Here is a 72,089-nt window from a genome sequence, read left to right on the forward strand (position 1 = left end):
AACTTACAGCGGGTCAGAGTTCCACTGACTTAAATGGAATTATTCTTGATTACATCTGCCCAAATATTTTTTTATTAGTGGGTCAACCAACATTGTGGCACTGATCTAAAACCTGTTGAAGTGAATGGGACACTTTCCATTGACTTCACTGGGCTTTAGATCATGTCACTTGAAAATACGAGGGTTTTGCTTCAGCCATATTTGAACACATTAGCAATTTGCAGATCTGAAAAGCTTAAAAAGAGCATCATGATTCAGTCCTATAAATATATAGGACATGTATAATATTTGGGTGACTTGTTTTTATTGGCAAATAGCAGTCTACTGGCATTTTCTCACTTGTGACATAATCTGAATATTTTTAAATACTGATACCTTCACAAATAGAGCTGGTCAGAAAATAAATCCTGTCCCATGAAAAATTCTGAGATTAAAAGCAAAAAAATTGTCCCAAGTTGAGACAGATAGATTTTTGGGATATTTTTGAGACATGAAATAAAAAAAAATATTTTTGTAAGTCAAAGTGTGTTTATGTATCAAAATGAAACATTCTGAATTTTCTACAATATTTAAAAATATAAAATAATTCTGGTTTTGTGAAAACAGCATTTCCTGGTGGAAAACTGTTTTGACCAGCTGTAACAAATAACAGGACTGATTTGTAAATTTGTAAGCACTTCACTAAACAAAAAATAAGCCATCTGTCAACAAATTCTGCATTTGGTGAATGTTGTTAAACCAGCTCTGTTCCTCATTTACACCATTATTGTCACAGCTCAGGGCAATTGCACCGGTATTCCCTCTGTGGTTCAGCATGGCAACCACTTTTAGGCTTCTGGCTCTGCTGGCCATTACCTTTCTTGGGTAGAGACCCATGTCTCTTCCCCTCTTGATTGGGATATTTCCAGGCTGCACAATTCCCTGCCTATATTGTGAAGTCCCAACAAGACAGACTGCCTTAGCTGGCCTACTTTGCCTTCCTTCTGCAGAGGCTCTAAACAGCATAATTGCTCGCAGTTAAATTACCACACAGCTCTTTCTAAGCAAGCACATTTGTTCTGAAGGTAGAAGCATTTAAAGAGAACATATTAAAAACAACAAATGAACCTAGCAAATAAATAAATAAATAAATAAATAAAATAAAATAAAAACAATAAATAAATAAACTTAGCAGATAGCACCCCCACTCCAACAAGGACTCTGGCAACTGAACAATCCTTCAGACCCACCAACGGGTTTCCTTGTGATTACAAATTGATAACCACCCTGCTAAATGGACCATTGTTCTAACTCAGTTTGGCCATTCTTATGTTCTTAGGCTTTACATTAATAAGGTCTCCTCCCGAGACCTGCATACAACACTACATAAACATTTGCATTTGCAATACAATGAACTCCTAAAATACTTAAGTTTAATTAAGTAAATTTTGCATAAGACATTGCAGGCTATTGCCATATTGTCACAATTATAAACAAGATCAGAATTAAGATGTAATTTTATTGTCTAAGTAAATATAAATAGTAGTAATGAGACAGAAAACATACATTTAGAGTTTGGGGAATCAGGGCTAGAGTTTCGTTTCAAGATTCCATAATATTGAGATTAACTGGTTTCATGAAATTTTAACCTCCAAAATAGCACAGTTCCTCAAAGTTGTTCTCACGAGATTACAAACACATTGCTTGGGCTGGAATATTATGAGAATAGTTCACATACATTTTCAGTCATAGTCAAAATAGAAGTGGAAAATAGATGACTTCTAGTTTAGAGACCACCTAGAAACAAAACCATAAAACCATATACACATTAACACCAACATCAACCTCTTAGATTGTTTCTTGTTCTGATTATAGTCCCTTTCTCTATAATTCAAGATGGAACTTCTCAAGTATATTTGAGACACTGACAGACCAGGTGAAGCTCATGCCAAGGTTCACTCAATTGATCACGGACAAACATACATCCAGAATCAGTCTGCTTACCTGTGTGTTAGTATTATTAAAACAGGTATTAAAATAATAAGAATGTGCTCAATGTTTAGACTTCGAGTGTTTGAGAGTTGCTGCATGCATTAATCTTGCTTAATACATTTGTTTCCCACATTGCAAGGTAATATTTCAGCAGCTGTACTGGGAACCTGACTGTAAATCCACAGACAGGAGAGAGAAATTAATTCGCGTGAAGGTCTGATCTTCCACAGAAGATGTTACACCCTTCCCAATAGGAAAGGTCCATCAATGCCAGATGGATTATTGTGGGAAATGGCAACTGGAATTTCCCTATATATCATCACGAGGATAAAAGACTTTCTTTGTTCTGCTCTCCCCTCTGTGAATATGAGTCATGGAAGTAAACTCCTCCCATCAGCTGATTTTGCAACTCAGATCACATGGCAGGAGGGGGATAAAAATATGAAACAAAAGGAATTTGCTGTCTCTATGCTGCATTAACTTGGGTGGGAGGAAAGGGTTTCTAGGCATAAGTGAGAGATTCATAGCTGCTTAGGCTGGGTTAGCCCTAAAGGACATATAAAGCTTGCTGGTCATAGAAGGTTTAATTATAATTGAAATATACAAATAAGTTACACACACATATCTATGTTTGCACGCTTTAATCTTGCCAATAACTCTGGTTTTCTATTTCTATTTAATAAATCTTTATATAGTGTATTATAGGATTGGCTACAAGCATTGTCTTTGGTGTGAGATGTAATGTGCAACTGACCTGGGGTAAGTGGCTGGTCCTTGGGACTGGAAGTAACTTAAATATTGCTTTGATTCTTGATGTAAGGAAACATTGATCACAAAGGTATGCTCACCTGGGTGGTGAGATAGATGGTTACTTTGGGCTACTCCAATCTGTGACTCCATGTTAATGTTGTTATAGTTCCTGAAGAAGTTAAATTCACCAACCAACCATGAAGTGTAACTATGGAACTCACAACAAATTTGGGTTTTGTGCCCTGGTTCCCAAAAGTCCTGAGTCACTGTAGGCAACATTACAGTATTCTGTTATGGACTCCCCATCTTGGCTAAACCTGGCATTACAATCTTGCCATCTCACTCTCTTCCACAGCACTCCTCTGGTCTGCAGTAACACAGCTCCTTAATCCAAGTTCAAAACCAGAACCAAAACCAAAGAATCTTCAACCCAGCTGAACTTAGCCTTTAGCCACCTTCCTTGCAGGCAGGTCCAACAGCAGCAGCCTGTCTTACTGACTAATTGCTGGCTCCTGGGCTCAAATAAATTGGACAATCCAGGCCAGGTATGCCCTCCAACCAAGGGCCTCTAGTAGGCTATAGACTTCAGACAGTTCCTAGCCCGAGCCAAGCTTCTTCCCCCACATATGAGCAGATCATCAGCTCTCCTTCTCAGACAATTCCAAATTGCTGGGCTTTCTTCCTCTTAAGTCCAACAGACTTTGTGGGGTAGAACTGAACGAATGGGGCTGGCAATCCTGGTGGCCTTTAAGCACATCCTTTATTCAATATTATTGACCAAGTCATTTCCATGAATAATTTAGCCTGTAGCTGTTTTTGTTTAAAAACGTGGGTTATATACTCTTTCAAGATTGGTGACAATAAATCTTAAAATTGAATTTGTGGTGCAAATACTTGTGTTTATAAATTCAAAATTCACTTGTAGAAACTTTCTGCAATAGTTGCTTAACATTTTCTCTTTTAGTGAGCATTCCTCATAACTGTTTTATTAGGTTAATTGCAAAAGTGAGCATAAAAGAGGCAAAAATCAGTTGAAGTAAATGTATTTACAGTAATGTACATTCACATTATAGCCTGATCTTGCAATCTGACCAATATGGGCTGACCCTTGCACTTACTCATCCAGAGCCACATTGAATTCAGTGGGACTCTGTACATGGAAGGGATGTCTCACATAGACCAGACAGAGTGGGATGGAAGTATTGCACGGGACAGCAGATTCTTGTAACAGACCAAATAATTTCAAAAAATTAACAAGAAAAATATGTGATATCACAGTTCATTTAAGTCTGATGCTCAATAAGGAAAATATTTCTAGAATTAATTGTCCTGAATTACACAGCTGTAAAGATTTTAGTAGAAAAACTGATTTTTTTAAGGATTTCTCCACAATAAGTCTCAGAATATTGTGTTTCACCCATTTTAATAAAGACTTTGCTATTGCCTTTGTGTTTGTGTGCTTTCTAAGTCTCTGAATGAAATTAAAAATGTAGCTCATTTGTGTTTCCAAATATGAAGCAAATCTAAATAAATAAATCTAATTACTATTGTAAAATCCTTGTAGTAGGAATCTGTCTTTCTGAATTATTGGTAAAGCACCAATGAATACCTTTGGACTATTTAAAATTAATACTAAACCTTTTCTAGAATAAAGTATATTGTGCCTGTGTTCAGTGAGCATCAGGATTATCCTCAGATCAGCAGCTGCTCATAGCCCCAAAAACTAAGTGGTCCCAATCTCTAATGTCCCAACCTTTGGCTCATCTCACTAATGCATCCCTTAAGAGTGCTTAAACAGTTTAGTTTAATTCTCTTCTACTTGTAGTGGAGGAGGAAAGAAGTTGCACTAGTTCCTCTTCTTCCATTGGTGAGTGTGTCACACAGGATGGGGAAAAATGGACAGAGCAGAAATATGTGATAGATGTGAAGCTAATGGAACAAAACAGAGCTTGTTCACATGTAGCCTACAACTAGATGCAAGAACAAAGACACAAATTAAATCATATCAGAACCAGTTATACCACAACAGTGGCTATGGCAGTTAGAACCCATTTCCCCCTCTAATTCAACACATTAATAGTATAATTTATGGCTATTTTTAACAAAAGAACTACGGTCCAAAATATTGTTACTGTTGATGACGGTGAACTCTAGTGTAAGCTGGAAATGAATGAAAATGTTTTGGTGAATAGTATTTTTGTTTCAGAGTAACAGCCGTGTTAGTCTGTATTCGCAAAAAGAAAAGGAGGACTTGTGGCACCTTAGAGTCTAACAAATTTATTTGAGTATAAGCTTTCGTGATCCGATGAAGTGAGCTGTAGCTTACGAAAGCTTATGCTCAAATAAATTGGTTAGTCTCTAAGGTGCCACAAGTACTCCTTTTCTTTTTGAGTATTTTTGTTGAAAACAATATCTTTCAGAACTCAAATTATTCTTGAATTTAGGTCAAATTAAAATAGGTTTAGCCCCCCCCCCCCCCCATCAAAACATTTCATTTCAACTAGTTTGAAATATCTTATTTTGACTTTTCATTTCAAAAGATTTTATTTTTTAAACTGTGAAACACTTATTTTGAAATGACATTATGTTTTGAGTTTGGCCAATGTAAAAAAAAACTCCTGGTGCACCACTGATAGCAACTTTATGTTGGATAGTTGACAGCATTGTTGAATAATTGTCAAGATGAATGGTGAAATGCAAACAAGATGACTGTTTTGTAGATAATTCAAAGCAGCAGTTATTTAACAAGTTGAATAAAAAACTAATTTTTTGAGGTAGAAGAAGTGTAGTATGGAATGGTTCTACACATAGGCACTGACTCTTGAATGAGCTGGAGGATGCTCCCTCTGGCTCTACCCCAGGTCCTGCCCCACTCCACTCCTTCTCCCATGGCCCCATGGGGACCCTTTCCTGTCCCCAAGCACAGCCCACCCTTGCTCCTCTCCCCAAGCGCCTCCTGTACGCTGAAGAATAGCTGATTGCAGCAGCTGCGAGGTGCTGTGGGGTGGAGGGGATGAGGAGGGGGAGGTGCTGATTGGCAGGGCTGCCAGCAGTCATTAATAGGGAGCTGCCGGTGGATGCTAAGCACCTACCATTTTTTCCCTATGGGTGCTCTAGCCCTGGAGCACCCATGGAGTCAGCATCTTTGTTTCTACATCTTAATGCAAGTACTAAGTTAATGATGTCATAGTGGACCATGTGTCCATTAACAGTGCACCAGTTAGTGAGTGAACTAAACCTGTACAGACAATAGAAAGATATCAGTTTTAAAGGGACCCCTTAATATGCTTTGCAAAAGTTTCCTAACAATAACCATGCTATGTTCCCACCAACACAAACGTAAAGTTCAGTTCTATTGTAAAAATGACATTGTGGGATTCTGTGTTTATTTTTTCTTACTGACTTTATATCAGATTTCCTCCATTTAGATGTAACAAGATGAAGGCCTACATTTTCTGGTAGCATAATCCCATCATCTCCCCTGGAGTTACACCATCAGAAAATATGCCCAGGTTTCCTACCTACCTGTCCTGAAAATTCAACTTAAATTCTGAAAATCCTGTTGGGATCTTTCCATTTCACCTCTGACCAATAATTAGAGCTAGTTAAAAACAAGGAAAAAGTCTGCAAAAAACGCCAGCATGTTCCATCAAATCTCAATACTGTTTACATTTTCTTATCGGCTGTGAGCCTGGTCTAGAGATTACTGTCAGGAGCCAACCAGAATCAAGCCAAGTTGGAATTCCAGGCGATCACAACTGAGAGACAAACCAGAGCACAGGGACAAAGAGTCAGTTGCTAAGAACCAGGCCAAGTCAAAATATCAGGATCAGAAGTCAGGAACAGGTAAACACCAGAGCAGCAGTCCATGGCAGAGTGAAACCTCATTATAAAGATAGTTTCCTGTTTCCTCCTCTAGTTTAAATAGGATCTGTGGCCCAATCAAGATCCTTGGAGCTTTCCCAATCAGAGCTTAGGGGTAGGGCTTGTACCTCAGTTGAGCTTCATGGACCACAGTCCCAGCTGCTGCCTATGAACTTCGGGATGCAGGAGTGGAGTATAAGAATCTCCATGACGATGGGTTTGAGACCCACAGGGCATGACATCAGCTCATTAATAATGTAGATGTGGTAGGCCAAATTAGGCCTTTAATTCAACCTGTACAACTTCCATCATCTTCAAATTATGCCCTCAGTTACACTTGGGCAATCTCCTGACAGTTCAAAAGGGTTGCAGAATCATTATTATTGGTGATGTATGAGAAAGAAGGAACCCAGCCTGTGGTTCAAAGCCCACATTAAGTTTGCAGGGATAACGATTAGAAAAAACAACATTTTTAACTTGACACTGTGCAACTTTGATACCTAATCAGTGAAATAATAAATGTGGAACATTATGATACCATTTTTATAGTCATTTGCATAGCAGAAACCATTAATCTTTTAAGTGCTGTACAGGATATAAATAGTGTAGAGAGCTATGAAAGTATAGCATATGACTGGTAAAGCTGTGAAGGTTAGTTCCTTGGAAATTTGTAAAGAACTAAAAAAGAATATAACAATCATAGGGGCTTTGCTCTACTGTGCTCCACTGGCAGGAACTTTGCAAATATTCTGTCACATTGCTCAAAACACCACCAGGAGCAAGCAGATTGCATGCCAGACTAATCAGTTGTACATCAAATCTTTTCCCTATAATAGTTACTGAAAGAACTCGTCAGGTTCCACATCATAGCATAGTTCTGCTTCATTAATTGTAAACCTTTCTTTGATTCTGCTGACCATGACAGTTTCTAGAGGATCATTGAAATGATTGAATATCCTGATCAAAATGTTTTAACTGCTTTACAGTAAAAAAGAAAGCCATGAATCCATCAATCATGTATATATATATATATATATATATATATATATATACACACACACACACATACACACACACACACACACACTTACTATTCAGAATGGTCTTCAGTGCGTATCAGGCTGTGTAGTAATTCTGGAACCTTCCACCATGGAACTGCATTATCTGCAGGACGCATATTCAGCTCATCATTTATGATAGTAAGTTCTTGAAAGCAGAAATATTTTATTGTACCAGCATCAATCTGTCCTTATTTCAAGAGCAGCTAATAAGAAACTCACAGTGCTGAGAGTCTGGAGGTTTCTGTTGGAGTGGGACTACTAATTAATTGGCACTACATAAAGGTTGTTAAGATAATACTAGAAGCAGGGAAAATCAACTACATATGTGGAGTACATTTTATTTGCAAATGTCATCTGTTGTCAAATGTGATAGTGGCTAGAAGCTTTTAATTGGAAAGACTCACTTAAGCGATTGTTCTGCTATGATGCATCTTCTAGGTTTATATATAGACTACAAGCTACAGCTCAGTCACCTTGTGGAGCAATATAAGTGTACATAATATTAATGACATCTCATGTCTGCTACTTTGTATGAGTTCAGTTCTGAAATCCTTTCTCAGACAAAATCCCCATTGAAGTAAATATTTTTTTCTGCCTAAGGACTGAGGGCTCAATCTGCAGAAGTAGCTAGAATGTGGCTCAAGTTAAGTAGCTTCCAAGTACGCTGAGCACACATCTAACAAGCTAGAGTAAAAATAATCCAGTTTACTCCATAATTATGCAGATCTCTAACTTTTGGTAGCTCCATAAAGTTGCAGAAAGCCTAACTCATAAGAACATAAGAACGGCCCTACTTAGTCAGACCAAAGGTCCATCTAGCCCAGTAACCTGTCTTCAAACAGTGGCCAGTGCCAGGTGCCCCAGAGGGAATGAACAGAACAGGTAATCATCAAGTGATCCATTCCCTGTCATTCATTCCCAGCTTCTGGCAAACAGAGGCTAGGGACACCATCCCTGCCCATCCTGGCTAATAGCCTTTAATGGACCCATCCTCCATGAATTTATCTAGTTCTTTCTTGAACCCTGTTATGGTCTTGGCCTTCACAACTCAAGGGAACTTGTGACCTCTGTGTCACCTACAAATTACTACAAGATTTTATTAGACAGAAATACTGCTCCTCATTGTTCTACCTTTCACAGAGTGTGGTCAAAATTTTCAAAGATTCAAAATGTTGATTTGCATTTTTTACTTGTATTCTGTCCCACTTTTAGGTTTTAGTTATTAGTTTAGATAAACTTCCTTTTTCCATTTCATGTTTTCTGTCCCTTTCCCCCATTTCTGAATGCATAAGGCAAATTGTACTGTTTTGAATTTAGATCTCAGTAAATTTATGAAACTAATGATAAAAGACAGACCCCCAAGGTCAGTTTTTAAAAATAAGTAATCTTTTTCTAGCCCAGTCCCATTATTTCTATTGTTCTATTCCCTGAAACTTGATGAGAAAAACTACTGAATAGATACTGTGAAAAAGCTGTCCATTTTTTTTTATTTTGAATTTCTTAACAATGTTTTGTCACAAGACATTACTTTGGAATCATGATTAAAATCAGTATATTTTATTCTTCTAATTCCATATTATGCAGCAGGTGTCTGTGATGGAGAGAAACATGAACAGGCATGATATGTCCTATGAAATGTGCTGTGATATTTTGCACATTTATGAAATTAATTGACATGATTTCCCACAAGAATATGTAACCCAATTTAGGCAAATATTTTAATGGTATTTGTTTACCACTTTGGCACAGATGTTATGCACAAATCAGTACAGGTGTGTGGGGTTGAGTCTTTATTTTTCTACTTTAGGCAACCAACCTACATCTGCTGTTTGTTTAACAGTATTTTAGAAACTGATCGCCATTGTGCATCAAACAGCATATTAGGTAAAAACTGGGCAGCAGAACAGGTTTGACAACTGATTCAGCCTTGAAGCAGAAACTGCTTATGATCAGTTCCAATCATTAACTCTCTGACATTTCTAACATAAGTTATCTGGGGATGACATCCAGCAACATCAAAGTAGCATCTAAAATATAGCAAACAATGTAGCTGTACTTCAGAGAGAAGTAGAAGGCAGAGGGTAAACTTAACTGGTGCCAAAAAGCCATAGTAAAACCATTTGCTATAGGTCCCTGTGTATCTGGAGAAAATAGATTATGTTTGTTACACAACACTAACATTATCAACAGAGGCAAGCAATTATCCCCACACTGCAAAAAAGCAGAAGAAGGAGGAGGAGGAAGAGACAGAGCTACATGCTTCTGTGAATCAGAATTTCAGATTCACTGACAAAGAGGGCTCTTGGAAACCATTGGACTGCACTGAGTTGCAAAACAAAGAAGATGTGCCAGACCAGTTGTGATGGTCATTGAGGCCAGGTGGCAGCAGACCAGTTGTGATGGTCATTGAGGCCAGGTGGCAGCAGGTAATTATGGAGCATGCTATTTTTTCCCTTAAGAACTTCAATTCTTATTAAACCTAATTGTCCCCAGAGAAATGAGAGCTGAATCCAGTAAATCCAGTAAAGGATCCTGTGATCACTAACTCTAGAAAAAAAATATCAGAAAGTTGAGAGTGGAGGCAAGGGCTCTTTCTGCATTTGAGATTTACCTGATTCATTTAAGTGGGATTAATGTTCTGAATGGTGACAGGCTATCTTCCTGTAAGAGGTCACTTTTCAAGGACAAGTAAGATTAATGAATAATGGTTTATTGCCTTTATTCTCAGACCAACTGAGTGCACTGGGAGATAAAGTCTTCATGTCTAAAAATATACATGACCTTGAAATAGTTTACATATTGTCTATATAATGGTCTCTCTGTTTGTATTGTACGTGGTCTAGGCTTTGACTATAATCATTGTTCCATATGAGTACATCTGTGTAAACCCATCCCAGCAAAATGAGGCTTTTCCTGGGTTTAAAAGAATGAAAATGCTGCTTCTCCACTAGTGCAGTTCAGCTTGTTTTCACCATATCAGAAACACAATTTCTCAGCAGCTAATTAATGTTTTACAATTAATAATATTTTGTGTTGATCTATTATGGACAATATAGAATGACAAAAAAAAACAACAGTGAGTAATGCTGGACTTTATGTTAACCTAGACTTCACCCAAAGGAAGTTTCATTAACCTTTTTCAAGTTGTTTCGTACATTCAAGTCTCAAAGGGTAAGTTATTATTAACAATATTGCCAGACAACTAGTACTGATGCATGGACAGAGCCACTGTAAACATGTCAGACTTCAGAGGAAGTATATAGACAGTATCATATTATTATGTTGACCCACATTTCATCTTTAAATGCTAAAGGTGAGATGCAGCAATAGAATGATAAATGATTGATAATTTACAAGCATTATGTCAACATATTATTCAGCAATGAGTTTTATCACAGGTCTTTATGCTAGGAGGATACCAGAAAAAGAACTGACAAATATGTAGTTAGGGATAGGAATGGTTGCTTGGGCTAGAAAGTGGTCCTTTTTCTGCTATGTAGAAAACAAATCCAGGAGCATCTAAGTTCAAGATAAAGTTTTGAACAAGTATTGCTTAAGTGGGTTGCAAATGAAGCAACTTGAAGTTTTCTCATCTCCAGTTGGATAATCACCTAAAGATTGAATGATTATTCAAACTGAAACCCACAACTATTAAACTTCACAGATTCTTAGCAAAATGAAGTTGTCGGCATGTTGTTCCTCATATATAAATTTCCCTATTCTAATGACTTAAAGAGTGCTGAGGATTGTTTGATCTTCCAGAGAATTCATAGGGTTTTTTACAGGTATTGTCTCAAAATCATCATGGCAGAACTTTCTTTGATTAATTATGTTTTAAACTTTCTCTTATAAATAATTGTAAAATAATCAATAAAAGCAGAAATATTTTGATGAGTAATGCTAGATCAATCCATGTGAATAATGCACTGTGATACAGCAGACCACAGTGGTTGGTATTTAAGTGATGTGGAACACTGACACTTCAGTATAGCTGAATAAAGTACATGAAACTACACTACAGGTCTAAGTTTGATCACTGCATTTGGTACATTAGGCGTCAGTGAAACAGTTCCTGTTTCCTATATGAAAATGTAACATGGTAGCTAAATTGCAACCCAATCTAGTATCTCGCTCACACAGAGGATAAATGCTTACTGATTTGACCAACTAATGGATTTAATTCTTTAGCTCAAGTTCAGGGTGTTGCAGAGAGATCTGAACTTCTGTGGACCTCTAAAACCTAGAACTACATCATATATAAATATGATGACAAAGTCTATGGTTCCCCTCTAGTGGCAAGTCCATCTAGAGGATAAGAGCCTATTACTTCTGCCACTGAGCAGAGTTTGGATACAGGTTTATGCTTTGGTACTGAACAACTTGAGTTCATGTCTGCAGAGGACATGCTGAGGAAATGTTATAAAAACAAATGGTTAATGACAGCATTAGTTCTAAAGGCTTTTACAAGCAACTGTGTCCTTTTGGGACTTTACAGCTTTAAAAATGCTTTAGTTACAATTTAAAATAAATAATCTTTCATTAGGAAAGAAATTATAACAAGCGCCCGTCCCTTGTCCTGAGTGATTTTCACAATGACGGAAAATGCACAGTATCAGAAAAACATGCAGCTATAAATTTCCTGTGCTTTAGTGGTAGCTGGCTCAGATGTTCTGTTTTGGCCCATTTCTATTCAGACTACAGCAAATCTGATAGCTGCATATAGTGGGCCAGTTTCTCTACTGGGTCCATGAACTAAAGCCAGAACTAATCTGGGCTGAAGACCCCAGGCAGAAGAAAACCCACCTGAAAGGGGCTGTGACAATGCAAGAGGCCCTCAACCTAGACTCTTTTGAGTCAGTCACAGCCAACCAGTTCTGACCGGTGATGGCTAGAAATAGGCCTGGCCATGACCGCCCAAGTGTATACTCAATTCTGTGCATCATCTTTGCAGGCACTGTCAGAACTACTCTTATGGTGGTCTCCAGCTAAAGCAGCCATCAAAAGAAGTGTCCAGAAAGGATGATCAGAGAAACACCATCCAAATCTTGCTAGAGCAGAGAGGTGTATTTAGCATCTGGAATAAACACTAGTGAATCTTATGCCATGCATTTAAGCGTGTGGATAGATAGATAGATATAGATAATATCGATGATAGTGTGATTGGGCAAGGCCAGATGGCTATAGAAAAGTAGTGGGAGATAGATATATTAGCTCCAGGCTAAAGAAATCCCTGGTACCAGGATAAGTTAAATGGCAGCTGCTCCAGGTCAGTTAAGACACCTGAGGCCAATTAAGAACTTTCCAGAAGGCAGGGATAACGCTAGGTTGATTGGGACACCTGAAGCCAATCAGGGACTGGCTGAAACTAGTTGAAAGCCTCCCAGTTAGTCAGGTGGGTGTAGATGTCAGGAGCTATGGGAGGAAGTTGTGCTGTTGGAGAGACTGAGCAGGACACACCATATCAGGCACAAGGAAGGGGGCCCTGAGGTAAGGGTAAAGTGGAACTTGAGGAAGTGGGGGCTGCTGTGGGGAAGTGGCCCAGGGAATTGTATGTGTCATGTTTCTAAAAGGTCAGCTACCATAGCTGATACTATTAGGGTCCCTGGGCTGGAGCCTGGAGTAGAGGGTGGGCCCTGGCTCTCCCCTTTTGCCCCCTCCGATTAATCACTGAGACTGGGAGACAACAGAGACTGTGCAAGGGAGGATAGCTTCTCCTCACCTCTCTTGCTGGCTTATGATGAAAATGGCTCAGTAGACTGTGACCCTTGTCTCTAGAGGGTCACAGTGAGCATCTGAGGCTAGTGAAATCTGCCAGGAAACGTGCGACCCACAGAGACAAGGATAGAGCTTTGTCACAATAGATAGATAGTTAATTCTATATCTATCTATCTATCTAAGTGCGCTTAAAAAAATATAAACCTTGTAAAACCAGGTTAACAGTACAGGAAAAATCTTAGTCTCAGCTTGACCTGTGAAAGCCAATTAACTACAATAGAATATAATCTGTTATAATATGAAATTATTACATCAGCATGTTAGTAATTACTTAAAATGCCTTTCATTTTTTATTACTTTTTGTAAATCTAAGGTTCTGAAATAATTTAGTGTTCCATCTTGCAATAACAATTGTCTCACACACTGTAGTAATTAGAGAAATACAATAGATTTCCAAACAGAACCATATGATTGAAAGCGGTACAACAGCACTGAACCTATAATGTAACTGTAGAACTGCAATATTAGTAAAAGGGTCTAATAGTAGCTTTGGACCAGATGGTGCTGTGATGGGTTTGGCCACAGAGACCCCCTTAGGACTGTCACCTGATGTGCTAAGATTGCCTCTGGGCCCGTTTTCCCTGACAGTTTGGGATTCCAGAACCCTGCCTTGTGGAGCCAGACAAGCTAGGCTGCTGAAACACAGATGCAGGTCTGGTCCATGCCCCCAAAACTGCAGACTTTAACCAAAAACTGCTCAGCAGGTCACCTATTTCCAACACCCAGACATCCAGCTCCCAATGGGATCTAAACCCCAAATGGGTCTGTTTTACTCTATATCAAGCTTACACAGTGTAAACTCATAAATTGTCTGCCCTCTATAACACTGATCGAGAAATATGCACAGCTGTTTAGTCCCCCAGGTATTAATCACTTACTCTGGGTTTACTAATAAACAGAAGTATAAAAAGTAGGATTTAAGTGGTTTCAAGTAATAACATACAGAACAAAGTAAGTCACCAAGCAAAATAAAACAAAACACGCAAGTCTAAACCTAATACATTAAGAAACTGTTTGCAGGCAAGTCTCACCGTCAGAGATGTTCCAATAAGCTTCTTTCACAGACTAGACTCCTTTCTAGTCTGGGCCCAATCCTTTACCCTGGTAAAAGTCCTTGTTAGTTCCAGCTCAGGTGGTAACTAGGGGATTTCTCATGAATGTCAACCTCCTTTGTTCTCTCCAACCCCCTTTTATAGCTTTGGCACAAGGCGGGAATCTTTTGTCTCTCTGGATCTTCACCCCTCCTTTTAAATGGAAAAGCACCAGGTTTAAGATGGATTCCACCATTATTCCTGGGCTGGCTTACACAAACACAAGAAGGCTTGCAAGTAAACAAACCCATTCACAGTTCATTGATTCTGAAGCACCCTTCCAAAGCACCCTTCCACTTAATGTATTTACATCAGTAATACAAGTTTATAATCTTATTTTCCGAACTCCAGACATAGAAATAATACATGGAAACAAATAGGATGAACACACTCATTAGATTATAACCTTTGTAATGGTACCTTACAAGAGACCTTTTGCATAAAGCACATTATATTCACACTGAAAGCATATTTTCATAAGATGTTATGGAGTGCAACATCACAGGCTCCATGAAGGCACAGGTCCATGTTGTGGTGGTGCAGAACAAGGGGGAAAACAGTAGAAAAAATTGTTCTGGGCTATAAAATGATGGAGGAGAAGAGCTTCCTAAAGGAGATGCAGAAGACATTAGATAGGCTGCTGAAGGGACACTGCGAAGGTCCGAAAGTTCTTCTACAGTAACCTTGAACAGTTTAGTGACATGAGGCATCCAGGTTCAAGATATTTGTTTAACAAGACAAAAATACTACTCTGTTGTTTAGAGAGAGAGATAAGAAAATAATAGCTGTTCAAAGACCGACAACAATTTGTGCTTTGCACTTGTCCCAGCATTTAGAGTGCTTGTGAATTCATAGATTCATAGATATTTAGGTCAGAAGGGACCATTATGATAGTCTTGTCTGACCTCCTGCACAACGCAGGCCACAGAATTTCATCCACCACTCCTACAAAAAAAACCTCACACCTATATCTGTGCTATTGAAGTCCTCAAATCGTAGTTTAAAGACTTCAAGGAGCAAAGAATCCTCCAGCAAGTGACCCATGCCCCATGCTACAGAGGAAGGCGAAAAACCTCCAGTGCCTCTTCCAATCTGCCCTGGAGGAAAATTCCTTCCCGACCCCAAATATGGCGATCAGCTAAACCCTGAGCATATGGGCAAGATTCATCAGCCAGATACTACAAAAAATTCTTTCCTGGGTAACTCGGATCTCACCCCATCTAATAGCCCATCACAGGCCATTGGGCCTATTTACCATGAATATTTAATTACCAAAACCATGTTATCCCATCATACCATCTCCTCCATAAACTTATTGAGTTTAATCTTAACAGACCCCCTTCCCAGAATTGTGTTGAGATCATTAAAAATAGTCAGTGACACTGATGAAAACAAGGAAAAAAACCAAAAAGCAATGTGGAGAATAGAAATCAATGTTCAGAAGAGGAAAAGAACAAAGTTGTCAAGGAAAGTCGTCTTTTTTCTTTTCTTAGCAGTTATTGAACATGGAAAATAAACAAATCCTATAAAAAAGTAAATTTATAATGAACATGGTTTGTCAGAGAGAAAGCAAGAATTGAAGACTCTGTACGAAGTTTTAGTTATAGTTTTATTTTTATTGACGTTCTTGAAGAATAAAAATAGGTGATAGAAATACATTGGGAAAAAATCCTCTGGGTCTAGCAGTTATTGTTACATACACTTATTTAATTCCAAGTAAAACAGTCTCCCACTGAGTCATACAATGGTAAAGATCTAATTTTATTACAATACTCCCTGTCATCCCAATTCTACAAGGAGCTCGTGTGGAGTTTATTGCAAGATGAGGAATTAGGCCACAATGGTCACTGGCAAATGCAAAGTCAAACAACATAGTTCCATACATTTTCTACTGCTCTTCTAACATATTTTCAGTGTGTCATACATCAGTATATTTTGGGTAGGTTGGAAATGTGGTTATTTAAAGGGAGAAAGTACATTCTGTGTTTGGTCTTTTATGTGGCACTGCTTTTATGTGATTTGATACTTTTCAATTTATCTTCTCATTGCTCACTTTTTTTTTAATTTCACTCTCTCCCACTATCCCTTCATCCTGTGGCAAGGTCTACACTAGAAAATTAGGTCAGTTTAACTACACCACTCAGGGGTGTGAAAAATCCTCGTAGTGGCATACTTAAAGTGACTTAAGTCCCCAGTGTAGACAGTGCTAGCTTGACAGAAGTATTCTTGCATCAACCTAGCTACTGCCTCTCAGGGAAGTGGATGACCTACCATGAAGGAAGAAGCACTCCCAGCAGGGTAGGAAGTGTCTACAAAAATTGAAGCAACTGTGCTGCTGTAGCGTTTCAAGTGTAGACAAGCTGTAAATGGTGATAAGACATAGTATCATCCAAGCACTGAGGTTTGGATAATAAGTTTTAGACGTGCCAGTGTTATACTAATGAGCATCCCAGGTGAGAGACAAAACTAAAGAAAATGTTTTGGTACTCGCAATCAATAGAGTATTTTATTTTTATTCTATTTCTTCCATGAGAAAATATTATGGACTTGGTTTTTAAAGAAGATGGATACATGCAACTCCCAGTGACTTCATCTGGAGTTGAGGTACTGCTCAGCATCTCTGAAAATCAACCCCTACCTGGCATGTGTTTTGATTTCATAGTCCCTAATTCTGTATTTCTTACTCTGCATGTTACCGTGTATAAATGATATACCTGCCAGCAAAAGGCAGAAGTACTTCTGACCTGGATTATATGCTAATTACAATTTATGTGATGCTTTTTGTTGCTATGAACGGCAGAGATATTGCCTAGCATTAGCTTTGATGTAGGCCCTGATTCATCCATCTGATAATCAGGCTTAAAAGAAGGTTCAGTTTTAGGTAGCAGTTATTATTTATATCACACTATTTATTTCATGGGAAGCATGAACTGTAGAGACTACAAGCCTTACAATTTCCTGGCTGAAATAGGTTACATCTGTATAATGTAGTAATGACAATTACTAGATAAACATGTTCTGTTGTTATAATAATTATTTCACTTAGAAATATACCCACATAATTAAAACTTGCTTTCTGTATGGAATGTAACTGTGATGGCTTTAGCATAGCTGGCAGTGGTGAATAAATAGCCAATTATCATTATTGTCATACTTTTTATAAGAAAGTTCTGGGTTCACTGAAAGGCTTCTATGACACTCCTTATTTATTACTGATGAATAGCATCCATGCTTATTTTAAGGTTTCTTCTTTCTATTTATAAGCTACTTATATTTTTTCTTCTCGGCAAGGACATTTCCCCCCTCTATTATCTTAAACTGGTAAAGAAATATATAGGACTTGACTAACATATTCACACTAAGGACACAAACAGAAATGTACTGCTAATGATAAGATTTCCATTGCTGAGAAAAGAAATTTACTGAATGCTAATTGTTAGTGGAATAAAGATACTTTGTAAGACAAAATATAGTAAATTGGCATTATTGTGTTAATTTCTGAGCTAAAAGTGGTCCTATGGGCTCTCTTGAGGTTAATGATAGGAGTTATAATTAATTCAGCCAGTTAGAAATATACTAGTTTGACTCTAGAATATTTTTATACAGCCTTTCAATGTGAATGCCTATTAATTTTTCATAGATTTGCCTTGATGGCTTTCTAGTTCCCCTCATTTTTGTGACATAGTTAAATGACAATTTAATTAAATAAAGCATTAAACCAGACTCCATACTCCCTAGCTAAATCTATTAATTTGCCTAGCTAAATCAGACTCTTTAGGCTAGCTATTGTTATTGATGTTACCTGGTTTGTATTTTTATTATTTTTTTAAATACAGAATTATGTGGTTCTTTTACCTGTTTTATTAGACACTTTTATGGCCCCAGTGCAAATTTTCTGGAGAGAAGAGAGGAGCAAATGCCTAACAAATCCAATTCAACAGTTATTCCAATAAAGGGCCAGGCTTTCACCTGAAATGGGATTTTCAACGAGGTTTAAAAGGGGTAGGTACCCAACCTTCAATGGAAATCAGTGGAAGTTGGTCACATAATTCCTTTAGAATCCCTTGACAATTTCAGCTCCACCCTATGAAAGTGAGATCCCTTGGCATGTCAAGACAGCCAAACAATGAGACATTCAAAAACCTCTGGCCACTTTTGAAAATGTCCTCCTTAATGAATTCCAAGGATCATACTCTGTCAACTCATGTGCAAAATTTCCAAGGAAGGCAATGGAAGTTTTGCATACATTTCAATGGCAGGATATTTCCCTAAAGGCAAAATAAATTATGTTTTTGGGGAAGGGATTACACTATAGGAAAAACCCAAATCCTGAATTGGATATTGAAGGGAAAGAGTGGAGTGATGTAGTTTCATTTCACTCCAGAGTAGATCTAGAAATCCATCTTGAAAGAAAACTAGTTTGTTTGTTTCCTGCAGTCCAGAAATGATGATGGTGATGTTGGTGTTTTGTTTTAAATTATTGTCAATGTGGGTTTTGGGTTGTTTTTGTTTGTTTGTTTGTATGTTTTGCAGAGCTATAATGTTGCTTTGATATGTAGCTTTTTAATTGAGCTGATTTAAATGCTTTTAGTTTTATTTCTTGTGGTAAATCAAATCCAATAAGTTATTTTTAACAACAATAGGCAGCACCTAAAAATATCAGATTTAGTTAAAAGTTTCATCCACAGGGAAAAGTCAACATCTTGCTCTAAATTGTGACTAAGGCATGGAAAAATCATTTGATGCAGAGGAGCACATAAAAACATTAAAGATTTTGAATTGAATCATCTGTAGGTGTTCTCCATAAAGGTTTATTAAATGCAGTCACATTAGATTAGATCTCTTATCGCATATTAAGAACTGGCATTATAGATCAATAATAAAATAGGATGTTTGTGACAACCAGAGAAGGACAAACCAGTTTGGATGAAAAGCAGTAAAGACAATGTTCTCCACAGGTTGGAATCTAATCTGAACTGAATTGTAGAAGTTAGGAAAAAATTAGATCGTTTCACCTCTTTTTAAAGACCTTGCCTCTTCATACTTGATTTTGGCCTGGGTGGGAAGTACCAAAATACTACCAGTGTAAGCGCTCCTAAGAGAGATGCTGTTAAGTATTACCATGTGTGCTTATGCTGCAAGATGCTGCCGCAAGAATTTCAAGATACCATTAGAGATGTGGCTTATACACACATCTTTGGAGAATCAGCTCCTCTCTTTCAAAGCTGCAACTCCTTTTTGCTCCCTACTTCTGCCCATTTGATGGGCTCCGTTGGCAGCAATCTGTCCCTTTCTTCTTCCTTACTCCTATTTTCTTCACACATGATTAGGGTTCTGAGGGATACACAGACAAATAAAGAGCAGACATTAGCCCTGATTATGCATGGTCTTCCACCTGGGTGGACCACTGCATTGAAGTCAGTGGGGCTCAATATTCAGGGGTCCAGCACTGTAAAGGGCAGCTCAGGATTGAGGCTTAAGAGGCCAGATGTGGAACCCTTACACTGGTGAGCACTTACTTGTATGAAGCCAGTAGAACTAACTTGAATGAGTAAGGTTTGTACAATTTGGTACTTATCCTTTAGCTCTCATTCAGGATTCCAACAGAAGAACAGTACTTTTGCATATGTGCATTGTTAAGTCATGTAAATTAAATCTCCAAAACAAGCTGCAGGAGAACAGTAAGTTAATTAAATTTCATATTTTCCCAAATTACAACAGTCTCTCAAAATAAAGGGTTGCATGTAATGTTTAATTCATAAGACTACAGAAATGTATTTTGTATTATCTCAACTAAACTTTGATCTTAAACCAGTTTTATATCTTCTTATCTCAAGTAAACTTCAATTCCTAAAGCTCCTATTCCTAAGCATGTGAGAATTATATATCTGTACATCAATATTTTCTAATCTTCTTTCTTTTACATGTTTGTATTAGTCCTTGTCCTGGAACTTACTTTTAAGTAAGCTTCACAATGTATTATTTATGATGTGTTCCAATACCAAATATTCTCGTGACCATTTCTACCACAGCAGATACTGCAAAGGCACTTTCAAATTGGTAGAAATCTTCTGTGGTGTCTATATGTATAGTCCTTTTATATATATTTCACAAACACCCATATAATGTCAATAGTTTATCAATGGCACCAGGATATCACCCCCAGATATTAAAATTAGTGGAAATTGGACAGGTTTAGAAATCTCAGCCTACATTATCTACTATAAATTAGGTGTTTAGCAAACAAATTTAATGAAAAAAGAACAGGAGTACTTGTGGCACCTTAGACTAACAAATTTATTAGAGCATAAGCTTTCGTGGGCTACAACCCATTTCATCGGATGCATAGAATGGAACATGTAGTGAGAAGACATATATACACATACAGAGAAGGTGGAAGTTGCCATGCAAACTGTAAGAGACTAATTAATTAAGATGAGCTATTATCAGCAGGAGGAAAAAAAACTTTTTTAGTGATAATCAAGATGGGCCATTTAGACAGTTGACAAGAAGGTGTGAGGACATGGGGGGGGGGATTCAATATGTGTCATGACCCAGCCACTCCCAGTCTCTATTCAAACCCAAGTTAATGGTATCTAGTTTGCATATTAATTCAAGCTCAGCAGTTTCTCATTGGAATCTGTTTTTGAAGCTTTTCTGTTGCAAAATTGCCACCCTTACCAATAGATTTCTTAAATTCTATACCTAGTAACATATTTACCATGTTTCCTAGAGAGTAGTGCATCTTCCTACCTTTGGCATGTTACCACATAGGAGCCTTGAATCAGATGGTATTTTAGGACTATCCAGTTTTCTCTCTCTTTTTAGATAATGAATTGTTTGATGGGACATTAGTGGAATGGACTAGCTGAATACCTGTGTCTATATGGGTAGCCCTGTGGACATATTTAAAACAATAAGGATGAAGTCTTGGCCCCGTTGAAGTCAATAGGAGTTTTGCCATTGAGTTCAGTGAAGTCAGGATTTCGCCATAAGTTGTAGCTTAACTGGACAATGCTTAATTCAGTTATTTCCCAACAAAACATTAGTAGAACATTATCCAGGACAGCACAATTAACTCCTAGAAGTTCTGGTACCACATTTTTTTCAACTGTATATGTTTTCACTCAGCCTATTACAGTCCATGCTTTAACTTGATTATACTTTCCTATCCGTGCTGCAGCATATACACTTAAAATAATCACGACAGTACTTTTCCGAATACAGAATTACCTTTTTGTTTCCTTAAAAAGAATACAAGAGCCATTTCCCCTTATGTCTCTCATTTCACTCTGGCACTCATCCCTGCAAATAATCATATACTATTTCCTTTTGCATAAGTTAGGGATAGGTGAAGTGATAAGAAATGTTAGTTTTGCTAAATTCATTGTAACATGTAAAAGTAGAGATACTTACAAATGATTCTTTTGATTGTTTTATATAAAAGTAAGAAAACATTTAGCGATAGAAATGGTACAAAGTTAGAACCTCATACATGTACACTGTTGAATTTAGGGCAGAGAGAATTTAGATTCAGATCTCCAGTCCAGCCCATCCCTATGGCTGAGGTCCAGGATTGGATCCTAAACCAGAAAGAGTATTTGCTAGTTCCAGTTTGGATGATATCAACATCTATGATGCCAATGGGATTTTATGGGTATAACTGAGGGTAAATCAGGAGGTTAGTGATTAGCCCTAACACAAACCAAAACATCCTTAAAGAAAAAGATACATACTTCTACTTTCAATTCCTTCCCCTTCTTGAGCTAAACTTTTTTCAGTTTCATACTACGGATTGCTGTGGAATTTCACACAACGATGGGATTATTTTAGCTCCAAGAGCAGCCTACCTTTTTCATAGTCACGTTCAGTTATTACCATCTCGACTCTGAAATCTTCTTGTCTTCCCAGTTCCTACCTCCCACTCTTTCAACGAAAAGTTCAGCTTTCATTGCCTTGAAGTCAGTTTAGGATTGGCATATACATTAACTAATCTAAAAAGAAGTACTATTGATACAGTATTCTTTATATAAATTATTGGTTAACAGAATCTGTTGCTTTTTTTGGTCCATAAAGTCTTGTGAAAAATAACAAGCAGTTAATTAAAATTTAAGTCATAACTGAATGTAACAAAATGTAAGGCTTTGTTGAAAAACTCAAGTGACCAGTGCAATGTTTACACCTACCTTTATAGCTATGTTTTCAAAAGAAGATACATCAGGTACACCTGCAAAAAGGGAAATAAACTCCACTCCACTCACACTTGTGTGTACAAATACTAACGCATCTTAAATATGTGATTGTAAACACCCAGACACTACTTTGGAGCTACACAATGTGCATGTACAATACCTGTTTTGTCTCACACTGTAGGTTTCTGAAGGCACAACAAAGACCAAATACATTGTTTAAGTTTACTAGTCTCCATTTTTGATCACTTATTACCCTTCAGCACAGTCGTGGTCACAATTTCATAGTCATGTGTGCACAGGCTGCAAGGAGTGGGATCACATTTATTTAATAGGGTTTTTGAAGAAGGCTGAGGGTAAGTTGCTGAAGATGAGCAGGAGCTTTTTTCAGGGGGCGGAGCGGTAGCTGGTTTACTGACTGGTTGAATTAATTGGTCCATACTCAATTCTTGTTTTTTGAATGCTGTTGAGTATATTATATATTGTAAGGTTAAAGAAGAATCTTTGCACCTTGAACTCTCTGTAGAGGTGACTTCTTTTTCACTATTCTTCAAATCTAAATACATATAGTAAGATGTAGAGTGCAATTGTTAAAAACATAATATATGTGCAATCATATTTGTGTACAATGCATTTGCACTGTGCACATTGTGGTGTGTATAAAATCCAACCTTGGATGTGCAAACCTCTTGAAAATGTAGCCCTTTATTTTAGTCTAACTTAATATCTACTCTATCTCCCATTTTATAAGTGGTATTGTTTAAAAATTAACCAAAGAGTTATCTTAAAAAGCAAACCATGAGCTTAAGTGCAGCTTATATTTTCAGTCTATTTCTTTTCTCCTTTACAGTTACGCATTCTAAACATACTGTTTTTCCATCTATAATTGTGTCCTAGAAGAAAGGAACAAATTATAAACTTTGTCTGGCAAAGAATGGGTGAAATTTAGTGCCCCAGAAATCAATGATAAATTCCTGTTGCATTCCACAGGGCCAGGATTTCACCCAGTGTTTTGGCTAATAAACATAGCTATATGTGCACTGAATGCCTACAGGTCATTTATCCTTTATGAATATGCCATTTCTGTTCATCTGCAGTGTTCTAAGGATACAGTATCAGGTAAATTATTTCCTATAAATGAATAATCATACTAGTTATTTTGTATTAACATAAAAATAATCAATGCACATGATGATTATTCTCCCCCACCTCTCCCCACCCCCCCAAAAAAACCTTGATAAGATATTTAGTGGGAACAATAGTAGAAGCTATGCCACAATGTACCACGGGAAAAAAATTAAATAAAAACAGTGAATAGGTCTCAGCATTGTCAGATCTATTAATAATTACAAATGGTAGGTCAAAGAAAAATCTCAGACTGTTTATCATAAATTCCTGCTATGCATATTTTAGTAAACATTGAAGATGACTTTTTTTCTTCAGGCTATGTTAGCCATATAATACCCTCAACATATTTTTACTTCTGGAGAAAATTAAATGTAGATATATTATTATTACTCCTTAAAACAATGTATTTAAGACATATATACTGACTAAGATCACCGAGCAGCACATATTTCACAATGTATAATATGGCTTTATTAAAAGCAAGCATTCAGATCACCTTTAAGTCCCAATAGGTACCTGCTACTAGTAGAAGCAATTATGAATAGTTTGTCATACACTTGTCTGCAAGCCCCTGCTTAACACTCCCCATAGCATTATAGAAATAGTTCTCTTGGCCAACAGAGGTGTGAATGGTTCTCTCCAGAGTCCATTTCTGTTCCATAACTGACTAAAGGAATGACTGCTTAAACACAAAACTCCCATTAGCATCAAGAGGAATTATGGTCTTGAATCAGGGGACAACATGGCAATTTGTGTTTATTTACAAAGAAACCTTTGAAACTTACTTTCAACTTTTTCATTTAGTTAGATTTCAGTACAGAGGTACTACCCAGAACAGAGACTAAATGTACTCATTTCAATAGTCATATCCTGTGGCTATGGATCCTCTGTGATTGAATTATACATGAACATAGCCAAGTATATTAGAAATATTTGTGTTACTAGCATTTGGGTAAATCATCATGTGGTACTGATGAATTTATAGTGAGAAAAGTAAAATATCTGGCATGTTTCAGATTATACTAAGGTCTATTCAAATGCCATCTTGTTTTCTTAATATAAAAAGCTAAAGGGGATAAATATTGCTTGTGAAAACAAATGAGAAAAAAAAAAGATCTGTCTTATCATTAATGTTTATTTAGAAAAGGCACATTTAGCAGTCCAATTTACATTTGTTTCAATGCAAAGATAAGCCCAATATATTTAGGGGGGGAAAGAATTGTTGATTCATGTTGATCTCTCAAGGTCCCTTCCAGTCCTACAATTCTATGTTTGTACCATGGTTTCTTTACCCCATTCTGGCAGAGTAAAAGGGCCCCTAAAGTGAGTAATGAAATGTATACTGTGATGTAAAAGAGAACAGGTTATATTATCATCCCTCTATCATTTCCCCCTCTATTCTGTCACACCCAAGCTGCTATATTTTTTCTCCTCTTGCTTTTTCATAATTGGAGTTAATTACTGTAGGTGACTTGAAGCTATGGTGTTATTCCCAATATAATCATAGGAATTTGAACTTTTAAGTTCATGGTAGGATGGATTATGGTTCTGTGAGGCCCTGGGCCAGAGCAAGTCCCCCTTGCAGTCCCCCCTCCAACCCCTACCCCAACACTCCTGCTGGGGAGCGGAGTCAAGGCACGGGGGCTTGCCCCGCTCCACCTGGTGCTCCTGCCGATGAGCAGGGTAAGCCCCCGTGCCTTGTCCCTGCTCCCCAGTAGAAGCGCTGGGCAGGTGGAGTGGGTTGAGGCATGGGGGCACCCATTTTTCCAGGGCCTCCCCAACTGGCTGGGGCCCCCGGGCATGCGTCCTGTTGGCCCAGTGCCTAATCCACCAGTGGATTTAGCTTAGAAGGCAAAACTGATTATGGGGACAATTGCGCTCTCCTACATAAAGACAGGTGAAGCTACCTAGACTGTAAACTCTCTAGGGCAAAGACCATCTTTACTGAACAGCACCTCGCACAATGGGGTCCTATGTGCTCCAAGATTACTAAAAAAAATGGACCCATATTGAGATGTGGATTATTAGAAATAGTCATCCTATTACCAACAGAGTACTTACTCCTATTTCCCACCATTACTGTATGAACCAATGACTGACATCAGCATCAAACTTCAGTTTGGGGTGTGCTAAGTGAAATTATGATCACTAAGTCAGATAGTTATGGACGTGGGGAAAATATAAAACTTTTATTAAATATTTATTCACTCTAGGTGCCATAAATATAAAGGGAAGGATAACAACCTTTATGTATGCAGTAACATAAAATCCCTCCTGGACAGAGGTACAGAATCACTTTACCTGTAAGGGGTTAAAAAGCTCAAATAACCTGGCTGGCACCTGACCAAAAGGACCAATAAGGAAAGAAGATACTTTCAAATATGGGGAGGAGGAGTGAGGTTTTTGTTTTGGCTCTCTGTTTGTTCTCTCTCTGGATAGAGAGAGAGAGAGAGACACGAAGCAGGTAAACCATCTCTTGAAAAGATACCTGAAATGATACATCTAAAATTAAAGAAATTGTAAGTAGAGGCAAGGAAATGTGTTAGATTATCTTTTGTTTTAGCTTGTGAATTTTCCCTATGCTAAGAGGGAGTTTTATTCCTGTTTTTTGTAACTTTGAAGCTAAGCCTAGAGGGGAATCCTCTGTGTTTTAAATCTTTTTATTTACCCTGTAAAGTTACCTTTCATCCTGATTTCGCAGGTGTGATTCTTTTACTTTTTTTTTTAAATAAAATTCTTCTTTTAAGAACCTGACTGATTTTCAGTGTCCTAAAAACCCAGGGGTTTGGTCTGTGCTCACTTTGTAACCAACTGGTTAGTATATTATTCTCAGTCCTCCCCAGGAAAGGGGGTGAAGGGGCTTGGGGAAATATTTTGGGGGAAACAGGGACTCAAAGTGGCCCTTTTTCCTGGATTTTTTGTCAAAATCACTTGGTGGTGACAGCAATAACATCCAAGGACAAGGAAAGGATTTGTGCCTTGGGGAAGTTTTAATCTAAGCTGCTAGAAATAAGCTTAGGGGGTCTTTCATGTGGGTCCCCATATCTGTACCCCAGAGTTCAGAGTGGGGGGGGGGGAACCCTGACACTAGGTCCGTCTATTCCAGGATGCAAAGCAAAGTGGTCACCTTCAGTCTTTCTAGGAGTCCCATCTTTTTCATCACTGGCCTTCCTCTATTAATCTAAAATTAGCTTAGTCCATCAACTTAACCTAAAACCTTTGTCTCTGCCAGTTTCTTAGAGTCTGCCTGGCATGGAGTTGTTGCACCTTCACTATCCCAGGCCTTTCTACCTCCTCCCATCTCTGTTCTTCTTACTTTATAGCTGGGCTTCTTTTCCTTATTGGTCTCAAGATGATTATAATTTTTCACTAGTTAATCTATGACCTGTTAGTCTATGACAGGTTGGGCTCTCTCCTGCATACAACCAAATTTACTTCAATTGGTATTTATCCACAAGAACTATTTCCAGGATACTTAAACACACAGAACTCCAGATCATTGGTCTCATTAGTACTGTGCGACTGGATTGGCCTCCACTGGACTCATCCATGGCCCATCAGGGCACTACTCACACTGCCTCAGAGTCTCCAGTGGTCAGCTACCACCACTCACAAAGTGCTTTAGTCCTTCACCTAAAACACTCTTCAGTCTCACCACTTCAAGAGTATTAAAAGTATAAAACTATGAGAAAACAAAGAACTCAAAATAGGGTCATCCAACAAGTCTTCAGTAGGACCCCACACATCTAGTCAGGGCTGTCTTCAAACAACCCGCCCTTTGATAAGTCTCTAAGGGCCCAGGCATCTCATCCACTAGGAAACTCCTCCAACTGGCAAGCCTTCTCAGCCAGATTCCTCTCAGAGATGGAAAAGCAGAGCTCTACTTTACTTCCCAGCTAGCTCCTAACTATCCTATGTCTTTTCACTTTAATTCCCTTCTCCACACCTGATTTCTGCTACAGGTATAGGAGTGTGGGGCTGATTGCATCTGCAGGCCCTTGTGAACCCCTCTTTACCAGTGTGAGACCAGTAAAACCCCTCACATAGTACAATAGTTGGTCAAATATTTAGGGCCACATTCTACCCTGATTTATACTTATACAACCCTATTGACTTCAATTTGAGCCATAGGGCCAGAGCCTCAGCAGCTGTACATTGGAATGGCTCCATTGAATGTTTTAATTGTACTTAAAAAATAACAGGAAAAGTACCTGCCCAATGTTCACTATGTTAATTGCCTTTATACAATAGTCACAGCTGGTTAGTGTAATATAGTGCTGATGACTTTGCAGTATGAGAAGCTGTTTTGCTGGAAAAAAAACATTTTCAAATGTCAGCATGAACATGGTTTGAAAAACATCAGCTGCTGTAGTTTTAGCTTCAATTTATGGCTTTATTACGTCCCCCCAAAATACCCTGAGGACAGATTCAATAAAAACTCCCTTTGTTTCAGGGGTGACATCCCTCTTCCCTCAAGGGAGCAAAAAACGTGTGAGGTTTGCTTGGGCTTCTGTAGCATGAAAGCTGGACACCGCTTTTATTGGAGAAAATAAAGCGATTTCTAGTTCTAGCCAGGGAGTATTTAGGAATAATGTTATATCAGGGCTCTGTAAGCATACCAGCGATGTGGACTAGGGGAACATGAGCTACCTTGGCTAGTGGCAGTAGAGCATACTTCTGAGCTGTTATGCTAATATGACTAGATGACCAGTCTTGTTGTTGGTTAGAGGTTCCTGGCACAGGAAGATTGTTCAGCTGTGTTGCATTGTAATCTTCTGCTATTTGGTGCACAGGCTGCCAAGGCTCCACTGTCCTACATGGGGAACACACCATTTTTGCAGCATAATCATGGTTTAATGGGTTTTTCAGCATTTAGTACTGGATTTGAGGAGCTGTGGCCTTCCACTTCCTTCCTCTCTCATACCAAGACTTAACCCCTGCATCCTGAAAATGACTATGGCACCTACCTAGCTTTGGGGAGCTGTGCCTATATGATGAAAGTAACTAGGGTCCAAAACCTGCCCTTAGATAAACATGTAACCTCTATTTATAGAGCTTACAAATTTGACCCACATTCTCCTTATGTCAATGAGCTCTACTGATCATGTTCAGGGAAAGTAGATGATATGCAGTGGGGAAGCACATCTGGTGGCCTGAGTAGGAAAATTAAAAAAAAAAAAAAAAATCTTGAAGAGCAGAGACCTGGTACACTTTTTTAAAAAAAAGAGATTTAGAGTTTGCACAGCTCGGAAGCAGGCAGGGACATTTTATTTAATGTTATCATGTTTAGTGTCAATCCATTTAGTAATAAGATGATGTTTTTCCCTGGTACTTTTTCCTTCTGTCCCTCATTTTCCCTATCTGGATAATGATACTTACCTTCACATTGAGATCTGCTGATGAAAAATGCTATAGAAGAGCTAAGTGTTTTTATTTACTAAAGATGGGTCAAAAAGGTACAGCTAAGTGCAATTACAGTGTTAAATACAACTGGAGGGACTTTGGTGCTTATAAAGAAGAGGAACTAACATAATAATAGAGAGCTTTGTAGAATAACATAGTACAGATGCTGTGTGTCATAAATATAAAGGTAAGGGTAACCACCTTTCTGTATACAGAACTATAAAATCCCTCCTGGCCAGAGGCAAAACCCCTTCACCTGTGAAGCGTTAAGAAGCTAAGATAACCTCGTTGGCACCTGACCAAACTGACCAATGAGGAGACAAGATACTTTCAAAGCTGGAGGGGTGGGGGGAAACAAAGGGTCTGTCTGTCTGTGTGATGCTTTTGCTGGTAACAGATCAGGAATGGAGTATTAGGACTTGTTAGTAAGTAATCTAGCTAGAAATGCGTTAGATTTCCTTTTGTTTAAATGGCTGGTAAATAAGCTGTGCTGAATGGAATGTATATTCCTGGTTTTGTGTCTTTTTGTAACTTAAGGTTTTGCCAAGAGGGATTCTCTGTGTTTTGAATCTGATTACCCTGTAAGGTATTTACCATCCTGATTTTACAGAGGTGATTCTTTTACTTTTTCTTTAATTAAAATTCTTCTTTTAAGATCCTGACTGCATTTTCATTGTTCTTAAGATCCAAGGGTTTGGGTCTGTGTTCACCTATGCAAATTGGTGAGGATTTTTATCAAGCCTTCCCAAGGAAAGGGGGTGTAGGGCTTGGGGGGAAGACGTCTCCAAGTGGGCTCTTTCCCTGTTCTTTATTTAACATGCTTGGTGGTGCCAGCATAGGGTTCAAGGACAAGGCAAAGTTTGTACCTTGAGGAAGTTTTTAACCTAAGCTGGTAAGAATAAGCTTAGAGGGTCTTTCATGCAGGTCCCCACATCTGTACCCTAGAGTTCAGAGTGGGGAAGGAACCTTGACACTGTGCTATGTAAATTTCAAGTCACTCTCAATGTACAATACACAGTATAAAATATATTCATCACTAAACTAGGTATTATGCCATTGAAAGTGTTGCAGGTCTCTCAGTGGCATAATATCTATTCTAGACGTAAATATATTGTACACTGTCTATATGAGAGGTTTGATGAGCCACATATTATTAGAAAACCCCTACTAAGGCACAAGCCACTGAATACTTTATGTATCTGTTTATCCTTGATAATGCAGCTATACATACGGCACAGTCAACCTTCTAAAAAAAAAGTCAGGAATCATCTATCACAGCTTTGGGCTGAAGACACTGACTTTTATTTGCTAAAATCTTTTCTTCCTGAACACTATGACAGTTGGGCTCAGAGTGCCTGTGCTGCTGAGCTGAACTCTGCCACTGCAACTATTCTCACCTACTACAGGACAGGCCCAACGAAGAAAATAACAGAACGCCACGAGCCATCACCTTCAGCCCCCAACTAAAACCTCTCCAAGGCATTATCAAGGATCTACAACCTATCCTGAAGGATGACCCATCACTCTCACCTATCTTTGGAGACAGGCCAGTCCTTGCTTACAAACAGCCCCCCAACTTGAAGCAAATACTCACCAGCAGCCACACACCACACAACAGAACCACTAACCCAGGAACGTATCCTTGCAACAAAGCCCATTGCCAACTGTGTCCACATATCTATTCAGGGGACTCCATCATAGGGCCTAATCACATCAGCCGCACTATCAGAGGCTCGTTCACCTGCACATCTACCAGTGTGATCTATGCCATCATGTGCCAGCAATGCCCCTCTGCCATGTACATTGGTTAAACTGGACAGTCTCTACGTAAAAGAATAAATGGACACAAATCAGATGTCAAGAATTATAACATTCATAAACCAGTCGGAGAACACTTCAATCTCTCTGGTCACACGATTACAGACATGAAAGTTGCGATATTACACAGAAAAACTTCAGAAACAAACAGATTCCAATGAGAGACTGCTGAATTGGAATGAATTTGCAAATTGGATACAATTAATTTAGGCTTGAATAGAGACTGGGACAGGTTGAGTCTTCATAAAAAGTAACCTATTTCCCCTTGTTTATTCCACCCCCCCCACACACACTGTTCCTCAGACGTTCTTGTTAAACCCTGGATTTGTGCTGCAAATGGCCCAACTTGATTATCATACACATTGTAAGGAGAGTGATCGCTTTAAATAAGCTATTACTAGCAGGAGAGTGGGGTGGGGGGAGAGAAAGCCTTTTGTAGTGATAAACACCCATTTTTTCACGGTCTGTGTGTATAAAAACATCCTCACTGTATTTTCCACTTTATGCATCCGATGAAGTGAGCTGTAACTCACGAAAGCTTATGCTCAAATAAATTGGTTAGTCTCTAAGGTGCCACAAGTACTCCTTTTCTTTTTCCGAATACAGACTAACATGGCTGTTACTCTGAAAACTGACAAGTTGTTGGGTTAGTTTTGTGATCATCAGAAGAATTACCAACTCCCATTTTACCATACTTTTAATAAAATTTTATACTGATAAAACAGAAGGGTGCAAGTATCAAGATTTATTTAATTACATTTCCACCCACACAAATCTGTGATAAAGCATAGTTTGCAGTGTGATTGAGGAAATTACATAGGAACTGCCTGAACACAATAGCCTGTAAATGGTGATAATGAAAGATTCAATCTGCTTTGAAGGTAGTGGGTAGCACACAGACATCTGCTCTTACATCTCTTTTTACTGTTAACACAGAAAACACAAAGAAACCAGAATCCTGAAAATTTCCAGTGTGTTTAATATATATGGTAAACAGTATTAAGAAACTGCCCTAGAGTATAATGATACTTTCTCTGTCACCAGTTCAAGGTCTTTTTCAGTTGTATTTATAAAGAAGTTGAAATTGAGGTAATATGAGTACTATGATGCCACATGATAAATAAGAAAGCAAACAATATAAAGGAAAAGCTGATGTAATTTGAGGAATTTCCCTTCCTCAGCAACTGTGTGTCTAGGAGTGAATTCCATCCTTCATAACCTTTTAAAAATCTCTAGGCACAGTTCTATGTTTGTTAGAGTTGATTTTTTGTTTAACAATTTTGACTTTTTTTGATGAATTTTGTGGCAAATTTTCAAACTTTGACCAAAAAGTAGTCTGACATTTTTGCAGGTGGTTGTTGTTTTTGAAAAATGTAACCTCAGGCTTTTGACCAGCTATAGAATTGCTTGACATTTTTTAAACATGAATGAGAAAAGAAAGCTTTTTCTTGCATGATAATTGGGAGAGCTGACTGAAAAATGGAAATTGTGTGGGTAAAAATTTTCATGAAAATTTGCCCCCTTTTTTCCATCAGCTCTCCATTTAGTGAGCAAGAAAAATACAGTACATTTAATGGAGTACTAGTGGCACCTTAGAGACTAACCAATTTATTTGAGTATAAGCTTTCAGGAGCTACAGCTCACTTCATCGGATGCATAGCTGTAGCTCACGAAAGCTTATGCTCAAATAAATTGGCTAGTCTCTAAGGTGCCACTAGTACTCCTTTTCTTTTTGCGAATACAGACTAACACGGCTGCTACTCTGAAACAGAAAATTTAATATAACCACTGACTGTAGTGTATCTAATACTATGCCTTGATAAGTAATAGAGAATTCTACGTTATTTTCAGTGTTTTTTCAGTTCTTTTATTGAGTAACATGGGGCAGAAAATCTAGGTGCACAAAATAAAGTATACAGATTATTTGCTGTACAGAAAAAGGAAAACAAATATAATATAAAAATCATACTGGAGTGACAAATTATTCCAGTCTCCCCTCCGCCCATTATATAATGTTCAAAAAACAAGGTTATTTTACCCATGTGCTTTGTACATTTATTAGTTAACTAACTGTGATGCTGGCAGACCAGGTCATGCCAGAGTGTAATCAGGCCAATTCACTTGTGTATTATAGATCAAAGTGATTGTTGAAGGTAGAAGAGTGCATTTGGTGTTTAGACTTCATAAAAGGAATGGGACGTTAACTTGCATTGTTTTCACTTATCTGTATCCTGTTATAATGCAACAGCAAACATTTATATTGTTTATACCCCTCTGACTAAATAACCCATCAAAGAAGCCTTGTGGAATGCCAATGAAGGACTTTAACCAAAAAAACCCTGCTAATTTCAAAGCAAGTGGCTATTGTTTGGGATGACCAGAGGTTAAAGACTTAAAGTGCATTCCTCACTCACTGTCATCAAAGGAAAAGCCCATGTGGGTAGAGACACAGTCAGCTTGTTTTTTGTCAGAAGAAGCTATAAATATGGTTTCAAAGAAAGATCCTTCATCTCCAGAGATTTTGGACTCTTACAGGGAAGTGTATCAGATACAAACAGAGAATCTTTTCCCCTGAAAAGACATGGGGAAACTGGCAGTTTATTACGTCACTGCCACCATTTGGAACTTCAAACTCTGACACACCAGTACATATATTTTACCTGCTTTAACCTCTCAATAACTCTCATTTTCTCTTTTTAGCTAATAAACCTTTAGTGAGTTTACTATAGAATTGGCTACCAGTATTGTCTTTGGTGTAAAATCTGGAGTACCAATTGATCTGGGGTAAGTGACTGGTGTCAGATAACCTGATTTGGTGTTATTTTTGGCTGAAGTGATCTTTTATCACAAAATTCAGTTTGTCTGGGTGGAAAGATAGACTGGAGAGTTTAAGGGGACTGTCTGACTCCATGATAAGACTGGTAGAGATTTCCAGGAGTTCACATTTGTTTCTGGTTTGGTGAAATCTAATTATGGAACACACCACCAATTTGGGGTGTCTGTCCTGTTTTGAGACAGTCTGCCTTGAGGTGGGTATTCACATGTCTGAGCCACTCCAGACAGTGTGACAGTAACTATTTTTGTTTCAGTTTAAAAAAAAAAAAAAACACCATTTTTCAGGGTTGGTTTTTTTTTTTAAAAGCATTAACCTAGAGGTGAATGGAAAGTTTTAGCAATTAGTTACATATTGATTTAATTTCAGCACACAAGCGTAATTAACAGAGTTATGTAAAATTGGTAATGAAATAGTGCTACTGAACAGAAAAATAAATAAATTAGAAAAATCCTATTTTGGATGGAAAGTGTTTATGGTTTAACCTCTGAAGAAAATATAGTGCTTAATACCCAAGGGGTATGTGATGTATAATGTTTCTCTGGAACACCAACATGTTTCCTCTCACCGTATTTTCCCATCAATGTGGATTTTTACCAGTCAAGGTTTAAAATAAATCTGACTCTACACAGAGGGAACTTCAGGGCTACTACATCTCCCCAAAAAGAAAAGGAGTACTTGTGGCACCTTAGAGACTAACCAATTTATTTGAGCATAAGCTTTCATGAGCTACAGCTCACTTCATTGGATGCATACTGTGGAAAGTGTAGAAGATCTTTTATACACACAAAGCATGAAAAAATACCTCCCCACACCCCACTCTCCTGCTGGCAATAGCTTATCTAAAGTGACCACTCTCCTTACAATGTGTATGATAATCAAGGTGGGCCATTTCCAGCACAAATACAGGGTTTAACAAGAACGGCTGGTGGGGGGGGCGCGGGGGTTAGGAAAAAACAAGGAGAAATAGGTTACCTTGCATAATGACTTAGCCACTCCCAGTCTTTATTCAAGCCTAATTTAATTGTATCCAATTTGCAAATGAATTCCAATTCAACAGTTTCTGGCTGGAGTCTGGATTTGAAGATTTTTGTTGAAGAATTGCAACTTTCATGTCTGTAATTGCGTGACCAGAGAGATTGAAGTGTTCTCTGACTGGTTTATGAATGTTATAATTCTTGACATCTGATTTGTGTCCATTTATTCTTTTACGTAGAGACTGTCCAGTTTGACCAATGTACATGGCATCATGTGCCAGCAATGCCCCTCTGCCATGATTACAGACATGAAAGTTGCAATTCTTCAACAAAAAAACTTCAAATCCAGACTCCAGCGAGAAACTGTTGAATTGGAATTCATTTGCAAATTGGATACAATTAAATTAGGCTTGAATAAAGACTGGGAGTGGCTAAGTCATTATGCAAGGTAACCTATTTCTCCTAACCCCTCCCCCCCCCAGCCGTTCTTGTTAAACCCTGGATTTGTGCTGGAAATGGCCCACCTTGATTATCATACACATTGTAAGGAGTGTGGTCACTTTAGATAAGCTATTGCCAGAAGGAGAGTGGGGTGGGGGGAGGTATTTTTTCATGCTGTGTGTGTATAAATGATCTTCTACGCTTTCCACAGTATGCATCCGATGAAGTGAGCTGTAGCTCACGAAAGCTTATGCTCAAATAAATTGGTTAGTCTCTAAGGTGCCACAAGTACTCCTTTTCTTTTTGCGAATACAGACTAACACGGCTGTTACTCTGAAATACATCTCCCCAGTCAATCTCACATCTCCGTAGGGACTACTAAATATTTTAAATGGAAATTAATGATTTTCTTGCCACATTTGCAAACAGCAGTTCAGTGAACCATACTCTCTGCTTCACTGACCCTCTCTGCCCTGTATTTCAGTTCCCATTTGAGACATGATTTTAATTTTTGATGAGGCTTTAGTGTTTGGATCTCAGCAACACTGACCTCGCAGCAGATGAGAGACTGGCTTACAGTCTGAAATGAGTCATCCTGCATTGCTGAAACTACTTGCAAATGTTTCAATAAGAATAGGTTAAGGTATGGGGGCCACAAGGTGGTTTGTGTTTGGAACATAATTCAATTTATTTTTTACTGGATTTTTTTATTCAATCACAAAATGATTTAATGAAAGAGATGGAAGAAAGATTATATTTTACCAAGTTGGATAAAGAAAGAAAGAGAAGAGAAAATGATATACAGAAATAAAGTGAGGTGTTGTTGTTAACCTATTTCCATAAATTTGCATTATGCTTTAAAAAATACAGTACACACAATCAATATCCTGAAAATGTTACAATCTGTATTTGGAAAAAAAAACCTAAATCTAACATTTAAAAGTAATACAAATATAAACAAATATTATTTTAACCTAGTTACAATGACCTGGGGTGCAGGTTGAAGGAAGCAATAATGAAGGGAATGAAAAGTGAAAAGTATTTAGTGTCAGACTTAACCTACGGCTATCAGGTGAAATAAGAGGAAATCAAGTGGCAAGGTGGCTTCAAAGGAATGAAGAAATTTCTTATAATGAGGCAGAGCAAGGGAAACAAATCTCTCACTATGAAACCTCAAAATAGGCAGGGAGGAATGGGTAAATAGGAAGGTGGAACAGGTGAATAATAATAGGTCAGTGAGGTGGGGGAAGGAGGTGGTATATGCAGAGTTTTGAAAACCAGGACAGTAATTTTGGCTTGGATATGGCTCCAAAGCCAGTGAACTGGGGAAGATATCTTACTTCCTGTAGTAAAATGTCATGTGGGCATAGCATTTTTGGACCTCCTCAGTAGAATTTTAAAAGACCATAAATGTAAGAAGAATTACAATAATGTATTTGTTTCTTTATTCCACTATGTCACAGGATATGTCACCCCTCAAGAAGAGGTCTAACAAAGGGTGGATATTCATCATGAGACCCAGACCTGCTCCCATTGTAGTCAGTGGGAGCTCTGCTATGCTATGAACTGGAATGGGATCAGACCCTATAAGGGCTATCTTTTGTGCTGAACATACTAGAAGTTTTCGCAAAGAGAAAAGGAGTACTTGTGGCACCTTAGAGACTAACCAATTTATTTGAACATAAGCTTTCGTGAGCTACAGCTCATCAGTGTGCATCTGATGAAGTGAGCTGTAGCTCATGAAAGCTTATGTTCAAATAAATTGGTTAGTCTCTAAGGTGCCACAAGTACTCCTTTTCTTTTTACGAATACAGACTATCATGGCTGTTACTCTGAAACTAGAAGTTTTGTCGCTATTATCCTAGCATGTTTTCCTTTTGATCCAAAAAGGAGTGAAACCTAATTTTCTGGAGACAAAAAATAAATAAAAATAGTGCACTGAAAAAAAAAAAAAAGCTAAACCACCTATCTTTCAGAGAGTAGTTTTAATCAAGCTAATTAAAGATAATGCAAACATGGAAATGTGATTCAGATTTTATTTTAAAGTGATTTGTCACCAGGCAGTGGTTTTTCTCCTCCCCATGCTTTCACAACTCTAATATGACTTTTTTCTTTTTCCTTTGCTAGGGCTGAGTACTATGACAGGCAGCAGGATTAATGATACAACGCAAAGGTCCTGTTATTTAATAGATAACTATATCATAACAAACTGTGTGTAAAACAATAAATGTTTCCTGCAGTGCTGTTAAAGAGCTAGTCTGTGGGCCATAGCATTAATGTTCTATGGAAAGCATTTGTAAGGCTTACACGCTTCTCCCTGGCCCATTTGTGATGCTGCTATGATACTGGAGATGTAACATTTCATTCTGTTCCAACCATTGCTATTACACATGTTCCCTATGGGTCACCAAGGGCAAATGTGTTGATTGGCGTGTGTTGAAGAAGTTAATAAGGGGGCAGCCAAACTCCAGCTAGAATTGCCACCTGTCAGATTTTTACACAGATAGGTTTCTGAAAGCTGTGTTGGGAGTTAGGCCACAGACAAGCAATACTGTTTGATATTTTGTTAGCAACTTCCAGGGTCAACTATAAAGTATGCATTTTAAAATTCCTCCCTGTTAAAATGGATGGATACTTGCACTGCACTCCTATGGTGCAGGCTATTGGTATTAAAATGAACAATCTACTGGCTTTGTGGAAACCATAATTGAGCACAGTGGTCTCATATTGATTTCAAACATCCTTCCTAATTAATTCTGCTGTCGATAAGCCAGCCCATCAGATGTCTTTCAACCAATGGATCAAACCTAATATACGCTAAACTGTAAAGATGTCTTTCAACCAATGGATCAAACCTAATATACGCTAAACTGTAACCCTGAATATGTTGACTTTGTTAACCTAGTTACCATATTCAAAGGCAGAAAAAATTGTGTAGGCTTATTCCTTTAAAAGTAAAGTACTAAATATTATATTCTAACATGTTTGTCTTGCTTTTGTCTTTCCAGAATGAATTTTCACTGGTCATTTCCCAATTACTGTGCAAGTGAATCATTTTAAAATGACACTATTAGTTTTCAATAAATGGCAAGATCCTTCTAAGTGTGTCTTGTACTTAGTAATGATTTGTGTTGAGCAGAAATGCTGGAGCAGTGTTGTTGGCCTTTGGCTTTCCAGTACAAGTGTAGTACACATTAATGGCTCTGTAAGTGTGTGTCCCCTTCAGAGATGAATTTGAGTAGAAATTCTATTTCAGATGCGTTCAAGGGCAAAGCAAGCTGTTTAGAAAGTGGAGATGGTGAGAAATTGGCTTGTCAGACGCTCTCATTGTAGGCTTCTTGAACAGAGTCTCCCTCGTTACTGACACATGCTGCTGTTATGGGTAGGAGGACTCCCTCCCCCCACCATAAGTGCCAGTAATCCATCCAGTGGGAGCTCGAGGTTGAAAAAATGCTAAAAGGTGGGCTTTTGTCAGTGAATGAAAACAGACTAGTTTATCGTAATTTGGGCTTCAATGCATCCTCCCAGGGCATTGTATTAAGGGATTAGAAGTGATCCTGTCATCTGTCAAAATGCACTGTCCCTTTTTACCCTTAGCATTAGTCAGTCTCTGTCTGAAGTCATGATTTTGCAATATTATGCCCAGATCCTTTCCTGAAATGCAGGAGCTCTTAGCCTAACTGAGGAAAAGGGTGCAAAGGCTCTTTAAACCAGGCTAATCTTGTGATGCAGTTTGCTATAACAGCCCCAATAGGCTGCTTGACACTTACAATCAGTGGGGAGCAGTGCCATCCCCCTTTTCGTTCTAGCTACACCCCCTAAGATGTCAGGCAGGAGAGGGGTGGCATAGGAGTCACTAAAGTGGCTCTATAGCCCTGACAAGCCCTTGTGCTGTGATCTCAGTGTAGAGTATTCCTCAGGTGATATAGAGCCACTTTACAACTCCTATACTATCTCCTTTCCTCCACCATTCCTTCCAGGAGTCAGATCCAGGACTGCTTTCTCCCCAGGGAGAGATACAAGACGGCTATAGTATTTATCACTGTGTTCTTACCATAGCCAGAATAAAGAGGCTGGCCAGACAAATTGTCCGTGTGAATTTTTTGTTCAAAACCTTTAAGGAATAACTACATAAGACTTTTTTTTCCCATTTGTTCATTTTTTCAGAATGTTTCCTAAGACAATGATTATAGCTCTTTTACCCCGTTTAAAAAAAAATGATTAAACAATCTTTTCCACTCAAAGCGCAGAACAAGTACCTTGAATCTCCTGTTTGCTGCAGCAGATTGCTACAGTAACAACCAAAGAGAAGACTCAATTAGCTTGTGAATAATCAGAAAATTCACAAAAGTTGGTGGGAAAAAAAAAGAACAGGAAATGTTGTAAAACAACAAACCAGCACCTCTTTGTTTGTTAAGGGTTATATACTTCCCATAATGTTTTCCTTTCATAGCACTCTGTGGGGGTTTTCTCCTCATTATTTATGTATTTATTTTAAAATAATAAAGATTATGTGGTAATCTCTAATTTGTGAAACAGATTAAATGTTATTCCTCTCAAATTGTCAGCAATCTGTATATATTCTCTGTATATATTTCACTAATGAAACACTGGCTTTTTGCCAAGACAGAATAAAGTCACTAACATGGTTATAGTAAACCTTGTAACAAAAGCAACCCAGTTTTTATTACAGATGAAATATATGTGTGAACATGAAAAAGTTCATGTAAGTGTCTATGTTATGGACAGGCTTAAATTTCATGAGGATGGGGTAAGCAGACAAGAAATGCAGAACAAAAACCAGGAGTGAGGAATAAAGGAAATAAAGACAGAACAAACAGATTGGGATTCTAGAGCTATCCTCAGCAGGGATTTACAGCTCTCAAATTAACATTACAGTACCTCAGCAGGCATGCAGTACATCGCTTTTATAATCTTCCAGTTCAATCTCTTGCATCAAGCAGCTCTCTGCTTTTATAGCAAAAGCTCCCTGTTCCTTACAGACTCAGGCTGAAAGTCCAAGATGATAAGAATGGGTTGGTAATATAAACTTTGGAAATAGAAAGGTTCAAGGTGATGGGCTAAAATCAGTTCTGGGGCAACTGAGAGCACCTATTTTGAAGTTGGACACAGTGAGGAGCAGTAGAGTTGCATCTACGTACAACAGGTCTAAATTTCAGTGGGCTGAAACAGCTTCAGCTGTTTAAGGGCCTGGTACTGTGAGTTCTGATTGCTTCCTGTGAGGTGCTTGACTCCTGGTGACTTCAATAGAAGTAGAAGGGTTTTGTTATGAGAGGGACATGCCAGTCATTAAATTTATGCCAAACAAGAAGGAACTGATTTCTGGGGAAAGTTTTGCTGTTGAAAAATGAGTTCTACATATTTTAATATGCAAGGTTTCATTTAAAGCTGTGTAACCCTGAAGCTTCTAGATTAACTATATAAGCAAGGTGACATTTTCTGAGCATATATAGTGTAATGTTTAGTCACCGTTCAGGATTATGGCTGATTTTGAGAGAAGGTGCAATACAGATATTAACAGCACAAGAAACCATCTAAATCTGACTCTGCTGTCTGCTCTAGCTTCTGGAAACAATCCCTTTACTCTGGTAATGCTGAAAGACTTAAAACAAGCATTAGCAGAGTCATTACATACTAAAAATAGGGTTGATTGGGAATTTAAGGAATTGATAGGAGAGAGTCTGTCTAGGAGCTTGAAGATATTGGACCATTACTCTGTTAGAATAAACTGATGTAATTTCATTAAAATCAACAGTATATATAGACAGTGATTATACATAAGGATAGCTGTAGTTACAAATTACTGGAATAGAAGTTAGTATGCAAATCAGATAATGTAGTTACATTAATTTCAGTTTTTTCCTATTTCATCTATCTTATGCTCTAAGCACATATAAACACAATATAAAGTGTCAATAGAGCATAAAAAACAGATCTTCCTGTGAGGAAAATGGGCCAAATTATCTGCTGGTGTAAACTGGCCACTTTCCAACAAAGTTAATAAATTTGGCTCCCTTGGCAGCATCTTTGCCAAATTATTACTATGCATCAAATTATCCACAAAGCTCTCTAGTGACAGCAAATAGCCATTGTCTGAATCTGGAAGAAATTCATGTTCAGAAATCCTCTGCCCAATATTTGGGGAAGTCCTAGTATTCAAGATACATTTGGATTTATAAATAAGAACATCATATACTGATCCCCAGGACTCTATCCTTCCAATAAGTCCCAGGACAAGAGCTGGTTGACAGAACCATATTCCTTTGGAATATGTAGTTCCATCAAAATGATTCACAAAATGAAGCTGATTACATCATAATTTTGTTTCAGAAGAAAACTGGAGGAAAGAAAGTTCCAACAATATCAAAATGTCTCAGTGTAACCTTTTGGGAACCAAACATTTCAGTTTTTCTTTTTAAAACAGCTTCACTTCATATTTTTTTTAAATTTTGAGTTATATGATATAATTTTACAAATAGTCATTTGTACAAAATTTTAAAGTCAAAATTAAGTGTTAAAATCAAAATTAAAGAAAACACATTTTAATTTTGTCTAAACATAACATTTCAATCAACTGCAACATTTTTTTCCAGAAATTTCCTTTAGATAATTTTGAAATTTTTAGTCTCAGTTTCAATTTGGAACAAAGCCAAATTTCAAAATCCTTTCTGAAACAGAACTCCTATCCTCCCCCATCTATCCGAGAGGGGGAACTGTGCCTTTCAATCCTTTTCCCTTCTTAGGTTGGGGAGGTAGATGGAGAAGTGAAACAACTACTAAAACTTTCACGGGATGGTTGGCACACTTGCCCCTTTCATCCTGAGTCTTTTGAGGGAATTAACAAGATAGATCTGGTCACCACTCCGAATCCTCCTGTTAGATGTCTTCTGGGCAACAGTAGGATTAGAAACAGTCCTGCTCCACCGGCCCTTAACTGTAGCTCTGTGAAATGCCACAGAATGCACTGGGCCTAAGGAAAATCCCTTATCCTGATGTTCAAACAATATTTGCCTTGCTAAGAATGGTGTTGCTACAGTATATATCCTGTTCAGCAAATTTAATATTCAGTTTGCCCATCCCTAAAGTTATCCTGAGGGAAAGTTCAGCACAGCGGTAACATGACTGTTTCAACCCACCTACTGTCACTATTGAGATCATCAGGCCTCTCTAGAGAATATCTATACTATTTTAATCTTTACTGTATTACAGTATTAAATGACTTAAACAGTACCATTTGATTTTAATGGTCATTAAATTACTGCTGAATTATAGTGGGATTCTTATAGAAGTCAGCATGACATCCACATTAATTCCAAATGAATTAATTATGCTTAGTGCAATTACACTGAATATCAATGAGTTAAGAAGGACATGACACTTAAAAATTCTTACCATTAAAACAAACATTTACTGTACTAGATTTGTAAGCTATTTTCTACTTTACTGTAGCTTTAGCGAGGGCTACAAAATCCACATCACTGAGATACATGAATATTTTAAGCAGCACACAATCCTTACCATCCACAAATGCTTCATAATGGAATAGACAGCCATTTTAACTTACTCAGACAAGTGTTTGATGGTAGCTTTCTATAGTGGTCTTTCCCATTAAACTTGTTAAGTACAGAGATTGGCTTGGACATTAAAATCAGGTAACCTCATCATAAGGTATCCCATGAGACTTGTCAGATTAGAGAGCACTGCTGTATTAGGATGCCGCTGTCTGAAGTACTGTGATGCAGAAAACTGTACTGTTAGGAATGAAATGACAGTGGGCTTCCTCACTGCACCTTTTGCCATGTAAAACATAGGAAACTTCCACTCCAAGTTGCCCCTCACAGAACTGGCAGGGGTTTTTGCCTCCTCAACGTGCAGATGTCCCAAGATCTACATGGATCTTGAAAAGCCTACATTGGGGTAGGAGCATTTAAACTCAGGTTCGGGGCTACATGTGTCTCCATGGTCTTCTCCTCTGCTATGTCAGGATGGCTTCTGCAGGGTGTGCCAAACCCCTGCTTGGGCCGATTTGCACCCATGTAGGTGTAACTGCTTCAGGTTTGACCTTAGAAGAGAAGGCCATAAATAGTATCTTTTCCCTAGTTCTTCCTCAACTGAACCTTGCCTCCTCAGAATCACAACCCCCCAATCACATGGCTCACTATCTATAATGTTTGGAAGGAAAGGGAATAAAACAGTGGAGCTGCTGCTCCACCCCTCCCCTTTCTTTATTCATAATTTGCCACATTTTGCTACCCCTTTCATTACTTAAGTGGAGGATAGCATGTACTTCAGAGTTAACAACCAATCAGTGCTTCTCCATAATGATGTAATTCCCTTCAGCCTCACTTTTAGCAGCAGTTCTATTAAGAATGCAGGTATCCCAAACAGAATGATGCCCGTCACATGGAGGCCAAGCAAGCTAATGTAAAATACCAAACTAAATATCATTCTCACCCATACTCCCATACAGATATGCATTGACCTGCAGATTGGTTTAGTCCATCCCTGAATATGGAGAGCACAGAAAATGCACCTGAACAAATTTTTGATGACCAAAAATCAAGGAAGTCTATATTCCAGGCAACAATAAAATTGTCTAGCTGAAGATGGTTGTTTAGTTTGCTGTCATTTTTCCTATTTTCTACTATTTACTATTTGGCACCCTTTAAAATTAAACTGACTATATCCTTGATATGCGAGTCCCTGCCCTGAATTGCAATATCTGTATAATTCTTCACATCTCAAACTATTTATTTGACAGCCTTAAAATTAATTGGGCCACAGACCTTGAAAGTTGCTAATCAGCAACAATACCCCTAAGCCACAATATTAGATCCATCACAGCTTGGAATAATTTGCTACCTAGGAAGAGGGATTTTTTTGCCTTTGTACCTGTCCCTAGAGAGAGCTTCATTATTCTGGAGAGACGTTTTGAAAGAAAGTGTTAGACTGTTAAATAGGTTTCTTTGTTCTAGACTCAAACAGCCTCATTTATCTCTCCATCTGGTCTTCATTCTCAGTTGTAAAAGGCAGTCATATTAACACCTCTCCATTTTCATTGGCTGTCCAATTCATGTTTTCATGCAGAACTGCTAATATGTCATAGCCAAAACATATGATTGGTACAGTTATACTGTGACACTAACCCTACAGACTTTCTAAGGGTCCAGTCCTGCAAGTGGTTGACTGCCTCTTGTGAAGTACTGTGCTTCCAATGGGGCTAATTTCTGCTCCTACTAAGGTCAACTGGCAAAATTCTAACTTCACTCCTTTAAAGTGAGGAAGGTCGGGCACAAGGCCCCAAAGGTAGCTATGGATATTATATACATTGTGAGAGCTGTCCAGCATTTTGCAGAACCAGGCCCTATCATCTTAGTTTCTAAATGTTCAGACTCTTGAGACAGTTAAAACACAAATTAAAAATAAAATGGTTTTAGATGCAATTGTAGAATCCTCAAATAAGAAAGGGAGGAGGGGCCTTCAGGACATAAATTAATCAAACCCTGAATTTTCCCATTTCCAGTTGAATGCACCTTCATCATTAGGATATAACATGGCAGCTGCAATACGTGTATACGTAAACACCCTCAGGTGGAGGAGATAAATTGCTTATTTTCTTTGCCAAATACATATAAAAATTAAATATAATTTTACAAGGTTGATCTCACCAGAGCAGTGCTCAGCACTTGTGGAGGTAGGGATGGAATTTGTCACTTTCTGAGATTCTGAAGATCTGGATCTATGCTTTTGCCATAATACAATAATATAATAATAAATATAATAAGATGCAGAATTCTGTCATTCTAAGTGCAGAATGGTACTGGTGATACTGATCCAGCTGACATCAAAGGTATGCCTCCCACAGCTATTATAACTTATCTAGTAGTCCTTATTAAGGTAGGGGCTGCTTGAGAGGGACCTTATGTTTCTGCATCAATCTCCTCAGCAGTTTCAATTTTATTCTTCCTAACTTCCAGTACCTAAACGGTAACCATCCTAACTTCCTGTGCTAAATGTCATGTAGTATGGCTATGCAGTGTGCACAGATGTCATCCTTTATTCAAGAGGTGGATGAAGTCAGCTCTTTGTATATCACTTTAAGTTTCTGAAGTACTTAGGGATGAACCGTGCTAATGCAAGGTATTATTTGTATACTATCTGCTGCTACATTTACAAGTAAAGTGTTTCAATATCCACATATCTTCAACTCAGATCTTTAACAAAGAGGGCTTCTTAATTCAGACATTGGGTATGCAGCATGTATGGTAATTCATTCAACAAAAATAGACTTGTTCTCCCTTATCACCCAGTACAACAAACACTCACACATTCAAACATTAGTTAGGAACATTTACATTAGCAGTAAAGAAAAAAACTGGAGCTATCCAGGGCAGTTTTCTATGCTTGGAATTTTTTTTTAAATAGAATTCATACAGTGCCTTAAAAACAGTTTTATAGGATCAATCTATTTTATAACCTCAGTATAAAAGACAGACTGAGAAAGATGGATGTATGAAAGCATATCAAATAATTCTGATTCTTTGTATTGATTTATTTTTTTGAGACTGTGCTTTAAGTATTAGACACTCGCATAGACTGAAATTCCCAGCTAGTACCGGAAAAAGATAAAGAGAGCCCTTGTTTTAGCTCATGATGCGGAAGATTTGCCAGCATTGTCCTACCACTTCTCAAAGCCACCTAGCATTCGTTGCCTTTTTAATGGTCTCTTCCTAGCCATCTCCAAAGCTAAAAAAAACCTAGGCATGTCCAAACATATAAAAGCTGAATAAGTGTGCCTTGGAATTGGTATTATAGCCCGGATATTTTATTCTGTTGTTCTCTTTGGTAGAACTAATGAAAGCAGTGAAAAATTAAATGTGGAATTTTGCACAAAAATGTTCATTGTTTACTTTAGAGTGATTTCACATCCCTTCAAATATTGGCCTTCCACAAAAATCTAACAAAATTCACCAAAAAAGTGATTTATTTTTTTAAAATTTCAAAGCTACGATTTGCTCAGAATGATCTAATTTTTACTTCAGACATTGGTTCTTTTCACAGGGAAATGGGACTGTTTTAAAGAAAATAGTTGTGAAACATGACATTTTGGAAACATTAGGCCTATTTTTGAGTTTGTTCTGAAATACAACCCAACCAAATCCAATCCAGTCCCAACCCCCAAATGGTTGGATTTTGTGTATCTTCACCTCTTTTTTTTTTTTTGTAAATATGTTGTTCATCACCAGAGTAAACTCTTTGGCAGATAAAGTGTATGTAAATAGCAATAACTTTTACGCCAAACAAGCTACACTATTGGTTAATCTTTTTAAATATATTAATATGTTGCAACGACTTATTTTAGGATGAAATTTCCAAAGGGAGACAATGAGAGATGGATGAAAACCACAGCACTAGGGCTGGTGATTTTAAGTCACCCCAACCACTGTAACGTCCTGGTATGACAGATTCCCCTCTATACTGAGCTTCAAAGGATATGCTTCAGCCCCAGCTTCCAAGCCTCGGCTCTTGAATTGGAGCTGTAGCAGTTTATGCTTTTACTCTAGCGGTACTGGTCCAATTCCATGTAGCAGCCAATTGTTAATTGTGAGGTCTATGTCTATCAACACACAAAACATAGATTTTCAGTCTCACCATTTTCGTTGTATATTATATATATTGAAAGTGAAACAATGGAACCTTTTAAAACAAGATGTAATCTGTTATCATTAGCATCAATTTCATATATGCCGTAACGTTTAGATAATGGAGCCATTTAATTATTCTGTTTTTAAATCACAGATGTTCATAATTTTTCAAAGAGAACATTTCACTGTATTCCACTCACACTATTCAGAACTATAAACATGCATAAACTCTGAATATTCATAAATAATTCACTTGACTGAGCATGTTTGTGTTCTTTCCTTTATATATGTTATGACTATTGCTTTATCTGATTTTGCATTTTCCATTCAATTATTGGTGAGTCGTGGTCTGCTTTCAACTCAATGTCAGGAACAGACTGTTTTCTTTATTTATAGGGCTGCATTTGATTGAAGTTGAATAACTGCATGGGCCACTTTTGTTATTGAATGTTTTCCTGGAGTTCATTTGAAGTCCATTTGCATTTTTGTGCTGATAGATTTAGAATCCTGAAATGTCAGCAGCATGTATGTCTCATTGATAAATATTGTTACATTAGATAAGGCAGAATGAATTTTTAATAGCATGGGACATTTTATGGCTGTAATTAGATTTCTGCATGTGTGTGAGAATTTGATTTTTATGTTGCCTTGTTGGATCAGAGTTTCATTCCTTGTATAACTTGTTTTGATTAACTATCCATTTTGAATTATGTCCTTCATTTGCCTTTAAAATGAAATTAAAAATTATGGTCAGCTTAGCTTTCTCTGCCTAGCACTACTGAAAACCATTAAATACTATAAAGCAATTCTGAGTTTTGAAAGATCATGTTGCTTAATTCTGGTATATGTTCAACATACTATTGTAACGATACAGTCAAAGATAGTATAGAGTTATACCCGATGCTATTTTTGTATCTGCTGGCTAGGTTAAAATAGTGAACAATGGATGACAAATTCTCCCATAATAAACCCATATACTTTGGGCAAAGATGAGATGTCAAAACTAAGTTCCGCATTTATTTCTTCTTGATCTGAAATCTTGTTATATAAGACAATCATGTCAGATCCATGCATAGCATAGGAAGGATTTTAAACAGATATTTTAACTATGTAGACCTCTCTAAAAAGTTGTTTTAAAGCTGCACTACTCAACAATCATAGCTGTCAATAGAACTCAACTTTTGGGGCAGGGTTGTTATTGTTTTCTGTAAAAATATTTTCTATAGAATACCTTATCTTAAGAGTGAACCAAAGTTTGGGCCTGAACCAAAATCCAAAATTTGCATATCCCTGAACCTTTGAAGGATTAAAAAAAATCTGACCCAGATTTCACAGATGGCCATTAAATAGTCTAAAATGCTTGGAACAAAAACTTGTGGATTCAAACACCACAGAACTTTATGGATGAAAACCTAAATATTAATTTTATGGCTTAAGCCAATCACCACTTATAACCAACATTTTCCTTTTTTGTTACTATTAACTGAATGTTAAAAGGACGTGTGGAAACATATGAAGTATGTCAAGAAAGCCTCAGCACAGCAGATCAAAATGAGATGTCAAGGCAAAGTTTTCAGAGAAGCCTCCAGTTCTTTTTATAATTGATATGAAAGGTCAAAACATCCATATTACAAAAAAAAAAAAAGCAACTTTATGTAATGCATTGGTTGTTTTATGATTCTTGGCAATTATGGTGACATCACACATCATTCCGGCTTCATTCCCAGTTTTACTACGTCAAGAGTAAATTCCTGTGGGATTACAACTTGTTCTTTATCGTTATTTTACTTGTTGATTCTCTTGATTCAAGTTATGGTCAGAACCTTTAGGTGTGAATATGATGTTTAGTATGATGGATACTGTAGGCATATATATTACTTTATCTTAAAAGTTCTCTTTAAGGGCCAACTCTTGATTGCATAAAAGTTTATGACAAAATTCCCAATTACTTCATTGGAACTGGGATTTAGTTAAGTTAAATATATAGGACCTGGATATTGGCATAAAAAGCACTAGTGCCCTGATGTAGCATAATAAGCCTTTTGTGACACTGGTGTGCTTTAGTTTCTGAAGACTCAGTGAAATAGCAAATACTCTCCTAACTCAGTGTACAGCACTAGGATTTCAAGAACACCAGAATATTCAGTGCTGACATACTTGGTGAAGAAGAAGTTTAAAGTTAAGGGGAGGATCTGTATTTATAAATGTACCATAGACTAGATTAGACATTAAAACAAGATCCTGTCTGCTAATCCCAGGTGTCTGTTCAGGAGAAAAATGCATAATTTGAGACTTTTTGCAAAGGAGAGTTAACCTCCATACCCACCATATGTTTTAAAGCAAGTGCTAACATCTGTTTAATATTCAGAGCTGGTGTTCGTGTGGCGTTTGTTTAAATAAATGGTTTCCTTCTTATTCTGTGTGCAAGCATTTTGGATCTATTTTCCATATCTTTGTGGTTGGCTATGGTATGTTAGATTTGCCATAGATTATTATTCTTCCTTAACTGATCCCACATCTGTGGAGTTCATTTGATTATTTGTCTTGTCTCATAACAAAAGGACAAACATTTCTTACACTTTATTAGGTTCATCCTCAGCTGGGAATATTTTACTAGTCATGGTTTGAATATTAATATATAAATCTGTTGAAGCTTTGCCATAGGCTATTTTTATTCCATTCTCTCTCTCCTTTCCATTTAGGATATGTGATTAGAATATAGAAGCTACTTTACCATATGAAGTGATTTGTGTTGCAAAAAAAAAAAAAAAGTAAGATTTAGAAATCTAACTGCCTTCTACATGAGGACCCCATTATAACATTGCTCTACTAGTGGAGTTTAGAGTCACATACATCAGGAGGACAACAGAGGACATATGAGAAAAGTGCTTTCCTAACTCTTATGTAATTAGAAAAAAAGATTTGGGAAGATTTATTTTGTTTTGGGGAACTACCTGAGGTTGTGAATTCAAAACACTCCATAAAGATAATTGAATATAAACAAGATGAGCAATTCCCACACCAGCCAATAAACCATTTTATCACCAGCTGATCATAGAGCTCTGTCAACAATCCTGTTCTTTGTAACAAAGAAATAATTTAGTTAAGCCATTATGTTTGTTAGTTCCCAATTTGGTGACTAGCAGAACCCTTTCACTTTGTTTCAGCCCTTATTCCTACCCCCTCCCCATTGCTACTGGATAGACTTGTCAAGCCATGCAGAACCTAAAAAGGCCTGAGAAGTAAAAGGGATATAACCAGCAGAGAGGGAGCTGAGAATGTAGCTTGGACAAAAGGTGAGTGGAGTTCTGATGCTCCTCAGCAAGTGGGAAAGCTAGGGAGAGGAGCTGGGAATCCCTGGCTGATTTCTTCCATCTCCCTCATTTAAGGTCTAATCCAGCACCCACTACAGTCATTCTGACTGAAAAGAGGCTGAATCAAGTGCGGAGAGCCACCACGCTCCAGGAAGAGTCACACTGCATTTGTGTCTCCTATGTTTGGGGAAGAGTGTTTATTTCTTTTTATATATACCATATAAGGTGCCCCTGGTTACTGTGTTGATGAAAATCTTATAAATTCAATTAATGATGACAAATAAAAATCAGTAATAACAATGGGAAAAGGACACTGAAGATGTGAATAGTAGTATATACAGAAAGTGGGGGCTGGCCAGAGGAGTCAGCAGTGTGTGTGCAGATTGGGGTGAGACTCTACCTACCTCCCTAACCCTGAGGATCAATCTCTATTATACTACATGCAGCCAAAAGGGCGGACCTAACTCATGCTCTGTAGGTATAATCTAATTATCTAGGACACAGATTATCAAAGGAGCATTACTGCAGTTCCCTCGTGTATCAGTTGCTGGGGTTTTGACATTTTTGATATTAAAATGTAAGAATTGTTTACCAATGTTTGTTTGAAAGTTCACTTGAAGGGACCCTACAATTACTGCCAGCATGAGAGGAAAACTGTGTAGCTCTCTTTTAGAAAACACTTCTTTTTCCCTTTGAAATGCATTCACTTAAAGGCAGGGAGAATCAATTTACATCAGCCTTTAGTCACCTTTTAGCTCAGTACTTCTCTAATATGCACAGTGGAAATCTGGGAACATGAACACAGTAATTTTTGTCTTTTGGAAGTATAAAAACAAGACTGCTCCTGGCCCTGTTAATGATTTATACAAGGAAACAGGATATGTTCCCTTAGTACAGAATAACAGATATACAAACCTTTTCCCAGGTACTTTGAGGGGCAAATGTATCTCCTTTACCTGCTAAGGAGAATATATTTTATATACTTACACAAACTAAGGGTTTTCTCTTCACATCTTTAGCTGCATTTCTCCACAATCTCAGGGGTGGCAGGGAGATATTTATTCCCCAACACTATTCTGTTGAGCTATCAACCAGACATTACCGCTTGCTGCTGTCAGGAATGAGGGCTTACAGCTGTGCCTGCCCAGTCATCAGGCAGCCGGGCCACAGTAGACCCACCTGATGGCTAAAGCAGTCAGATTGCTTGTTCTTAAACCCAGGAATTGCAGAAGATCAGCACCTGCTTAGTACACATGACCCACAGGTTCTCTGTCTCACCTCACTCCAAGCCCTCTCTTTTCTTGCTCCTTCATGGCTCCAGTCTAGACACTGTTCTACAGCCAGCCCCCCTGCAGCCTAGACCTTACCCAGCATCTGACTTTGTTCCAGTCTTGTCCCAGCCTTGCTCCTGCCTTAGAATCAGCCCTCCTCCTGCCTTCCCTAAATCCAGGTAATCCGATTCTGATCCTAGTTCTGGCTCTCAATCCTTGGCTCTGGCATTCAAACTCCAAGCACTAGGCCCAACTCCTGCTGTGACCACTAGCCCTTACTGTCTGTTACCTGGTGTCCTGACAGTTGCTTCCAGCTTTTGGAATCAAAGTAGGTCAAGAAGTGTTTACTGACAAAGACTATGCTAACGACTTGCTTGTATAGATAGCAAAGAATTTTAGTTCCATGCTGGTCTCCAAGATATCACCCACACTATGGAATTTAACATCTCATGGGAGAAGACCAAGACCAGAACCTTGGAGTTGGACCACCAGAACCCCAGTACAGTAGGGGGTCAAGTACCTTGGGCAGCATTGATAATTTAATCTACCTAGGCTGAGAGTAGACTTCAAATGGTTGCAAGAAATTAGACCTTCTTTGACTATTAGGTCTTCCTGCTTCCTGTATGAAGTCCATGCCTCACTTCTGGATGCAAAAACATCTTGTACTGAGACAAAGTTCAAGATCTATCCAATGCTACCTGTACTATCAGTATTGCTATACAAATCAGAAACCTGGACCCTCTTACAGACAGGATCGTGGCTAGATGTAGTTTCCACGGTATGCATCTGAGGAAGTGAGCTGTAGCTCACGAAAGCTTATGCTCTAATAAATTGGTTAGTCTCTAAGGTGCCACAAGTCCTCCTTTTCTTTTTCCATATGCACTGTCAGTGCCAAATCCCGAGCATTGATTGTGTGCAAAATATCACAGTCTTGCAAACATCTGGCCTACTTTCAAAAGCAACATTGCATGATCTTCAGCCATGGACATAAATACTCCAGCACACAGTGGTTTCAAACTCTCCATCAACCCTCAAAGGGGTGTACTCCCAGACCTTAACTGGCTCTGCCTGCAGGGCAGCCCCAAAAAGTCAAATTGAGTCAAATCTGGAACTTTGGGATCCAATGCATGGTGCAATGTCATCGGCCATGGTCACTCTGGCTCATGGAATAATCCTTAGTAGACTATGCATGTTTGATTATGCTAAGGAATATATTCAGCCATATTTTGGGAAAATAACCAAGTATTATATACAGTACTTTCCAATGTGTGTGTTAGGAAGCTTTGAACAACTAAATCATCTTTTGTTGCTATATAACTAATTAGCAACAAGCTTGAGGGATGTTTTTAAAAATCAGAGTGGTCCTTATGTCATTTCTCACAAGCAAATATGCAAGTCATGCTTATAAATATTTTCAGCTCTATTTAGATATTATTGAGGTGTATGGAATTTACTGGAGTTATGCCTGATCTCCTGGAATATTATTTTTCTGCTTTTCACAGTCCTTGAACTACATATTCTCAGCAATTGTCTTCAGGCCTTTTGTGAGTTATTCTCACACAACACAATTCATCCAAATGGCAACAGAATGAGTGAGTAAGCAACTCATAGCCAAACTTGCACACAAGGACATTAAAAACCTTTGTGTTGTCTCACACACACAGAGATCTCCCCTAAACTCTTAAAAATTAATAAAGAAAAGGATTTGTTTAGCTTTTTGTTAGTTTGACATTTCATAATGGGTTAGCAGTGGTTCCCAAACTTTTTCTGCCGCTTCTGCAGGGAAAGCTCCGGCGGGCCAGGCCAGTTTATTTACCTGCTGCATCCGCAGGTTTGGCCGATCGCGGCTCCCAGTGGCCACGGTTCGCTGCTCCAGGCCAATGGGAGCTGCTAGAGCAGCGAACCATGGCCACTGGGAGCCGCGATCGGCCAAACCTATGGACGCAGCAGGTAAACAAACCGGCCTGGCCCGCCAGGGGCTTTCCCTGCACAAGCGGCGGAACAAGTTTGGGAACCACTGGGTTAGAGCAAAACCTGAGTGCTGAATGGACTTAGTTCCAAATCCTGCCTCCAGCCCAGTGCATATCCCATACAACTGAGCTATATGCTGGAGAGAATCCTTTTCCTGAGCTGTGGAGTACCAGTGGAGCCTCTCCACAGTTACTATCTCAGTTTACAAGCTGGAGTAGCTTCTGCACTCCTCTATGGGGAGAATGGCTAGTGTATATAGCCAATGGACGTTCCATTGACCCCCCTCCCCCAGCTCACCTATGCTTCACCACAAAATCCCTGTTGTGCAGCACCATGCTAGGTATCCCCATGGAGCTGGACTACAGGATAAACAGGGGATTCTCTCCACAGCAAAATTATAGTGGCTGTCAGAGTTGCTGAGTGGCTGCCTGAGACAAGAGCAGATGCAGCCTGAGGTAGGGGCTGGCTAGCAGGGAAAGAGACATGGCTGGAGCAGGAGCAAGGGGAGTCTGTTGAAACTACTGGCAATAGGAATGCTTCCAATCAGATTATGACATTGAGCTGAATGGAGAGACTGCATCCCATAGGAGCTGATATATTTACTTTGGGATCACCGAGGTCAGTCCTTACCTGTGGATTGGCTGAACCCTGGTTGAATGCCATGGAACCTATCACAAGATCGGCAGGCAATTGCATCTCATGACTCTTCATACTCTGGCTCGGGGTGACTCATCAGGCTTAAGCAGGCTCTGGCTCAGAGGTAACTCATATTTAAGCAGGCTCAGAAGTTTCACACTGGTTGGGGGCGGGGAGGAGGGGGAGCACTGACACCTGCACAAGAGCATGTAGGATTAGTACTGTGTTTGCACAGTCAGGATAGTATTACACTGAACTTGGCACTAAGCCTCACTTGGAATTCCATGGGCCTGACTTGCAGCTCCCATTCATTTTGATTTGAGTTCCGAATATGCAGCATCTCCAAAACTCAGGCCCATTACTTCATTTCAGGGGGAAGTTTACTGATGAAAAGATTCCAGGTTCAGCTCCCAGGTTAAAAGGCATTTTAAAAGATGTACTCTACTATAGCAAACAAGTATATTCATCGAGAGAGTCTCTGCCCAGCTCCCTCCAATGGCAGTTGTGTACTTTGCAAAAGTAGTATATTAGTAAATAGGAGCCTAAGATCCCAACAAATTGTGTTTGAATTTGATAAACACTACCTACGAACTTTAGATCCCGTTATGGACACTGATTGTTCAGTGCCAGTCTAATTAGTCAGCATTTTTTGATCATGCTACAGCAGCAGTGCACAACTGTAACCACATGACTGAAACACACAGAAATTTCTGTACACATTGTATGGGGAGGTGACATTTATTAAGGTGAAGGAAGGGAAAAGATAATGAGGCACACTGTATAAAAAGGAAGAAAATGCAAGTTTTAAACTACAGCCTTTTGCCAAATTACCAGACTTCCATTGTGGCCCTCTGAACCACTTGTAACTCACTCTCTGTTTTAAAACCTAAACTGACAATCGTTAAATATGGCTAGTCAAAACTTTTCCATCAAAACTATTATTCAGTGGGGTGGGGGGATAGGGTTTTAATGAAACAATTTTTCACAAAAGGAAATTTTCTAGGGAATTTTTTATTTTTTTCTTGAAAAACTAAACAACTGAAAATTTATCAGATTTTGGTAGAAAACCAAAATATTTCACCTGAAAATTGGAATTTGGAATATTTCAGCCAACAACTAGATATGATGTTGTGGTACCTCACAGCAGTTGCAGTTCCAGGGCTTTGAGTCCCCATTCTCCTTTATGGATCAGCCTCCCCAGCCAGACTTTATCTGGTACAGTCATCTTACATGCTCATGAGCTTTTACCACGGCAAATAGTTTCATGAGTAGCTAGAATTTTTCTTCTTCTCCAGACTGAATTATATTTTATAATATAAAATATATAATACTTTCCAGCTAGATCAGTTGTTTTCAATCTCTGCATACTAGACATGCCCTAGTTCAACCACAAGTTGTTGGACCAGATGCAGGAATCACTGGGTGAAATGGTGTTGTGCAGGTCAGACTAGATTACAGTCCCTTCTGGCCTTAAAAATCTATGAACCATAGTGCAAGTGATTACACTTGGGGGGCCACTTACTTTCCCAATCACCCTCCATCCTCACCACATTTTCTTTTTTTCTTTTGTTTTGTCAGGTTAAGACCCCACAAGCAATATCTTTGTGGACGGCTGATTGGTTGCGGACCAAGGTCTGTTTAAATGATTCAACGCAGTGGTTGTCAAAGGAGTTTATATTGCAGTAATAAAGGAAGCATATCCTAGAACTGTAGGACTGGGAGGGACCATGATAGGTCATCTAGTCCACTCCCCAGCACTGATGAATGTTGTACGTTGAAACCTAAAAGCATTTTTGTGACTTTTTTTTAGGAAGTATAAAATAACAAGTAATGGAGCAGATGAGAGCAAAAAGAAATATCTGAGATGTTAGATGTGCATGGTCTGCTTAACCTTTCACTCCTCGTTTTTCTTTAAAACTGCAGTGTGAGCATTTATGAAATGTTGCCCAACCACACCTTTTGAAAATGATTCTCCATAATTAGGCTTGGAAGGATTTTACTTATGGGTAAAGGTCGGTAAATGTCAATTGCACCATACACTCACAGGCCAACAAAAAATATTGCTATAGATAATCAAAATGTACAGATGAGGCAAAGTAAGAAAAATGCTGCTTGAGAACTTAGAGTTTGGTTTAAGGGTATTTACTTTGTATATTTTGACACGCAATGTGGACAATTTGTGTTTTAAGAGCTATAAAGCTTTAATGTTTTTGAATGTCAGTGTGTACTGTCATTAAATAATTATTCTCTGACCCACTCCATAATTTCATGCAACTGAAAATTTAAATAGATTAAAAATAAACATCAAGATTATTCATCAAGATTATAAAATTAAAAGATAAAATTTTACCAAGCCTTCCCCTAATGGGCACTGTTTATGTATTATTCTGCATAGCAAATTACAAAACCAATCAGAGAAACAAAATCCTTTCAAACTCAGATTATTTTACCCGTCTCCAAGGACAGAAAGCATTTGTTCAGCATACAACTCTATATGGAACTGGGACATTTGTCAGAAGGTTCTATGAATGTGTCTGCCAATTTGCGGACAGACAACAGAGTGGACTGAGCCCACAAGTGGAGTCTCCCACCTTGTGGCTGGAGCCACAGGAGGTATAAAGGCACTGAAAGGGCGGAAGGTAACCTTCGGGGGGGGTTAAGAAACACATACAACAACATCTTAAATACTCTTTTTGCTTTTCCTGCTAAAACCCTACCCTTCTACCACCCCCTTGAGGTGTGCATAATACATCTACACTGACTTGTGACTAACACAACCATTTATATCAACGCTGCATTCATTACTAGACCCATTAAGTGTGCATTGTGTCCATTGTGAGAGCCAAAGCTCAAACCAGCTTTGTGATCCATAAGCAGCTGCACTACCAAGTGAGTCAGAATCTGAGCTGCCGGGGGGGGGGGGGTGAGGGGGGAAGGGACAAAAAGGGTAGCTTGAGGGCCCCCAAACAGAGTAGCATTGTGACCAGGTGCATGGGGTCACAGTATCACTTCATTTTGGTCCAGTTGCCCTTCATGGAGCGACACCCAAGCCAAACCTAAGTGGCTCTGCGACTCCGTGTGCCAGGTCTCAATACCTGGAGAGGGGACGCAGGCCCAGCCTTGCAGGAAAGAAACCAACTCTGCTGGGGGGGGGGGCTCACTCTCCAAGCCTGCCTCCCCTCAGTGTTAATCTTTTGAAGGGTGGGGGATAGCTTCAGATTTTGAGTGACCCTGCTCAGAAGGGAGTCTCTAGGTCATACTTGTCTTCACTAGATGTTAGTCTATATATCATAATATCCACTTCTAAAGAGCCAACATGTTGTTCTCAAACAGTTGGTATCAGAATTTGTGTAAGACATGATTGTAATTAATGAAAACCTTTGCTACGGAACTTTTACTCAGCGGGAATTAAATGTTTTTTTTCAAATGGAAATGAAATGTAGGATGGCAACTTGTGGAAATAAAGTGTGGATTTTCATCAGCAAGACAGCAGGGTACATAATGAAACAGTGTTCAGAAAAATCACCTACTGTAACATAGTTCTCAATATGAATTGGTAATTTCATATTAACTTATATATATATATGGAATGGCACCCTTTCCTACACAAAACACTGGGGTTTCTCATGCCCAGACTATTATTAAACACTTATATCTCATGTATATTAGCAAGTTATTTTGTGCACCAAGGAACTGAATTATCTGAGTGTTAGGCAGCTGTTGGATTCTGTGAATGGTAGCAATGAGTTTTTTTTTCTATCCTAAACTTTACTTCTCGCATTAGAAAGGTAAGAGCTTGCATCTGTTCCATTTGTACAGTCAGAGAGGTATTTGATGTTGATTCCAAACAAGAATCACTTGCAGGTAATCTTAATTTTTACAATGAAAAGAGATCCCCTTGCACAGAATTTTGGGAAATATGCATATGTTGCGGTTCAATGACAAGACAGCACAAAGCTTTAAGCAAGCAAGCAAGCTGGTTTGCCAACGGACTTCTGCCTGTCAGCTTTCCACCCTCTCCTTTATTCTTTCTCTCTCCCCCTGCGCATTACATTCTCCAACAGATAAAAGGAATACACTGGCTTTGTTTAACATTCTTATTTACCAATTTCTATCTACCGCATTCCTTGCTCTCGGGCCTTGAGCCCAGTCCTGGGAGGCTTCCCACGGTTCATGTCATCTGGGCGAGATTCCAAGGTTCATGCCCTTGAGAGGAGCTGTGTGTGCACAGCTCCTATACAACACTCCGGGTGTGCCCTGAATGTTGCCAAGCGCATGAACCTTATATGAATCCTACAATGCATAGTATACTAAAAGCAAAATACAATCCATTTAAATATATCCTTTTCATTTGTTACTGTGTTTAAGACAAAATAAGCTTTCAAGAAGTGGTAGTCTATTACAAACTCTCCAGACATCTCTAAACTTTTTGTGTGTCAATAGCAAGAAAGATAAATGTCAGTATATCAGTGCATAACAGCAACATTATTGTAAAAAAGGCAATAAATAAGACTCAAGAGGCTGTTTAAAATTACAAAGCAGCAACTTGAACATAAAGATGGTTTAAATACTGCTTTCCTTTCCCCTACACCTAGCAGAGAAAATGAAGAAATGCAGTAATATGGTATGGGTATAAAAACCGAGATGTGACTTGTTTGCTAAAGTAATTTACAAAACAATTACAGTAGGTATCAATCTATGCATCCTGAAAGATAAATAAAAGGAGAACAAAATTAAAATAAGTCATAGATCTCAATGTGTATTTTGTTTTTGGCTTGTTGTTAAAGTTTATGGAATTCATTTTCTGCCATTCTTGGGTGCAGTATGAAACAAAGCTTTTAACACCATGAAGCGTGGGTGAACAGGCTGATATTCAAATGTAGATCATATTGAAGATCTTAATAGTTGGGAAACATTCAGATACTCCTTCCCATATAAATATTAATCTATTTTCATCAAATCCCTGTACCTTGATAAATGCTTACTCACCTCTAGTTCTAATTCTCAAAAATGTCATCAAAGTGCATCAGGAAAGAGCAAGGGTTATCCTCATAGCCCTGTTCTGGGGTAGGCAAATGCAGTAATCGAACCTTCTCCACCTCTCTGTTACTTGCCTCTCTGCCTTCCTCTCAGGAACAATCTCCTGTCACAGACCTCTGGGACCCTGATCCATCCCAAATCCTCCTCCTTAAACCTGAAAGCATGGTTCCTAGGTGGTTCTCGAGCATGGAGCTAACCTGCTCAGATAAGGTCCAGTCAGTTTGCCTATCTAGCAGGAAATCCCGTACCCACAAAGCTTACCTTCAAAAGTGGAAACACTTCCATTCCTGGTGTTCTTCTCACTCTTGAGCATTAGAGGTTCCACTTTCCAAGATCCTAGACTATTTATTTTATTTTAAGTCACAAGATCTATCAATGAGATAACTCAGAATACATTTGGTTGCTGTGACAGCCTTCCACTCGTCCAATGAGCACATCTCACTTTTTGCCCACCCCACTATGGCCAGATTCTTCAAGGACTTACACAATTTATTTCCCTGTACGGACCTCCAGACAGATCTTAAATTGGTTCTCTGTGCCCTGAGGAAACCCTCCTTCGAACAAAGGCTACCTGTTCTCTCCTCTCCCTGTCCCTCAAGACTTTCTTCCTTATAGCTATTAGTTCAGGTAGATGAATAGGAGAGCTTTGGGCTCTTAAGGTTACAATTCATCCCCATCCTTGCTTCCTTCCTGCGGTCTCTTCAGTATACCATATCAATCAAGAGATCCGCATGCCAGTGTTCTACCAGAAGCCTCATGCCTCCAGACTCCCAAATATAATCTGCACATGATTTTATCCCCTAATCTAAATATCACTCCATTTCAAATACTAAGGTTTTGTGAATCCAGAGACAGCACTAAAAATCTTACAAGAAAGCATGTTGTACTAGTGAGATTTCCAGACCGTAGCAGTTCAGCTGTATTCATAAAAATCTATCTAAACAAAACCTCCAAACATTTACTGTTTATCACCATCCATCACTTTTAGTACACTTTCAGCAATTTCAAGTACGACATCTTGCTGAGAACAACAGCCTGGATCATAAATAAACATTTTTCCCATTGTATTGTTTATTTTAGAACAAAGCCTGAATTGATGTTCCAAGATCCAGCAGGACTTTACATATGTACACTCTTCCCCTTTGTAATTCTGATTAAAACCTTGCTAAATTACAGAAAAAAAAATGTGAAGATTGTTATTTTTTACACTTTTTAATCCTTACAGTGAATGTTAACAGGCTGTAAATGATAAATGACACATTTGATGATATGATAAACAAGTTTTGGATTGGCAGTTCATGGGTTCAATACTTCCTACAACCAGAAAATATTAAAAGTTAATTTGGTTTCTAGAGAGCCCAAATGGACTTTATGGTGGTCACAAAGCACCAGAGAATGCACTCAATTAAGAAGTTAAAATCATCAGTTCCCCATGACTTGCATCTTGTACTGCTTCTTGGTTCATATGCTGCTTTGAGTATGGTTAACAGAAATTGTGATATCCACATTATTGTGTCTCACGATCTTGGAATTCTCCGTTACTTGCAAGTTACCATTGTAGGGTTAAATTTACCCATAGTATGCAGGACCCTAATCACAATGAGCACCAACTTGGGATATTTAGGTGGACAGTACAAACAGACATTCGTGTGTATGCCTTGTGCATTGCAGAAGGGGTTTCCATGCCAAACTACATAGACACACCAAGGAAAAATTCAGTGGGACTGGGCCAGGCAAAGGGCAATGGCTTTACATGTAACTAGGACAGAGTAGCTCTGAGCCTTATGTCAGCAAATAAATAGGCAAAGTAGTAGCTTTGAGGGCTATAGCCTTGTGCCCTTACCTGAACCCTGATTTAATATCAACCTATCTGCATAGAGCCCAATTACTGCAGGAGAAGTGACTGACATCTTTTAAATCAAAACCCTCTATATTACAGTATAAAATGGCACAGCATGAGGAGCAGTAATGTTATACCACAAAGCTGAGTAAAATATTCATAGAGAAAAGTTTACTTGGCTTATTTAATGGCATTTTCCCAGGTTTCAATTAGCTTACAGTTCTGCAAAATTGAAGTAATTTTACAAAAAGTTGAATTTTTTTGATGAAGGGGTTGAAATTTCATGTGCAATATTTTACAGTGCCCTCATATATATTTTTGGAAACAGAACATGATATTTTTCTCTTCAAAGTTCACACTTTAGAATTTTGAAAAAGCTGCTAGTAGAGACATCCCCCCAAAAGATGGCGTGTCTCTCTTCCAATTCTAACTTTTCCTTGGTGATAGCAATAGTATAGGATGGTATTGCCCAATAAAGCAAAATAAACTCTCTATGCTGGTGAAGGTGGAATATGTTATGATGGTATTAGAATAACTTTAGCCTGCATAAAGTGAGACATTTTGCTTCTCTAATGCCTCTTCCTAGCAAAACAGTATTTCACTTTCTGTAAAAGAGTTCCCCAGAGAAGCATTATAGAGAAGCAAAGATAAAGAACTGTTTGGGAGGGTCCAGATTGGTCAAATCATGCTGCTCTGAATGTATATCTCTAAGTGTAATGTCCAATAAATTTCTATGTGTGTAAGTCCATATAACCGAACACTCCTGAGAATGAAAAGGGTAAAGGAGGTCTTTTCAGCACAGGACACTATATTGTTTGTCTTGCCTGCACCAGATTATGAATGTTTAGGCAATAATTTCAGAATAGAGGCCCCAATTCAGCAAGACATTGACACAGATTCTTAAATTCTATTGACTTCAATGTGGATTTTTTTTAAATAAGATTGTGATTATCATGTGCCTGAGGTGAGTGCTTAAATATTTTGCTGAATTTGGGCCAGAATGAAGAAAGTTATGACTGATGAAAAAACATCTGAATACTAGTGACTTCATATTTTGGATCTGGATCCAAATCTGAACATCCTTAACATTTGGAGTTGTTTGGATTGAGGATTTTGGTTTGGCATATTACAGAAAAAGGGGCCAGAAGTTTGAATCAAGATCTGAATTTTCCCTTTGTGTTTCTGGCTCTGTGGTTTTGATTTGAACCTATCTCTACTTGAAATATATAAACAGAAGTTTCATACTAGACTTGTATATTGTTAAAAATACAGTGGTGACAAGTTATTTACTGGATTAGCACAAAATAACTGTAGTAATACCAGGAATGAATATTAATATAAATATATTAATATATATATATATATATATATATATATATATTAATTCCTGGTATATATATATATATATCTCCTTGTTTCTAATGGATCAGCCTGAGTAATACAACAAAGAAATAATCTATAATATTGTGTGGTATTTTGCAGTAACTTACAGCACTGTACTAAGGAAGGGTTGTTTATAAATTCATGTACAGCATGGGAGAATATTCTTCATGACCAGAATAATTTTGCAAAGAAAATTTTGGCATTAATGGCTTCATTGAAATGCGAGCTTTGCAAAAAGATTTACAACAATAAATTTATGGGTTTATCAATTTGATAAAGTATAATAATAATAATAATAATAATTAAAAATATGTACCTGCACAGTTATAAACAAAGCCCTATAATATTTGTTACATTCCTCTTCTTCTAGGTTTTGTTTGTATATTCTAAACAGAAATAAATAATGTCACTCCTTTGTAACTTGATTCCATCATGAATGTCTTCATCTCATGTAGAATTGCTTAAGGGTTCCAGTGTTATCAAATCCTTATAACTGACCTTCCATCAATTATTTTAAGTTTCAGTGCTGGTTTTCAGTTGGAATTATTTGTACTGTTCTTATCTTTTATAAATATTTGGTACATATTTGCAATCACTTATCCCTTTTACTCATTGTTTTTGTCAGTGGTAAATATATTTTTTTCACTACTCATGAAATTTCCTATAAGCATCTCATGTTTTATTGAATACTTCATGCCTTTAACATGCCCTGTTTTGTTTTTTGACCTCTAGGTATTAAATAAGAGCTTGATGTCAAGAACAGTGAACTGTTTTGTAGTTTGGTTAAATCAGGCAGCACTTACTAGGTTAAGATATTCAATCTTTTTTTTTTTTTTTTTTTGGTGGTGGTGGTGGGAGGAGAGCTATCTGCCAAACTTGTCGAGACCGGAATGTTCACAGAATCACCTACATGAATGTTATTGGCTGCAGCATATTTTCAGGAAGCCTTTAAAAGATCCATTATTGAACATGTTGCTTGAATTCAGAGTTAAAAACAAATCAAAACCCTTTTACAATAAACACTTACTTACTTCTCTTGGATTATGTGCTTCATTCTCTATTATCCTTCAGAAGATGATTATTTTAGCTCATCTCAGGCTTATCCTACACTAATTCAGAAATCTTGGTTTCAGGGCCAGAATCTTCCCCTGCAATATAGTGTTCACACCATTCTGAAGGTAATAACTAGACCTCCCTTTCTATGGTTATTACATCTCAGAATACTAGTAGTACTCGGAGTCTGAACTATGGAGGTAATAGGTAGATATGTAGACAAATAATTCAGCCTCCTTCAATTCTGTGTTACTAAAGATTGATCTTACTGAGTGATGGTTGCAGTATTTAGCAATCAGTAGCCCAAAGACAATAAATAGTTTGAAATCCCTTTTCACATTTGTTTTTTCCTCCCCCCTACAATGAAGTAAAGTTTGGGAGTAAATTGATCTATTGACTACAATCTGTTTATACCAGAGCAGAATGTGATGCTTAATCTATTCAATACTAATGGATCAGATGATCCTTCCCCACATGAGAGGACTAGGGAGGTAGAAACTGTCATCAGATGCTTGGCAGCTTATGTGTGTTCTTTCTGCGTGCTACACTGGCTCTGGCCAAATAGCCCATACAGCAGGCTCTGACTGAACTGACCAATAAGACTACAAGACTTGGTTTAGTATTGGAGGCACCCATCCAGGTTTATTGCCAACGAAGCACAGTGCTAATGGCCCAGCTCAATGGTTATAGGTACAGTAACACATGTCTGCCCATGACAATGGACCACCTCAGTGGCAGGTCTTTCTACTGCACCCTAGGCCAGATGACATATCCCAACATTTATAGACTGAGATAAACAACTTATCACCTTATGCGTTTCATGACATGTTTGTTACCTCCCCTTGTACTTTCCTCCTGATGTTTAAGACCAAACATTCCTATTCACCACCTGTCTTTGTACTTTTACTCCTGATGTTTCACACAAAATATCTCTATTCATCGCTTTTGTCAAAGCATTTTATAGTGTGCTAAGTTAGGGTTACCTTGGGCTGGTCCGCTGGTATGTATTTACCTATTTGGTGTGTTTTAGAAATGCTAGCAACACTGGTGCCGAGTTCGTGTACCAGTCACTCACTTGCAGATAAGCAGCTGCTTTTGACAGGGCTTGATTGTTGCTCATAGAATAACTTTTGCTGACTTTGGTTCAGGCCTCAGACCTTATACCAGGTCCATGTTTCAGCCTCTCTATTTCTACTACAGAAAGGATATTCAAGGTTCCCATTTCTTGGCATTTTTCTTGGCCATCTCTTCTGGGGAAAATGGGAAAAGGAGACTCAGGTTCATTACGGAAGCTTAAGTGGTGCGTAAAAATTTGTGAGAGGTCTTTACACAATGGTAACTATCACCCTCAGCATGCATAGAACTCTCATGAGAGTTCTACACTTGCACTATGGGTAAAACTCAGAATTCCAAAGAATTTTCCCATCAGAAGCCCAATGTTGTTTCCTTTGAAATCAATGGGAAAATTCCCATTGGCTTCAGTAGGTACAAGACTGGGCTTTACAATAAGACAATTTTAAGGCAGGTTAAAGTTTGGACCTACAAATCATTATGGTCAACCTTTTTTCCAATTGCCCTTTTGGATGATGCCATAAGTGTCAGTAAAAAGACAATATTTTTCAACTGGATTGACACTAGATTGCCATCTGAATAATTTCTTAGGAGAATGTATGTGTAGGTGAAGTCAATCTGGAAAATGCCACCATCCTAAAAGCTAATTAATCAATAAGACATGACAAACCATGCTGCAGTACAAATTAATACATATCTCAGGTGCACAAGAGGTGATGCACAGAGCTTCTGGTGCACCCAAACCATGTTTATTAAAATGACCTTATGGTGGATGAAGTAGTAATTTAACATGTCTATCTGCACTTTTTTAAAGTTGTAATTAGTAAGGTTTGAGGAAGTTGTGGACAACTGAAATAGAAGGCTTTAAAAGTTTATTACCTTCTTCAATAATATTCCTTACTTTTAAAGCGGGGAATTCCACTAGAACTAAAATGAACGAGTGCTAGCATGAGCATTTGGGTAAAATCCTGAGATGAGATGAGCAATGTAAGCTCCCATTGTCATGTTTTCAGGTATGGTTACTATGAAAAGACCAGTCTATTTCCTTATTCCAGACTGTTTATAAACAAAAATATTTCTGACAAATGCAATTTATTGTAAACATCGATCACTTAAAAGTTTAGACACAACTACAATATTAACTCTCTTTTTCTAACTATTGAATTTAATTCCAATACAGGAAATATACAGATCATAACTTTTCCATTTCAAATGACATTGAATGAGATTTTGTTTTCAATTATGTATTCAATTATGATCACAGTCCACCTCCTAAGGTTTCATGTTAAGATAAAAACATGTCACAGTCAGAAAGTCTGCCTCATCAGAAACCCTGTTGTGAAGTTGTTACCATGAAACCTTGCCAGATCGAATTATTCTGAATGATCTCAATTTGTTTATAGCTAATTTAAACTGATTCTCTGTGGTAAGTAAATTTTATATCATTATACCACAAAGAATTAACATATATTAAATCTCTCTTTAAATTCCAGAACAGTTGAGCTGCTGTTTGCCCATCAGTGTATCAATGTGGAGAAAGGAATTAAGCATTTGAAATGTGCACAAATGAAAGGGAAAAAAGCAAACATACTGTCTTTGGAAAGATGATCACATAGTTGAGGCACTGGACTAGGACTCAGGAAAGCTGGGTTCAACCTTGGTTCTGCCAGAGATTTCTTGTTTGACCTTGGGAAAAACACTTGATCACTTTCTGCCTCAGTTGCCAATCTGTGAACAGGGGGTAATACCTCCTTTCTCATACTTTTTCTTTTATATTTACCATGTAAGCTGCTCAGGGAGGGGAAGGGACTGGTTCTAACTTTTGTACAGTGTTTGTACAGCACTTCCACAGTGACACTATCATATCAGAAGGAAGTCCAATATATTTTATTACAAGCAAATATTAATGTGTGCTTAAAATACTCTTATTTGTAGGTGTTCATTTTTTACATATAGCTCATAGTGGGTGAAATCCTGACCCTACTAAAGTCAAAGGCAAAACTCACACTGAATTCAGAGGGGTGAGGGTCCAGCATCTTTAAAACTGTAGGCATGCTGATTTGAGTGTCATTATAAACCTAAAATCTGTCCCATATCCATGAATCTTTCTGGAGAACATAGGCTGAATTTTAGGTAAAAATTCTATAGAACTGTGGCTGTCCCATGATTTTGACATCAAATGTTCACTTAATTTCGTGGTACAATTCCCTTATCATTTTTAGTTCTTGCCAACCTAAAAACTCAAACCAAATCCATGTAAATTTAAATAAATACCTGTAAAGGGAGAGCGGGGCTGAGATCCCGTGAAGTTTCACATTCTTCTGTTCATAGATTCTTCACAGGCTCCCATATCTTGAAGTCATTCTTGCTTATTGTTCAAAGCAGCACTCAGCCAGCCCAACACAGTATCTCTGGTGCTTATATGGTCTTCATTACCATAGTATATGAGCACAGTCTCTAACTGACTTACCCCAACACCACCTTTCTGAAATAGGGAAGTAATATTTCCCCCCATCCAAATTATTCCCCTATTTTTCCCAGTATATAAAATCTCCATTTTAAAAATAGGGAACTAAAGCACAGAGGGTGAAATCTTGGCTGCACTGAAGTCAATATTACAGACAATGGTGTGCATCCACAAAGGGGCTTTAGCACTCCAATTCTGAGCATTGTAATGCTTAACTTTTAGGCAACTAGAAAATAATTGAATCAACAATGGGATCCACAGAGCCTGTGTTAGACACGTAGGCTCCCTGTACAATGCCTGGGGAGAGGGATTTGTGCCTAAGAACACAATCCACAAAAGCCAGCAAGCTAGGCAGGGAGCCATCTAAATTAGCTAATGGGAGCTGAACAATGAGGGGTGTCTACTAAGTCCTGCCCCCCTCATGGAATTTGATGCCTAAGTGTGGTTGCAGGGAGACACCTCTCTCTGCTTAGTAATCCATAGCTGGGAATCCCTTTCCTGGAATCAGGTGGCTTAGGTGCCTAAGTTATTTCCTTCAAGGAATGTCAGTAATGGTGGTAGCGGCAGCCTTATAACTTTTAGCCCAGTTGATTAGAGCACTCACTCAGGATGTGGAAGACCTGGGTTCAATTCCCCCACTGCCTGATGAGGAGAAAGCATTTGAATGGAAGTCTCACATGGCTCAGGATAGTGCTCTAACCACTGGACTACAGAATAGCCTGACATTAATCCCCCCCTTGAAGCTGTTTCACTTTGTATAAATACTTGAATAATCATTGGGTCCAAGAGAGAGAATGACTCTAGCCTGATGGATAAGGCACCCACTTGGGATGAGGGACACCCAGGGTCCACTCCCCCTACTTCAATGACTCATTATCTATATATATAGCGGAGCAGCTTCAACTGAACAAGATCCACATCAGGCCCCAGTGGTTAGAGCGTGTGTGTGAGAGACTCTTGTTCAACTCCTTTCTCCCCATCAAGTAGAGGGGGGAACTAAACTCTGTTGTACCACCTCCTCATGTAGCTGGATTTTGAATGAGTCCCAGTATGTGGAGGAATGCCTATATATTCCTGGTTTGTAGATTTCACTGGAGCTTAGGTGAGAATCAGGTACAGGAAAAATGTAAGCACCTACAGGATTGGGTACAAACCAAGAGGGTGTTTTGTATATTGCCATGGTGCCAGAACTGGAATGTAGGCAGCTAAATCTGGGGTTTAAAGGCCTATGTACCTTTGCAGATCTGGGCCTGAGTGAACTCACCCAAGATCAAATAGGAAGTCTTCTGTGGAACAGAAAAATGAACCCAGAGCTTCAGAGCCGCAAGCTAGTGCCTTAACCCATTGTCCATCCTTTTCTCTGGAAAAGGAATAAATATATGACATTTAATAAATTCAGGATGATACCAAACTGGGAACAAAGACATTTGAGAACTGAGAGATTATGAAAGATCTAGATAATTTACAAAAATGGGATGTGAAAAGTCTATGATGAGATTTAGACTTTAGACAAAATTAAGGAGGTGAAAATAATACTAAGTAGATGTAAAAATGGGGGCTGTTCTGGTTGAAAATAGCAAGCAAGGGCTATCCCGGCAGTCTTGTGAGGTAATGGTGTAGTGTGGGAATTCTGAATTCATATCCCAGTGAAAATCCCTTGCTGTTTTGTCTATGTGTGGGGGGACTAGGAACAACGTGAAAGCAAATTGATCAGCTGCTGGAGGTCATGTCTCACACAGCTCTCAAGTGGGCCCATCTCAGGGATGTTCACAGCAACTCTAAAGGATAGAAGCTGCATCCAGTCCTCCTTGATCAGTGACAGTCCTTCATGGCTGCTTGTGTTAAGAAGAAAAGCAATGCTGAAGAGAAAGATCTTGGTAGGATAATTCAGAGCAATCTGCTTAGAATGTGATGCTGTTGCTAAAAAAAAAAGCTAGTTTTATACTGGATTATATTTTCTGCCTGGATGCACAATGTGTACAATTATATCATCAGCATGAGAGTGTATAGAATGTATTTTAGATGGCTCCTATGGGGGGCCTAGAGGGAAATTGTATACCATCTCATTACCAATTAAATTGTCTGCAAACTTTAGCAATTGACATTCTTACCTTATTCTTTGATCAGCTTTTTATTTAGAATAATTAAGTTTTCAGAACCATAGAATAATAGCATACAAGAATTCTGACTGCTGATGCTGCTTAGTTAGGGGAAGAAGGAGGAGGTGATGTGAGAAGGCTGTTGAAGGGAAGTCTGAATCTTCAGAAAAAAAGAGTGAGTTTGAACAGCAGAAAAGTTACATGCTGTGATTCCATGCTAAGCAACGCCTTCTGACAGAAACTAGCAAATGAAGCAGACTTTAGACTGTCTCTTTTCTTGCTTGTTTCCAGGTAGTAATACAACCACCCTAAAACCTTTCAGAAGAAGAAATACTGCAAGACAGTAGAAATAAATCCTGCAAATAGAGGAACCAGGTGGAGAATGTGAAGGAGGCAGTAACACATGCTGTGGGGCTTAGCAATAGGAAAGCCAGAAACATGCTTTGTACTGAGCTGTCTTGACAATTTTGATTTAATCCTTTCTGATTCCTATTAGCATTTGTTTGCTATCTTTGTAAATCTGCATTGAACCACTATTTCCGAGACATTTATCTGCCATTCTAATAGATGTGGCACAATCCTCAGCTCAAGTTTATCAGTTACATTGATTCTCAGTTACATTCTCTTTTTAAGCAAATCCAAATACTAGAAACAGATTGTTTGAGATGTAGCTTTTCCCATCTCTGGAATTATTGTTAGCCTTCATCTTCCACTACAATCCTTGCAGCTATTATCAGCATAAAATATCCCCATGGGCTACCTTTCCCCTGCAGCAATGGGACTATCTATTCTGCTGAATTCAATATAATGTTGATGGCTGCTGAAAACAGTCACAGATACATAACCTACTACAATTTCCCTTTCCATCAACTGTCATTTTATAGTTTCCAGGTTTAGTATATCCCTGTGAAGAGAATAGCCTGTCACCTACTGTTACACATTACTACAATATGTAGTAATGCAGATTATCCTTGATTTCCTTAGGATTTCTCAGATGGTCTGCATCCCTCCCTGCAGGGAAGTGCACTTTTCAACCATCTCTACCACATCTTGCTAGAGATTCTTCAGGTAATTTATGAGACACAGAGCCAGATTCATCTTTCATCCCAGAGGTTCCCAAATGAGCTGATAAATTTCTATACAAAATGCAGCTACTTGTGAGGTAGAATGAGGCAGCATACATCAAAACTATGCTACCATTTATGACAAGAATGGAAGACTATTGTACCCAATTAAAACTGCCACGGGAGTTTGTGTAGATGAATTTATTGTAGAAACAGGAATTATTTTAGTTACAGATGGTAGCATCACCTATAATTAAGGTTGCCCAACATATATTCTTAAATTGAGCTTTCAAAAAAACATTTTGGCATGAATTTTTGGGTACCATTTTTCAGATGCCTTTAAAGGGGCCTTAATTTCAGATGGTGGGTGCTCAGTACTTTTCAAAATCAGGCCCTATTTCTATAGCACACAATTGCTGTGAGAGATTTAATAATATTTTAAATGAGCTTCTCAGACAGAAGATACTATAGAAAATGGTAAATATTATCAAGAGCTTTTCAACAGGAAGCAAAAATTAATTCATATATATATATATATATATATATATATATATATATATATATTGCACACAAGAAGCTTTTTACACATGGTCTGTAGATATATTTTGTTAGGATATAGATATTCAGGCCTGTCTGTAAAGGCCTATACTCTAAGAATTTAGGTGCATTCTTATCACTTGGCTAGTTATAGAGGTATAAAAGAAAGAATCAAAATCACTGTCTGCCGGTGTAAGGTCCTTGTCTTACTGTGACAGTCTGAGGCCCTGTTCTTAGGCTAAGGCCTTTGGCTAAGCAGCAGAGGCAGCCATAAGCTGGGAAGCGACTGGTCACATCCTCACATTCCAAACTAGTCACATTGAAATCAGGTGCTATTGGGCTGTTAGGAATACAATCCTGTCCTGATAGTGCCTATAAACTCCAGAGAAAGGGAAGTGCCTAGAAAATGTAAAAGGAAACTTAGTGTGATAGCATCCTGTCTGGCAAGAACTCTCTTATCAATAGCTGGAATGTGAAATCCTCACTTCTGTATTGTTTTGTCATTATAGTTCCCACTTTGCTATTGTTTGTCTGTATAATCTCTGTCTGGTTCAGTGATTATTCCTGTCTGCTGTATAATTAACTTTGCTGGGTGTAAACTAATTAAGGTGGTGGGATATAATTGGTTAAATAATCATGTTACAATATGTTAGGATTGGTTAGTTAAATTTCAGGAAAATGATTGGTTAAGGTATAGCTAAGGAGAACTCAAGTTTTACTATATAGTCTGCAGTCAATCAGGAAGTGGGTGGGTGGGAAATGGGAACAGGGAATGGGGAAATTGGAATCATATTTTGCTAAAAGGGGAAATGGGAACAGGGAATGGGGGTGGGGAAATTGGAATCATGTTTGGCTAAGGGCAGGAATGGGAACAGGGACACAGGTGTAAGGCTCTGTGGTGTCAGAGCTGGGAAGGGGGACACTAAGGAAGAAAACTGGAATCATGCTTGCTGGAAGTTCACCCCAATAAACATCAAATTGTTTGCACCTTTGGACTTCGGGTATTGTTGCTCTCTGTTCATGTGAGGAGGACCAGGGAAGTAAGTGGGTGAAGGAATAAGCCCCCTAACATATTTGAGCTCTAATCATTGCATGGTCAAACATGTAACAAATTTGCATATGCAAGATCATTTTTCGTTTCTTGGTGTAAAGTGTCACACCTCAGGGCAACTGCACCTGTATTTCCTCTCAGTGGTCCACCAAGAGCATCCAATCTCAGGCTTCTGGCTCCCCAGTCATCACCTCACTTGGGTGGAGACACTTGAGGTAAACCTGAATGTTTTTTTTTTCCAGGCTTCATAGTTCCCTGCCTACATTGTGAATTCCCCAGCAAATCAGACTGTCTAAGGTGGCCTGCCTTGTCTTCTCCTCAGAGG

General features: G+C 38.3%; 1 long non-coding RNA gene across 1 annotated transcript; it reads left to right on the forward strand.

Moving 5' to 3' along the window:
• The first annotated feature begins 9,897 nt into the window (after window positions 1–9,897).
• On the forward strand, window positions 9,898–38,446 carry LOC140912057 (uncharacterized). Its single transcript, XR_012159213.2, has 4 exons — window positions 9,898–10,072; window positions 33,751–33,834; window positions 37,429–37,474; window positions 38,310–38,446. It is a non-coding gene; the product is annotated as an uncharacterized LOC140912057 (long non-coding RNA).
• The last annotated feature ends 33,643 nt before the right edge of the window (window positions 38,447–72,089 follow it).

The sequence above is a fragment of the Lepidochelys kempii genome, chromosome 5, assembly GCF_965140285.1.
Source record: "Lepidochelys kempii isolate rLepKem1 chromosome 5, rLepKem1.hap1, whole genome shotgun sequence".
Lineage (NCBI taxonomy): Eukaryota > Metazoa > Chordata > Testudines > Cheloniidae > Lepidochelys > Lepidochelys kempii.